Source organism: Gymnoscopelus braueri, assembly GCF_963280865.1.
Source record: "Gymnoscopelus braueri genome assembly, contig: SCAFFOLD_113, whole genome shotgun sequence".
NCBI classification, from domain to species: Eukaryota; Metazoa; Chordata; class Actinopteri; order Myctophiformes; family Myctophidae; genus Gymnoscopelus; species Gymnoscopelus braueri.
Window position 1 is genome coordinate 145,542 of NW_027660441.1, and position 72,089 is coordinate 217,630.

Below are 72,089 nucleotides of genomic sequence, written 5' to 3' on the forward strand. Positions count from 1 at the left end.
TAAACTTTAAGGGGTGCTGGTCACCTTCTTTCAGACTGGCTCAACTTGCACTGGAGTGACAGCTTAATTGATTTGACCTATACATCTGCACTGTGCACTGGAATGATGTCATTCATTATTTGGGAGCAGGTGTGTAAGATTCCAATATTATAAACATTTTAAATGGCTTTCGTACACTCATAATATTTTTTTCAAATGAGATTTGGCTTTCTCGATCCAATAGTTGTAGGAGATAATGGCAACTGTGGAGCACTGGGAGCAGTCCCGAAAATGTAACGTTTTTTGTCCCATAATGTGAACAGCTTGTAGATCTGCTATCATAAATAATATGCAACTGGTCTTCATCCCATGATCTGGGAGAACGATGTGATGCATTGCTTGCATGTCGTTCTGGGAGTCTCCATCGCCTCTGGTACATTGATCATTTGGTTTAATTGGCTTGTGGGACTCTCAATCAGAATCAGAATTATTTATTTCAATCAGAGTGAATAAATACTGTAATATTAAATAAATACTGTTAATGTAAACGCTAAAGGTGGACATACACTACGAGATAATCTTAATATTAACGATTTTTAAATCGGATATAATCACACACTACAAGATAATCTTTCAAGATTCTCTTATCAGATTATCTTAACATGCACACACTACACGATTAAAAAACTCGGGGGCATCTCACACTACAAGATTCTATCCAGATTCTCGGGCTTGCCCGAACAGCAATAATAAATAGAAAAATATATTTAAAAAATAATAATTATTAATTATTAATAATTATAATTATATAAGATATTATATCAGTAGCCTATATTATTTTGATATTAAATAAAGTTACACATTACAATCCGTACATTTTCATATGTCAATTCAGCGTTTTTCTCCGACAGCCAGCTGCGCTCCTGAGCAGCGCAGCGCACGCGCACGCACGCATGCACACACACACACACACACACACACACACACACACACACACACACACACACACACACCCACACACACACACACACACACCCACACACACACACACACACACACACACACACACACACACACACACACACACACACACACACACGGTGCACGTGTCAGAGCAGATCTACAAGCTCACAACGCGTCTCATTCGCGGTAGGCTCCTTGTGGTCTTGTTCTTGTATATCACATTAGCTGTAGTAGAATACAACTACCCTAGACGGGGTTCACTCTCCATTCCGACATGCTGCCACTCCGACATTGACTTCTAATTGTCGGAGTGGCGGTACCATCCATAAAAAAACACATTCCGCCACTCCGACAAAGTTATGTTCACTGTGTCGGAGTGGCGGAATGTTCCATTTTGGGAATAGTCCCACCATTCCGACAAGGGTAAAGTGCCTAATGGAGATTATTATTATTACCCCTATTTCTTTATGATCACTACTCAGGACATGTACCATGTAAACGGGACGGCCCGCCTGGTCGAAACACCAAAGAAACAAGGAATCCACCCGATAACACATTCTAATAGAGCGGAAAACCTTATCTCGTAACTGGAACGGTGGCGCGCTCGTTAAACATTGGACTCTCAACCCCAACTATATGTGATCGAATCCCAATGCTGATGCTCCTTTTATGAAAACCGCTGACCTTTTTTTTTTGCCGATAAAGTATAGTTATGGACAGTGGTGTAAAGTAACTAAGTACATTTACTCAAGTACTGTACTTAAGTACGATTTTGAGGTATTTTTACTTTACTGGAGTTTTTCCAAATTTCTATACTTTTACTTCTACTCCATTACATCTCAGAGGTTAATATTGTACTTTTACTCCACTACAATTATTTGAAAACTTTAGTTACTAGTTACTTTGTAGATTTTGATTATTATTACAAAACATACAGTAACCACATTGTGAGCTTGTAGATTTTTGAAAAGATGTTTTATGCTTTTTGAACTTGTGAAATGTGACTCTGACATTTAGTACTTTTACTTTTGGTACTTTAAGTACATTTTGATGCCAATACTTTTGTACTTTTACTCAAGTACATTTAGATTTCAGGACTTTTACTTGTAACAGAGTATTTCTACATTGCAGTATTGATATTTTTACTTAAGTAAAAAATTTGGGTACTTTTTCCACCACTGGTTATGGACAAAACCATGACGGAGGCGCGCAGTCTCAAGCGAACTTGAGCCACGAGAGGCACCACCGAGCGAGCTAAAGCGAGCGAGTTGCCGTGCCGAACGTTGCGAAGTTCGCTTGAGCCTACTCAGCGCCGTCCGAGTTACGTACCGATAGGGACAGAATAGTAAATCATGTTTTAGGGCAAGCGTTTGCCCCAAACTGTGTGAGTGTGTGTGTACATTTCGGCCATTTGAAAATAGCAGATCTACAATCTGGTCGCCATGCCGCGTTATTATGGATCCCACGCCAGCTCTTGGAAAACCCCGCCCCCGCAAGCTAGTTTAGATGGAGGCCCCGCCCCTTCATTTCACTTCCGTCTACGTCAGTCGCTGTGTGAGAACCACGCCCCTAAAATAAATTCATTTATTTATATCTAGATACGGCAGCTTTGGCATTCGATAGAAAATAGCCAAAGCTGCTCAGCTTTGGCATTTCATTTTGAGAGAGAGAGAGAGAGAGAGAGAGAGAGAGAGAGAGAGAGAGAGAGAGAGAGAGAGAGAGAGAGAGAGAAAATACAACATTTATTTCAAATAGAAAGCATTTATTTATTAATTTATTAATATTATTATTATTCAGTCACTTTGGCATGGAAATAATCTAGACAATCTAGACAATCTAGACAGCCTCGAGCCAGGCAGCCTGCCTATAGAGCCAGCCTAGAGCCTGCCTGGAGCCAGCCAGCCTGCCTAAAGCCACCCCTTATATATATATCCAATAATGTAATTTTAACTATATATATATATATATATATATATATATATATATATATATATATATATATATATAGCCATGAAAATGAATTTGGGTTTTATGGACTGTCGGAATGGCGGGACTAAATGTCGGAATGGCAGTATGTCGGAATGGTGGTATGTCGGAATGGTGATACGTCGGAATGGCGGTATGTCGGAATGGTGGGATGTCGGAATGGCGGTATGCACCCTAAATTAAACTATTACCCCGTAGCGATAGTTAACATTTGCTGCATTGAGGTAAGCACCTTTATTTTCAATTTTTACATGTTTGGAGTGTCTACGGGGCATAGTGCAGAAAGTCCCTGTGTTCATGGGGGGTGAACCCTACAACTCTCGTAGATTGAAAACGTCAGAATCATAAATACGTCTATGAGAGTTGTATTCTACAGCTAATATCGCATAATGTTAACCACTCGAAACCATTGTGCGACGAAAAATAATCCTGGCTGGCAGAGAGACTTCCCTTGCAACATTTTACAAAATTCATGGATTTAAGAACTGAAGGGTGCACTGCACCGTGCACCAACATGAGTTTTTTTTCTAAAGCATTAGATGGCGGGCCAGAACATAATGAAAGGCTAATTTAAGAAATCTGGATAGTTAACAAATGTACTGGTCCCCCCCCCCATCCAAGACTGACCATGTAGCAAAGCCTACCGTCCTTATAATCATTCAATAATTTGAATGATTTTACTTTTATTCTCATTATACCCCTTCTGCCAATGCCAGACGTAGGCTACAACATCACATTATTAAGCATGCTTCATCGCTTTGCAAATCCACAAGCTCACACTGCAGCGCAGATTGAATATATTCGGGGCGCAACACCGTTGTCACTTGTCAGTGGTGTAAAGTAACAAAGTACATGTACTTAAGGAACATTTTTAGGTATTTTTACTTTACTGGAGTATTGCCAATTTTCAGTACTATTGTAGGCTATTACTTCTACACCCCAACGGCAAATAATGTACTTTTACTCCACTACAATAATTTGAAAACTTTAGTTACTTTGCTATTATCAATTATTATATTATAAAACATACATTAACCACTTTAGCCCTATTTTATAGGCCTATGAAAATACCGATCTACAAGCTCACAATGCATCGCATCGCAACACTTGATACTTTTACTTTAGGTAAAATATCTGAGTACTTTTCCCACCATGCACTGACCGTTGTACGTCGAAGCATAAATTGGTCGTTACTGGATGGATTGCAGCTGCTACTTATGGAGAGAGACAGACTGCTTGAGATCGCTAAACATTAATCTGCTAGTTAACAAGAGAAATGACACTATCCAAAAGTATAAAGAGTATAAAAGATATGTATAAAAGATATGTGACAGTGCTGAAAACAGGGCAGACTGCCAGAGTATTTTCATAAAGTACTCCCCCAGTGCCAGCAATTTTCGTGTTTTTTTATTTTTATATTTTGAATTTTTCTCATGAAAATAATTTAAGGGCACATAATATAAAGACCCAGCACAAATCCGCCACTAGAGAGCAGCACATGACTGCTTGATCAGGTCGTTGGGACTCTCTCACCCTTCTTGATAGATTAGACAGGGAAAAACATGAAAACGGATGTGACGTCCTCCCAGATTGTTTTGATCGCCAAAATTACGATGTGATACACGACGGCGATGACTGATCGTCACCCAGACCATAGATTATAGAAGAGAAACTGTCCGTTTGTCCGTCATACCGTGTGAAAGACCGTTTATTTACCTATTTTGGACGAAAATGACTGGGGAAAAGAATCAAAAACCGGAAACGGAATCCAGGTCATGAAACCGGATGCAGATGTCCGTGAAGTAAGTGGAACTCGAGAATAACATTGAATATTAAGCAGCATAGCGCAATCAGAGATTAAACAATGAACGCGCGTCCAGCGTGTCGAACGCGTCGACGGCCAACTGGACAAAGTAGCACTTGACGCGTTATCGCGTCGTCCGCAGTCAAAGAGTTAAAGATGGATATGGACACATTGGACAGCAGCAGTGCGTTCGGAAATTGGGCACCAGAGCGCACTCGCCTATTAGTTTGTATTGGCCAGTGCCCTCATGAGTTTCTTATACCTGGTGTCATCAATGCAAAGCCGTTGTGTTTCATCGGCTACACACGTTTTGGCTGCTTGCAAGCCAAGGAATATAATTTTAGACGGCAAGATGAAGCATGCATGGTACCAGGCAAGTTATAAAGTTTAATAAGCATCTTTCAGGTGGGGATATATTCTCTAGGACATTAGGCTATAGCTATAGGACTGTCAGTCCATATTTTAAAATGAAAATAATAAAATCATTATCAAAATAATGTATTTTAATATAAAACATGGATCCACCGCAGCTGCACATGATTGTCCATCCTACACAAATAACGTGTGTGTGTGTGTGTGTGTGTGTGTGTGTGTGTGTGTGTGTGTGTGTGTGTGGCATTGCGGTGTTGGAACAGCGACAGCGGCCGTATTTCTCTTGGTCTGACCCGCGCCAGGTGTTCCATACAGTAGCGATCCAGATAAATATCAAACATTTTTGAAAATTATTTTGACGATGACAAAAAAAGGGGGGAGGGGGTTCACCCGAGGGGAGGTTTTCACTCGAAATATCAAACTATTTTGAACGTGATCGGAGTGGCCCCGATCGTCTTGTGTGCAACTCGGGAGGGTTCAGATTGGATCTTTGAACCCTCACACTAGACGATGTTTATGGCCGAGATTCGCCCCCGATCTAGGCTGGGGTAGACACGCCCCCCCCGATACTCGTGAGGGTTGTTTTTTAACCCGATTATCTCGTAGTGTATGTCCACCTTAAGTGTACACATGAATGGTCCTTTTTGAGGATAAGATAATGTCTGTGACTTCAAGTAAAATACAGACTTTGCTTATCCAGTGCGAATGTACAAAGAAACCCACAGACATCAGGGGGAAATATCATGACCAGAGGCTAAAGACATTATTACTTAGGAGGACACAAAAAGTTACTTTAAGAACTTTATTTTAGTAGTTCACACTCTGATTGTAACTTTTCAATACTGCTAGAATGTGTCACATTTTCATAGAGGTATTCTGCACTGTAACATCCTTGAGTGTTAATTTAACTCAGTGCAAGGGAACTTGCTTTTCATGGTTGCATTGATAATGTACTTGCTTGAGCATTGTTTTTATTATTATTTACATGTTAATTGATTAGCTGATGACAAAGTTATGCCTGCTGGTTTAATGAAATAGATGAGCCAATCTAAATAACTTGTGGCTATCAAAGGCTCATAGCTACACAGCTTATTTTAGCTGAATGAACAGAACACTGATGTTACTCTTCCTGAATCCTGAATTACAGCAGTTATATAATTGATCCTCTGTCCAATATGAAATCTACTGTAGGCATCATTTACATTTGGTCATCTTATGTACAAAGCCATTGTTACTAGTCCTGCTTTTTACAGTAAAGAAACATTCCTAAAATTAGACCTGCCATACCAAAGGAACAAAGTATAATTGATAATATAAATAGAGAGTTACTGCTGTACTTACTTGGTATTACTAGTATGGTAGGTGATATGTGTCTGTCAATTACAGGTAATTGTGAGTTGAAAAACAGCTGGCTTCACGTTTGCAGTTAAGGGAACAACAAGAATGAATGACATAGATGTCATGGTGAACGGAGCGTTGGCAGTGGCTGGTTGTTTGTGGGATGCGGGTTTGTGAGGGCAGGCCATAATATGGCACGTGGTGGATTGTTGGTCTGTTATGTGTGTGATTTCTGCTATGTATGTGATTGTTGTGGTTGCCATCGGGTGGTATAACATAGTCGGAATGTATGCAGATGTGAGCAAATGATGGTAGTGAGTTGAGTGAATAAGAAATGGAAACAAGCAAAATGTGTGGAAGCAAAATTGCTAGCAAGTGTAAAGAAAGAAGAGTTCATATAGATGAGTTGTGGCTAGATGTTTTTTTTAATTGAAATAGCAGAGCAGTTACATTGTACAGGTGTTGTTGGCTCATGAAAGTAGTACACTATTAGTTGCAAAGATACATTTGTGTAAAATAATGAGAAGTAGAGAAGTAAGACATAGTTGACTTTATATGACAGAATTCAGCAATTTAAAGGTGGTTGTGGTTCTGCAACACATGGTAATGGATTCATTCTTGTTTTGTGAGTGTAATGGAAATGGCTTCATGGTCAGAGTGGTAGCAAGTGTGTTTTGAGATGTTTGTGCAGGTATATTGTGGAGTTACACGTATGTATATTTGATCAAGGCATCTGCCGTCCATGTGTGTGGATGTAGGTGGTAGTATGGCTGGTTGGAAGTTGTAGTGTTGTAAGAGTTGCTTGAGTGGATGGGTTGGGTATTGTCTTTGGCAGAAATTGAGATCTCCCATGAGAATGTGGGCAGTGTGGCCTTGGATCTTGTGGGATCTTGTGTTGTTGCCCATGCAAGTCTAAGTGGGAAGTTGATTGCAGTGGCAGTTGAGGTGCTGTTTTTGTGGAGGCTGAAGTCAAATGCAACTAATGCGATGGCAGTGGCATTCATTGTAGGATACTGTCGTTCGAAGTTTAGTGTTTGTCTTCTGTGTTTGCCGGACTCTGGGTCATTAGATTGTACCATAACGTATTGCACTTCTTTGAGGGAATTGTATTGAAAGTCAATGACTTGTCCTAGGCTGCCATTACTGAGGTTGTCTTGTATGTCAATGTTGGATGTCAGCAGACTTTGTCTCCAATTTTGAGTTGTAGGCATTATGGTAATGGTGTGTTTTTTATCATGCCTGAAGTTTCAACTGGTGGAGTAAAATGTGTTCTTGTGGGGCTTGTGACTGTGCAAGTAGTAACAATAACACTAGCAGCAAATATAATAGTGTAAGATAGTATATGATAATATAATATAATAAAATAATATAGTACAGCAATAGTGTGTATGCAGTATATAATGGTATAATAAAAGAATGTTAAGATAATATACAGTATAGTGTAGTGGTATAGTGTAGTGTAGTAGAAATCCACGGTCGTGCTCCATGGAGAGGCCCGGTCCGCAGTCACAGTATTGAGCCGCAGCTGGGGGTCCATGGACCTGCGACGTGGGAAATAAAAGAAACTCCGGGCCGCACACCAAACCTCTTCACTGAAAATAGCCAATCTACAAGCTCACAACACGCTTGTAGATCTGCTATTTGCTGTGAATGTTCCCCCCAGAATAGGTGTACTAGGCCCTAGTCCCTACTCTTTGTATAAACGTTCCTACAAAGAGTGAACATCATGTTGTGTTACGCCGTGTTGTGAGCTTGTAGATCGGCTGTTTTATTTATTTGGGGGGTGGGGGGGGTTTCGAAATATTTGGAAAATAATGACATGCATTTATATGCCACTGTTCTCAGTGTAATATAATATTTCTCACTGTGGTGAAATTAAAAGCTAGGTCAAATCAGGTCAAAGAAAACAAAAAAAAGGCCCACGATTAATTAAGAAAATGCTTTATTAAAAAGGTGGGTTTTAAGTGGAGAGTGGAGGGTTTTCGGACGAGGAGGTCTATGAGGTAGGGGGGGGCGTTGCCATGGATGCACTGATGTGTGCCGTTCACTTCACTGAATGTGATTTACAAGCTCACAACGCTGCGGATGTTACTCGCAGTGAGCTTGTATCTGCAATGTTCGTTTCACATTATTATTGTCTCCGCCAGGCCGAAAGGCATGGCGAGAGATTATGTTTTACCCTCTGTCCGTCCGTACGTCCGTGTGTCCGTCCGTCCGTCCGTCCTGTCCGTCCGTCCGTTAGCAGCTAATCTCTGGCACCGTTGGCCCGGCCGCTACGAAACTGTGCACGCACACTCCCTGGATGCCAATTCAGAAACTCTGGCCCAAATTTTTCAGATTGGCCCGTTATAGCGCCACCAGGAGGCCGATATGTGCAAAACACATTTATTGATACTACTCCTACAGATTTTGTCCAAACATCACACAAATCGGTACACAGTATCTCTATAGTCATGTGATCAACACGGATTTATCCAATTTCCCATATTCCATCCTGATTGCCTAAGATTGGCTTCCAAAGTTTGCAGGAGTGCTCCGTTTTGAATTGCTTCTTGCCCACAGTCTCCTCCTGCCACAACTGCTCAGTTCTCATCCTAAATGATGCAGTGACAGTGGTTTTCAATGGATATAATAATCCTCATCCTAACCATCATCATCATCTTCTTCTTCACCATAATCTTCATCACTGGAGAAGGGCAGACAAAACAAACAGTAGGGTCATGATGCATTTCTATGATTCCTCCTTTAGGTTTTGGCAATGTTAGAAGCATGAAAATCACATTAGCAATAATAGATTTATTTTAAACTGATTGAATTTAGCAAACTTACATTTGTGAGAAGTTCCATATCCGATCTGAAATCCATAATAGTAAATCTGAAATCCAAAATAGGAAATTGAAAATTAACATTATTTTCAATATTACATTTTTGGGCGGTGAAACCGCCCCTATAAGTGAGGTTTGGAAAAATGTACAAATATCCTGCGCTGTGAAACCGCCCCTATAAGTGAGGTTTGGAAATTTGTACAATTATCCTGCACCGTGATTGGCCAATCACAATCTATTCAGGACTGTGATTGGCCAGTGTCACATGACACATGTGCATAGCCCTATAAGAAACCATTACTTGAAAAAAAACATAAATTGGTTTTTTTCCAAGTTATGGTTTCGTCCATCATAAAGAGTGTTTCAATAAATGTATTTATCTTTTGTACATGATTGGTTGACTCCATTCAGTATTGTGATTAGCTAGCAAGACACCGCCCACTTCACACAGGGTGTGATTTTTCAAAAGCAAATGAAACATGGATAATGACTCATTTTCCCATGTCTAACTACAAGCTCACAACGTGTCGCAACACTAAGCTTGAGTTTGAAGATCTGTTATATTTGGCTAATGTTCATTTATTAAGACATGCCCAGAGATTCTTTTGACAAGAAATAAGTACTATAGAGCACCGAAGTCCTGACGGCGCTTTTCCGCTGGTTCGTGGCTTTACATTTTGTGTTGATATCCTCATTGGGGAATCTTAGATCGCCTCATATAAGAACTGTGTTCCAAAAATAAACACCACCCTGGCAATTTTACTCATATGGATATGAAGCATCGACTGAAGGTGTAAATGTACACATTTACCCAAAGAGTAACACAATATAAACACTAGAAACGAGTCAAACAACCCAAAGACTACATTTCGCATGAACGCAGCTGCTGTAGGGACAGTGATTTCAGACCCGGAAGTAGTAGTTTGTAGACTTTTAAGGCAGAATTAATTCCATTTTCGCCAGAAACAGGCTGTATCAAATATGAATGAATATCATAAACGATGCAGAGCCACCCCCCTGACAGAAATGCCAGGGTGGTGTGTTTATGTTTGGAACACAGTTCTTATATGACGTGATCTAAGATTCCCAAATGGGGATTTCAACACAAAAAATAAAGCCACGAACCAGTGGAACAGCGCCCCCCTAGTGGCAGTGACGTCAGACTTCGGTGCTCTATTAGGTGATGGTTCTTCATGGAACCATACACCTTTTAAAGAACCATTCAAGAATCAATGTTTTTTATGTGTGCAGTTCTGTATTTGTAGCATAATATATGTCTTATATTTTTAAATACATGCAGTGAAACAAAATTATACAGAACTTGAAAACGTGATGTTTTAAAATCTACAATGCAGGGGGTTATGTATGAATCATGTCTGAATAGAACTCTGAATCGTATCATTCCTTATAATGAAAGGTAAAGCAAGTAATTTTTTGGGGGTGATACAGTATGGCTGCAGTATAACAACATCAGGGTGGGGATAGTGTTTATCTGTGGGGTTATTCCCTTTTTTGTAGCTTGAGCCCCAGCCCACCAAAATGTCTGTGTATGAACCTGAGCATAATACAAAAAGTTTTAAAATAAAACTCTCTGTTTTATTAGAATAATCACAACGCTGTTGATGCTGGAAGCTCAGAGATCAGAGAAGATGACAACACAAGAGGTAAAAACTTGCCGTAACATTTTCACTACTAATGCTGGATTTCCACTACCAGTTTAGCATCACACCACATCACACCGGACCTTTTGGCCTCGCATGGCCCAGCACCCAAAATATCTGCAGTTTCCATTACACAAAAGTATCCCCTCTCAAATCCACAGGTGTGCGTAGCAGGCTCCGGCCATTGACACTCTAATGGCCGGAGCCTCCACCTATATCCTTAAATTGCATGTAAGGATATAGGTGGAGGTCATTGCCTCTTGCCTAACAATGTAATGTACAATAGATGCAGTGGCCAACTGTTCTGTATACAAATGTAAATCACCTTTGCAGGAGTACTCCAGCTATCGGTAAGAACCAAATAGACCCCTACAGGTCTGTAAACTGAAGTGTAAAAATGGAACTCAATGGATGTTGTTAATAAAACTGTTTATTAACAACAAATGTAAAGCAATCACAACAAATGTGGTGACAATGTTACAGGACTCATGCATGAGTTACCTGTTAGCAGAAGAAGTGTCCTGTTTTGTACAGGGAAAATATAGACAGGAGACGTTATGTTGCGTTCTTCAAAGCAGGCTGCAGTCTGTGTCGTTATTAAGATAATCTTAATTTCCTTTCTGTCTCCGCCAGACCAAAAGGCATGGCGAGAGAATATGTTTTACCCCCTGTCCGTCCGTCCGTCCATCCGTGTGTCCGTGAGCTAATCTCCGGCACCGTTGGCCCTGTCGCTGCAAAACTGTGCACACACACTCCCTGGATGCCAATTCAGAACCTCTGCCCCATTTCTTTTACATGGACTTGTTATAGCGCCACCAGGAGGCCGAGTTGTGCAAAACCCATTTTGGGATATTACTCCTACAGATTTTATCCAAACATCACGCAAATCAGTACATAGTATCTCTATAGTCATGTGATCAACACGGATCTGTCCGATTTTCCATATTCCATCCTGATTGGCTAAGGTTGGCTTCCAAAGTTTGCAGGATTGGTCCGTTTTGAACAAAATGCCTCAAATCATGAACGCAGCTTGCGATTTCCGTGAAATTTCACACGCACATTCCCATTAGGCCGAGGAAGAAATGGCACTTGAACATTTTCAAATCAGCCGCATGGTGGCGCTATAACAGGCCAATTTGTGTTTTTAACTATAACTGCACCGATCTGCGTGAAACTTTGCACGCACACTCCCTAGAGGCCAAGAAAAAACATCTGCCCTGCATTTTTCACATTCGCCTTTTATAGCGCCACCAGGAGGCTGACTTATGTAAAACACATTTTTTGATATTAAGCCTTCAGATTTTATCCAAATTTCACTCAAATGGTACACATGATCTCTATAGTCATGTGATGAAGATGGATCTGTTTGATTTTTCATATTTCATCCTGATTGGCTAACATTGATATCTAAAGTTTGCAGGAGTGGCCCGTTTGGAACAACGTGCCGCAAATCATGAACGCAGCGTCCGATTGCGGTGGAACTTCTGCACGCACATTTGCACTACATTGAAGAACAAATGCCACCCTTTTAACATTGCTCTATTATAGCGCCACCAGGAGGCCGATTTTTTTTATATTACTCTTACAAATTTCGTCCAAACATCATGCAAATCTGTACACATTATCTCTATAGTCAAGTGCTCAAGATGGTTCCGTCCGATTTTTTATATTCCATCCTGATTGGCGAATTCCGAACATTGCTGGCCCACAACAACCTACCTGACCTGGCGGAGACCTGTGCTCCGAGGAACTTTTTCTAGTTCCCTTTCAATTCAATCATAAATTCTCAATAATCTCACATTCCACAATTAATATATTCACAATTTACCTTTAACTGTTACTGTTAGAATACAACACATTGGTCTGGTTTTCTGTTGTCACATTCACCAACTAGAAAAAGTGCTCCTCGGAGCACAGGTCTCCGCCAGGTTAGGTAGGTTATTTTGGCCTCCTGGTGGCGCTATAATAGGCCAATGTGAAAAGGGTGCCATTTCTTCCTAGGCCGTGCATGGCAATCAGACACTGCACAAAATGATTTGAGGCATTTTGTTCTAAAAATGTGTTTTGCTAAATTTGACCTGCTGGTGGCGCTATAACAGGCCAATGTTAAAAGGGTGGCATTTCTTCCTCAACATAGTGTGAATGTGCGTGGAAAGTTTCACTGCAATCAGACGCTGCATTCATGATTTGCGGCATTTTGTTCAAAACAAGGCACGACTGCAAACTTTAGTTGCTAATCTTAGCCAATCAGGATGGAATATGAAACATCAAACAGATCCGTCTTGATCACATGACTATAGAGATCATGTGTACCGATTTGCGTGAAATTTGGATAAAATGGAATGAGTAATAAAAAAATGTTTTACATAAGTCGGCCTCTTGGTGGCGCTATAAAAGGCAGATGTGAAAAATGCAGGGCAAAGGTTTTTACTTGGACTCTAGGGAGTGCGCATACAAAGTTTTACACAAATCTGTGCAGTTATAGGTAAAACACGAATCGTCCTGTTATAGCGCCACCATGAGGCTGATTTGAACATTTTGAAGTGGCATTTCTTCCTGGGCATAGTGGGAATGTCCGTGCAGAATTTCAGGGGAATTGCATGCTGTTCTCATGAGTTGAGGCATTTTGTTCAAAACGGAGCACTCCTGCAAACTTTGGAAGTAATTTTTAGCCAATCAGGATGGAATATGAAAAATCTGAAATACCTGTTTGGTTTAATGACTATAGAGATACTGTGTACCGATTTGCGTGATGTTTGAACAACATCTGTAGCAGTACTGTCAAAAAATGTGTTTTGGAAAAAAGCAGCCTCCTGGTGGCGCTATAACAGGCCCATGTGAAAAATTTGGGGCAAAGGTTCTGAATTGGCATCCAGGGAGTGTGTGTGCACAGTTTCGCTGCGATCAAGCCAACGCCCAACGGTGTCAGAGATTAGCTGTTCACAGACACACACATGGACACACACACGGACGGATGGACAGGGTGCAGAACATACTCTCTCGCCATGCCTTTCGGCCTGGCAGAAACAATAATATTGTTGACACAATACAATATGTGCTGTGGAACTCAACAATATTCTCTTAATACTGCTGCTTTAACCAGTCTCTTAAATTTACTGTAATACTGTCTTAAATATTATATGATTTCATTTTTACAGTCTTACTGCATACAAAACGTTTTATATTATACAGAACACATAAACAATATCACAAAAGCTACACTAAACATGTATACTATATTACACCAAACCCAATGCTAAACAGTGGTGTAAAGGCATATATGTCAGGGAGCTACCGCTTTAGACAGAAAACAGGTGTTTTAAACGTAACCAAAACACAATATTTCTGTATCAGTCTTAGACCAAACGAAAGAAGAAAAGGCTTATGAGTCCTTTGAAACAAGTTGTGATACTTTTGCACACGTTACTAACCTGTTTTTGTACAGGGAAAATATAGACAGCCACCATAAAATGCATATAAATAAATCAGTATTACGATGTAAACTGTAAATGTTTAACTTGTATATTTAATGGTGTAAATATTGTATGTTCCATAGATGAAGATGGCAGCAAGAACAAGGATGAGGTAAGATAACTGTATTTGGTGTCACAAGAACCTTTCGGTTTTGATTCCATATCTGATTGTATTAATAACTTTTCCCTACATGTTTGCTCATTATGTAAAAGTGGTTTACAGAGTTTGTTACATTCTAATGGACTGTTCAATTGAAATGTTCCGTATGCATTATTATAACAATGAGTTAATACATTGCAAGCTTAATCTTAAAAGTATGCCATTTACTGTATACCGATAAGGGAATAACAAGTGCAAACAATGTGCACCCGAGCAGAGAGGCGCATTCAACTGTCTCGACTTTGCCAGGATACAAGAAATCAGACCCCATATCATTATGTGCAGACTCTAAAGAGGTGGTGCCATGGTTTTGCACTTTTTCTGTTTTTCATGTGTCTATGAGGTTGAATGAACTTCATTAAGCCCCCTGGTGGTGTTTTTATGGTGTTTTATGTCTTCTCTGACTATTTTGAGTTTCTACCTGGAGGCTGAAACCTTGAGGGTCAAACGTGCCAATAGAGAAACAGCGCTTTAGTGACATAGTAAAAACATACCCTCCCCCTCATTATCATAACACAACAGGTGTGGGCATGAGGAGGAGGAGGGACTAGGACAGGTGGGTGGTGCTAAGGTGGTGGAGGAGGTGCTAAGGTGAGAACCAGGTATACTTAATGAACTGGAGGCGTGTCCACATAAAAACATAATTTTAACAATTTCTGGACACTTTTTTGAAAAAAATCTTCCTCCTCCTAGTATAACCATAATACCTGATGATTATGTTTTAGGGGGGGGGGGGATCACTGAAAATCACGGCACCCCGTCTTTAACACATTCGTTGTCAGGTATTATTTAATTCATCCCCCACTGCCAGCGGTTTAACCTTATTTTGATGATCCACAGAAAAAAAAATCTACTCGGATGTAAACAAACAATGTCTCGGTGGAAAGACGAGTCTCTCTTCTTTCCACCGGAAAAAAAAACATTGTAAGGGCGCGGTCCCACAATGCAAATGCATGGATTCTTGGTCTTGCGCATTTTTTCCAAGAATCCATGCATTTGCATTTACAAAGTATTGGCAGATTCTGCCCCAGAGGTAAAATAAAAGTGCGGTGGGATCGTGCCCTAACCGCGATTCTGTAGTTATCGGCAGTTGAATATAGCTTGTTTTCACCAAAAACGCAATCTGGGAAAATAAATCAGACATAAATGTGTTTTTATAAATCTGATAACATTGTAGCGTACGGGGTGAAAATGTTTTAGATGGCGTCATTTCCGGGTGTATCCTTCTCTCTAAGTCAAGGCATCATTCATAGGTTGGCGAAGAGCGCCCTCTAGCGTAATCACTAAAAACACCAGGTGAAGTAATATTACGTCATTGGTGGTCAAGCGTTGGATTTGAGATGACGTAATATTACGTACATGGCAGTGAATGCGTTAACATGCTCCAGGGGGTCCCCCACAATCATTTTAAGATTATTTTTCTTTAAACACAAATCTTCTCCTCTGGGGGTTCCTGGCACAGCATATTTTAAGTAGGGGGTCCATGGCCAAATACATATTAATTTGGGAGGAAAAGTTTGAGAACAACCGTAATAGGGGACTTGATATGAGATTTCCACCATCCCTTTACCAAACATCACATGTTAGGGCGGGTCATTTAGTCACATGGTTTCGTAAAAGTCAGGGAGTTCTTGTACTCACATGAATTGTGAATATTGAATATTGAAATTGAAATGGATATTATTTGCGATGTATGACTCCATGAAGTGTAGATGTGTGGCAAAAAGGAAACGTCGCAGCCGGGCGACGCAGAACGCATGGATGCATATTTATAGCAGAAAGAGCTTCACATTTAACCCTACTCAATTCTGAACCGATTCTTAAAATAAAAAATTCTCTATTAGCTGTGAAGGGTCTTCTTTCATGTGTATCAGTCATGATAATTGTTTTGCCATCAAACAATATCAAGCAAAAAGGAAACGATGGCGGATCCTTCTTCTCTCCAGTCCATCCTAGCCCTGAAACATGAGTGTCATACCATGACAGTCACGGAACCGAAAGTTCCTGGTTTTTGATTTTTTGACATTTACAACTCTCACATGTACATAAACGTTCAGATTTCAAATATAAAGTGCTTACCCACGAGCCACGGATGTTACAAGTTTATCCGACCTGTGATAAGAACCCGTATTTCCCGTATTGTTCAATAAAAAGCATAATTTTATCCGATCGCCAGCCATTTTCTAATATTTTTTTGTAATGTAGCAGAGTGCAATAGTGTCACATAGTTGAAAGCACCGGAGAAAATTCGAAGAAAATGGCCGGCGATCGGATTAAAATGCTTTTTATTTAACAACACGGGTACTTAACGGGTACTTATCGCGGGTCGGATCAACTTGTAACATCCGTGGCTCGTGGGTAAGCACTTTATATTTGAAATCTGAACGTTTATGTACATGTGAGTTGTAAATGTCAAAAAATCAAAAACCAGGAACTTTCGGTTCCATGATGCTTGTGACAGACGAGCGTCATGTGAACCATGGCTACAGTCCATCCATCGCGCAGCGCACCTCCCCAAATGGAACCGTCGTCCTAAAACACCCTCGCCCCGGTTTTAATCCGGCAGCCACGGTCCGCGAAAAAAATGTGGCAGTGTGTTTTAGGACGAGCGTTCCGTTTTCCACCCGGTTGCTGTTTTTTTCTTTTTTTTTGCTGTGAGAGGGGGGAAAAAGCGTGTGAAATTGCAAGTGTGGTGTGAGGCGTGTGAAGAGGTTAAATTGCATGACTCTCACTCTCAAAGGGTGAGACTTGGCAGCTAGTCTTATGGCAGTGGTTCTCAACCTTTTTAGGCTGTGCCCCCCGGCATTGAGTGGTATGAGAACTCCCTGCCCGTATTCATTAATCATGGACTGTTCATCCCGTTGTGGACTGTTTAACAACTGTTATAGAGTTACAGACTGTTGAACAACTGGTTAATATGTGTAGTATGTGTTGGTTTGCACACATGTGGTTGAGTTCATGTGTGTTTGATGTCTGTGTTTGTTTGTTTGTAGTTGTGAGTACATGTGTTTACGGTTATGAATGTGTTAGTGTATTGTTGTGTATTGTATTTGTGTGTCTATTTCATGAAACAAATCAGATCATCAGCCTCATATGCAAAGCTTAAGTACAACAGAGGTTTAAAGACATGTCCTGTTTTCTTAGAGTGACCTCAAAGCTGTTGATGCTGTAAGCTCAGACATAACAGATAGTGTTGGAGAAGATGACAACACAACACCTGAAAACGAGTCTTCAGATCCCAGCAGCACTGTTCCTGCTCCAAGTGAGACAGGTAAACACCTGCATTCAATAAGTCACTACTTGGATGTTACAAAAGTTAAGAACACATAACAAATTCACACAACTGAACATACTTGGTTATTATTAGAGCAATCTGTAAGTACTAAACAATTGCTGTACCATTAAAAATGTGAACGCTAGTATCCATATGCTGGAGGGAACATTGGCCTAAAATAGCAGATCTACAAGCTAACAACACTGCACACTGCAATGCGTTGTGACTATGAGCAAGTATAAATGCTATTTTAGCAGAAGAGATTCAGGGTAAAGGGGAATAAAGAGCGGACTAAGTACAGACTGGACCCCAGTCAATTTACTAATTATAAAGGATTTAAATTCTTAAACTATATTTCACTGACTTTCAGGAACACATTAGATATCACAAAATATCTTCAAATGAAGCAGCATTGCGATGCTTACAGTAAATGTTTAATCCGTTTATTTAATTATGCAAATACTGTAGGTTCCATCGATGGAGATAGCAGCAAAAACAAGTATGAGGTAAGATCAAGTTGTTTTTTTGTGTCTCAAGAACGTTAAGGCTGTTTGCACCATATCTGATTGTACTAATAATTTTTAACCGCATATTTTGCCATTTCGTTTTTAAAGGTTTGCGTTTAAATCAGATCCTATTTAAATAAACAAGTTTGTTAGAAGGAAGTGGTTGGCATAGTTCCATATTTGTTACATTCTATTGAAGGGTCAATGAGAACATTCCTAAGTATTACTAATAGTTATACTAATACACAGACTGGTACAGACTATCCTTTGTGCCAACAGCTATCAGACTATACAATGTATGAGAACTCCTTGTCCTTGTATGGACTGTTTGTCTCGTTGTGGACTGTTTAACAACTGTTATAGAGTTACAGACTGTTGAACAACTGGTTAATATGTGTAGTATGTGTTGGTTTGCTCGCATGTGGTTGAGTCCATGTGTGTTTGATGTGTGTGCGTTTGTTTGTAGTTGTGAGTATATGTGTTTACGATTATGAATGTGTCCGTGTATTGTTGTGTATAGTTTTGGTGCATGTATTTCATGAAACAAATCAGATTATCAGCCACTATACAAAGCTTAAGTACAATACAACGGTTTAAATAAAATTTCCTGTTTTCTTAGAGTGACGTCAAAGCTGTTGATGCTAGAAAATCAGGGATGACAGATAGTGTTGGAGAATATGACTACACAAAACCTGGAAAAAAGTCTTCAGATACCAGCAGCACTGTTCCTGCTCCAAGTGATATAGGTAAACACTTGCATTCAATAAGTCACTACTTGAATGTTACAAAAGTTAAGAACACATAACAAATTCTCACAACTGAACATACATGGTTATTATTAGAACAATTTGTAATTACTAAACCATTGCTGTACAATTTAACATGTGAGCGCTAGTATCCATATGCTGGGGGGAACAGTTTCAGAACACCTGAAATAGTAGATCTACAAGCTAACAACACTCTACAATGCAATGTGTTGTGACTTAGAGCTAGTATAAAGGCTATTTTAGCAGAAGAGATTCAGGGTAGACGGGAATAAAGAGCGGACCAAGTACAGACACGAGCCCAGTCAATTTACTAATTATAAAGGATTTAAGTTGTTAAATTATATTTCACTGACTTTCAGGAACACATTGACTTACTTGACTTAATCCTCTTGGCCCCCTTGGGAGCATAGGGCGTCCACCATGGATCTCCACCTCACTCTCCTCTGCGCAATGTTCTTTACTTCTTGCCAGGAGGTCCCCGTCTTGGTCAGTTCACCAAGTGTGGACCGCCTCCAGTTGGATTTTGGTCTCTTGCCTTGAGGATTGTAGTCCAGAGCATGTCTTGCTATATTACTCGGATCCTTTCTAAGTGTATGGCCAATCCATCCCCACTTTCTAAATTTGATTTGTGTGTTGATTTGCTCCTGTTTCATGCATCTCCACAGTTCTACATTTGAGATCTTGTTGGGCCACCAAATCCTCAGTATGTATCTGAGACAGTTGTTAATAAACACTTGCAGTTTATCAGTGATTGATTTGGTGGTTTTCCAGGTTTCACAGCCATAGAGAAGGACAGACTTTACATTTGAATTGAAGATTCTGATTTTTGTGTTTCTGGAGAGCTGGGAAGAGAGCCATACAGGTCGGAGTGTTCTGAAAGCGTGTCTTGCTTTGTTGATGCGCAGCTCGACATCTTTATCAGCTCCTCCATCTGTGCTGATGTTGCTTCCCAGGTAGACAAACTCGACCACATCTTCCAGGGGTTTCTCAAGTGTGATCGGTTGATGGGATTTGGTATTGAGCCTCATGACCTTGGTCTTCCCAACATTAATCTTGAGTCCTAACTGTTTGCTGTGTTCATGTAATCTGGTGGTCTTGCGTTGGATGTGTGCATGTGTTCCTGAGATCAGAGCCAAGTCATCTGCAAAATCGAGGTCTTCCAGAGATGTTCAAACGGGTTCCACTGTAGTCCTGTCCTTTGACCATCCACTGACATTTTCATGATCCAGTCGATGGCGATTAGGAAGAGGAGGGGTGACAGTAGGCAACCTTGGCGTACTCCTGTTTTTATGAGGAGGGTGTCAGAGAGCTTACCATTTGAGATGACTTGACCTGTGAATCCATCATACATGCATTTGATGATGTTGACCAGTTTTATTGGTATACCATAGTGTCGAAGCAGCTTCCACAGTAGGGTTTAACACCGGGAATCCCGGGATGCGGGAATCCCGGGAATCCCGAGGTTATTTACCGTCCCGGGAACTGACTTCGGTTCCCGGGATCCCGTTTTTTTCTTGTTAGAAATGAATACTAATTAGTAGAAAGGCCTATCTACAGCGCGGAGGAATTACTATTATAATTAGCCAAGTTACTTGCCATCGTCCCGTTGTGAGAACCAATATGGGACGCACTGAATGTAACAGTAATGAACAAAATAAAACACAAGTGGCCGTGATGCCACCCTGCCTGCCCTGCGCACGCTGATTTCACCGTTTCCTCTGCTGTCAAACAGTAGACACCAGTTGACTAGTGGAGATTCAACATCAAGTGAAACGCTGCATAAACAGTGGGTAGGTTTGATTTCGAGCCTATATTCCAGCTTAAAATGCGCAATGCTTTTAATAGAGAGAGACTGGAGAGAGAGAGAGAGCAAGAGAGAGCTCGTGCGAGAGAGAGAGAGAGAGAGAATTAGACCGATGTGGTCCGATTTTTTTATCATCATTAATTTAGCCTACCCTACCTACGCTTGCATTTTAGAACGTTCAAACTACCATTTTACTAGAACTACCCAGTAGAACAAGTGAACTGCACAACAGCTGTCTGTCTCATTGATTGTCAGTGGCAGCACATGCATGTGCACATCAAAATCACACTACAAAACCCGACATTTGATCAACAACAAAATATAGATTAATACATTTGACAACATACAGCCAACATCCCAAAATGGAGTCTTAATATCCAGCAAGTAGCCTAATATAAATTAAAAACTGCAAACAAATTACAAGTTTAGGCTATCAAATCAATATCCTACAAAAGTAGAGATAAGCTGTGACCTCACCGGCGCTCTGATGGACAATAAATAAATAATCCTTTTGCAAATTATCTTGTCAATAATGATACAAATGGAACGTTTATTTCAGCAGCTAGAGTTTGACATTGTTTGAGTGCGTGTTGTTGGGTGCACAGCGCAGCTCCTCGTTTAAGTTAATTGTCTTCACCCGCTGCTGCGCAACAGGGCAGATCTCCGCCAGGGCACTATATTATATTTATATATTATATTTATATGATTTAAAAAATCAACTTAAGTCATTATTAGTGCAAGTTCATAGGTGGACACAATAGGGACATTGGGCACCTCAATATAAAATTGGCTATTTAAGTATCTACATATAAATGCATTTTAGTGGGTACTTTTTTTTTTTTCACCCTTTAACGGGAATTCCCGGGAAGCCCGGGAAAAGGTCTGAAAATTCCCGGGAATTAAAATTAGCTATTTCCCGGAAAATGTTAAACCCTATTCCACAGGGTGTTTCTGTCCAGACTGTCGAAAGCCTTTTCGAAGTCGACAAAGTTAATGAATAACGAAGACTGCCATTCAATGCACTGTTCGACAATTATTCTGAGTGATGCGATATGGTCTGTACAGGAGTTATTTTTACGAAAACCTGCTTGTTCTCTCCTGAAAATCTTGTCCAGTGGATCTTGTATTCTGTCTAGGAGGATACGGCAGAGGATTTTGCTGGGGACTGAGAGGAGCGTGATGCCCCTCCAGTTTTTGCATTCACTGAGATTTCCTTTCTTTGGAACTGTGACGATTAACCCCTCTTTCCAGTCATTGGGAATCTCCTCTTTTTCCCAGATGTCATTTAGAAGCCCATGGAGGATCTCTGTGGTAGCGTTGGTGTCTGCTTTCAGTACATCAGGTGGGATGTTATCCTTCCCTGGTGCCCTGCCCAGCTTCAGTTTTTTGCTGGCTTTCCTTATTTCCTCCTTAGATATCCTACCACAGTTCAATCAGAAACACTCTCGTCTTAGTAGATTCAGTTTACCATTTATTGACACAAATGGAAACAATTAAGCTTGGCATTAAAGCTCCCGGCTCTCGGGAGAATATTCACTGAATTTTGTCGAAGCAGCTTGCTAAGCATATATTCAGAGAAAGCTTATACAAATCCCCATAGGGATACAATGACAACAATAGCAGTACTTTGACATATTAGTTAGAATTAGCAGATATACATGATACACAAGTATTTGAGCCTATATGCAAGACTCTAAACAAGCAGATATACATGATAACCACAAGTATTTGAGCCTAAGCCAGACTCTAATCAAAAGGTGGAGGATGGGGTGGAGGAGGAGCTAGAAAAAATGCATTAGTTCAGGAACCAAGAAAGACCTAGAGGATAGAAGCCGTATTTAAAGGATCCTCTTTGCTCATGCGTGAGCTGTGATTGGATAATGAGTGTGTGACGTAATGAATGGGGAATAGAAAGCTGGTTACAGCTTTGGCGTGCACGACTTCCGTGTCCTGCATGAACTAACGCTATGCTTCATTTCAATCAGAAACACTCTCGTCTTAGTAGATTCAGTTTACCATTTATTGACACAAATGGAAACAATTAAGCTTGGCATTAAAGCTCCCGGCTCTCGGGAGAATATTCACAGAATTTTGTTGAAGCAGCTTGCTAAGCATATATTCAGAGAAAGCTTATACAAATCCCCCAAACTAAAAATGCATACTCTCTGGTTTCAGCCAAGCGGCAGCTAGGATACTCAGAGAGTGCATAACAGAAATTCCCCCCAACACACGGAAGCCAACGCCAAGCCTAAAGAACGCCTTTATCAGTCATACTATATTATGTGAAGTAGCAAACCTGCTACTGACTTAAAATAGAATGCGCACGCATTCTGAAGTAATTCTACAATTATGTGATGAGACTATGTGTCACAGCAAGCTTGCTGAGGACCTCTGCATTTAATTATTAAGCTATACTAAAAGAATGCAGCATGCATCTTTTTAAACAAAGAGGTCATCCTACAATAAATGAGATATATAATATGTATGTGTTCAATCAGCCATGTTAATCCTGTACTTCAGGAGTGCCTCAAATGCAGCATGCATTTATGTGTTCAACAGCCATGTTGATCCTGAGCTTCAGGAGTTCCTCAGCATTTGATTGTTAAGCTATACTAAACAAATGCGAGCATGCATTTATATGTTCAACAGCCATGTTGATCCTGAGCTTCAGGAGTTCCTCAGCATTTGATTGTTAAGCTAAACTAAACAAATGCGAGCATGCATCTATGTGTTCAACAGGCCTGATGAATGCAGAACCTGAACCTTGATTCCTGAACTCAGAGTCCTAGACGGTGTCCTAAAGCGATGTCCACTTTTGTGCCGCACCGCGAATAGGAGCGAAAAAGGACATTCTATTGCTTTCCTTTTTAAATAAATCTGATGAATATATATAGTTATGAGAAAAATCTATGTGTAACAGCAACTTGCTGTAGACCTCAGCATTTCATTATTTTATTATACTAAAAGAATGCAGCATGCATCTTAAAAAGAGGTCATCCTACAATTAATGAGAATGAAGTCTACTACCATGTGTAACAGCAACGTGCTGCAGACCTTCCTATCTGCACAGATAAGAGGGATGCAGCATGCGTCCGTAAAAGGACAACTATGTAAATTGGAATGTGTACTATATGTAACAGCAGCGTGCTGCAGAATGTACTATTGGGTTGAGATTCCACTGGTTGCCTCTAGCAACGCAACGCAACACCCCTGAAATCACCACTGATTAATAGCATGTGTGCAACAGCAGCGTGCTGCAAACTTTCCTATCCGCTCAGATAAGAGGGATGCAAGCCTGCATCTGTAAAAACCTATCTGAATGAACCCATGCCATTGCCAACCACTTTAGAATGCAGACTCTTATTTAACCGTCTCCTCATACAGTACATGCCACTCATTGCTTTTTGAGCAACTTCAAAGTTTAAGCCGGGACCAATGTAGCTGCACAGTAGCCCCGCCAATGCGGAAATGAGTGAGTTATACAGATGCGCAGCAGTCCACATCTTTTGCAGAGGAGACGGAGCCGGGCCGTAAACCATGACTTTGGCTTTCCCTTGACGGTCAGGAACAACATCCGTCTTGCCTCGCCAGAGGACTTCTTTGCAGGTACTGGATCATGGAGAACAGAGACAAAATATGGTTTTAGTTAGGGTTAGGGAATGGTTTGGGTTGGACTTCAGTGCTAAGCCTTTTTTAGAAAGGGCATCCTTTCCGAAAAAGGCAGAGCAAGGAATTTTTGCTCTCGCCATCTTGTTTTTGAAAGAAAGTCTTTTTGGGATCCTGTTACTCTTTAATTTTAAGGTCCTTGTACTTTTACATTCTGTTTACTAAGTCTTTAATCTAAATTCTAAATCTTAGCCCTAAGTTCTTTTTGGCTGTTTCGCCTTTCCTAAGAAAGGATTCCCCATTAGGGTTAACCATTTTCCCTTTCTTCAAGGTTTAGGTTTTTAGGCATGTTTACAAACTATAAATAAAATTGCCAGTGAACTTTGTGAGGAATGTTCACTGGGGACTGTGCATGGCAGGTACGTCCAGTCATCCTGAGTCCCACCTTAGTTGGACCGCATACCAAAAATCATCCATAGTCTCATTATAAGAATGTTTACAGGACTAGGACTCAATAAAAGATTTAAGAATACAAATGTAGTTATGGACCCAACCGCGATGGAGGGGCGCAGTCTCAAGCGAACTTGAGCCACGGGAAGCACCACCGAGCGCGCTAAGGCGCGCGAGTTGCCGTGCTGAACGTTGCGAAGTTCGCTTTGAGCCTACTCAGCCCCGTCCGAATTATGTACCGATAGGCACAGAATAGTAAATTATGTTTGTGGGGACTGCGTTTGCCCCAACTGAACCTCCCAGTGACTACTGGTCAATCCTAGTGCGTCTTTCCTGAGACTAGAACAATTCTTTATTTCTGCTACAGGGGTTAGGCTTAGAGTAATGAGAACCTTAAGACATTTATTTTTAAGGTCCTTATTATTTTGCATTTGTTCATCTAAGTCTTCCTAGGTCCATTGTTTGATTATGTGTGTCTTTAACCCACTTAGTCCTTTTGAAGGTTGAGTGGGCATTTGGGTTGACTAATCTCACACCTATTTTGGTCTTAAGCTATGGGTCAGGAAGAAGCCCCTTGTCTTCCCCTAGGGTCGTTGATGCTTCTGTGATTGTCCTCAATCTAGTATCTAGGTCAGGTGTTACTCCTCCTTTCTCTGAGTGGGTCTTTGTTCTTTTAGTTCTCTCTGAGTACCTGGTGGTCTCTTTGTGTTTCTGTGAGTTTGTTTGATTGAATTAAGAAGGGTTGGTTTGTGTGTTTCTAATGTTTGTCATATTAAGTCCCTCTGGAAAAATTGTACCTAATCTGTTTATCCATTGTCTTTCGTTATATTGTCTTTGTCCTAGTGTCCAATTTGGGTTATGTTCTAGGCCAGAGACTTTTAGGGAATTTATACCATGTGTCATAAAGTGTTGAACAATTATTAAATTGGTCTTCTTGGCATTATTTATATTATATCTATGCTGGTTTAATCTGGTGGCGATTGTGTTTTGTGTTTCACCCACATATTGAAGGTTACATTTGGTGCAGGTGATTAAGTAAATACAGTTTTTAGTGTTAGCTTGTATTTTTTGTTTAATGCCAAACACCCTTTTGTTGTGTCTGTTGGTCACCATTTGGGTGCTTTTAAAGTAATGTGGTCTCCTGTTAGTTGGTCCATTCGTTCCTTTAAGAGTGCTGTGGACTAGATAATCTTTGAGGTTCTTATTTTTTCTGTAGGCTGAAATGATTTTACACCCATTTAAAAGAGTGTTTCCTCTGTTCTGGAAATTCCTTTTTATCCTGGTGTTAGCTAATTTGCTTTGTGAGGAGTATGTAGTTACCAGAGCCAGCTGTGGGCCCTGGTATTTTTCCTTTACTTCCAGAAAGGTGTCTTGGGCCTTTCGTAGGAAGGTCCTTGTGTACCTCTTTTTCGTAGGGCGCAGAATAAGATCTTGCAGGCTGTCTTAAAATCCTGTTCTTGTGTGCAAATTCTGTGGAATCGTAGTAGCTGTGATTTAACAATGCCTGTGTAACAGTGTGGTGGGTGGAATGACGTTTTATGTAAGAGAGCGTGGGTGTCAGTTTCCTTAAAGTAGACTTTGAGATCTAATTTTCCACTGGTGTTAAACAGTGGTCCTTTGAAAATGGTTACATCCAGAAAATCAATTTTGTCTGTGTCTGTTACAAATTTTATAGTGATGGATCTGTGATGTGTGTTTAAAACTTCAATAAAATCTTCAAATTCCTCCTTGGAGTGCTCCCAGATCCCAAAAATATCATCCAGGAATCTAAAATAGTGGGTTGGTTTTAGAATACATTTTTTTAATGCTGTTTCCTCCCACATTGCCATGTAAATATTAGCATACGAAGGAGCAAACCGTTTTCCCATTGCTGTCCCCTTTGTTTGTAAATAAAACTTATTGTTAAATTCAAAATCGTTCTTGGTCAGATTAAGGCTTAACAATTCTAATAGTTCAGCATCTGGCCTTCCCCTATCCGGATATTTGTTGAAAATTTCTTTCACTGCCCTCAACCCTGCATCCGTCTCAATGTTGGTGTATAGGCTGTCAATATCAATTGAGAATAACAAGGCCGTTTGTGGCATTGTTATTTTCTTGATTTTTTCAACAAAGTCATAAGTGTCTTTCACATAGCTCGGATGCTGGGTTGAGAGAGGTTTCAGGAAATATTCAACAAATTCTGCTGTCTGATAGGTTTCGCTGCCACAGTCAGAAACTATTGGTCGGCCCGGTGGGATTTCAAAGGGTACGGTCCATGTGGCCGGGTCTTTATGTATTTTTGGCAATAGATAGAAAACTCTTGGTCGCGGTGTATCCTGACCCGAGAGGTAGGCCTCTTGTTTGCTACTTATTATTTTCTTCTCTTTCAATTGTTTTATAATCCTCTTAGCTTCAATTGCTGTGTTTTTGTAGATTGGTTCCCTCAATTCTTTGTAATGGTTTTTATTACTAAGTTGTCTCTCTGCTTCAGAAATGTATTGGTATCGGTCCATTATTACTATGCAGGATCCTTTGTCAGCAGGTTTGATTATAATGTCTTTATTCTTTGCTAGTTGTCTAAGTGCCCTTACCTGTGGAGTTGTCATGTTGTCTGTTTCTTTCAAGTGTCCTGGGATCCTGTTCAATATCTTACTGTCTTCTCTCAGTAGTAATTTAAGGCTGTCTGGGAGGGAGCCGTCTGTTGGTTCCCAGGTGGAGCTCGTCTGGAACGGTGTTATTTCTCCCCTCTGTCCCATTCCAAAATGAGTGGCTAACTTTATCCTTCTATGATAATCTGATACATCTTTTTCCAGTCGCTTGGTCTGTTGTTTGTAGATGTCCAGTGTGGGAACAAATGATAATCCTTTCTCCAGAACGTCTCTTTGAGCTTGGTCTGGTTTGAAATAGTGTGATAAGTTAATTATGTTTGATTTTTGCCCCGTCTGCATTAGCCTTGTAGGGCATTCCAGTTTAAACTAGTAATCCAATTCTCTAGTATTGCTTTGGCTGTTTCTGGTACCCAGTGTATTTTGTCCCCTTCAGGTACTGGATCATGGAGAACAGAGACAAAATATGGTTTTAGTTAGGGTTAGGGTTAGGGTTAGGGTTAGCAATAATGACGTTTGCACCTTTTCCCTCCCTGTCTGATTTACAGTGTTTAAGATGTATAAAAAGTTCATCCTACAATAGTGTGAACTATGTGTAGCAGCAGCATGCTGCAGACCTCAGAAATTATTTTATTAAGCTAAACTAAATTAATGAGTGTAAAATGTAATAACTATATGCAGCAGTAAGCATACTGCGGACCTTACCCATCACGCACAGATAAAGGAATGCAATACAAAACAGAATCATACTACCTAAATCAGTGCAGTGGAACCCAGCCAACACTTTCAGCAGCATACTTATGTCTGATGTCAATCTCAGATACGTAGATAGCAATCCACGAAAGCTTCAAGTTCCACAAGCATGCAGAACACCACCTAGATGACTTTTGGAAAGACACGCACACAAGAGCAAGCATGGAATCCTTCTCCTCTGGACGCTGTGGAGATCTGCAAGCATACAGCTGGATTATCTCATTCACTCATGGTGAACATAGTAGCGTTCATGGCTGCAGACCGGCAACCTGCTGCTTCATTGTGAATGCTGGAACCAAGCAGCTGAAGAGTACTGTAGCTGCACCGTTTGCATCTTTAAGACTTTGTTTGCAATAAGGCAATTATTTTTTAATTGCAATTATCATCATAATGTTTTTCTTCTTTCTGCAACCATCCAATGAAACTTAATCCAGCAGCACCTGTATGAGACAGAGACAAGTAAACACCCTTTATCCTTGCAAAGAATAATGACTATTATATGATTTCCGCCTTTCACCTGCTGGGTTTTTTGTCCAACTCGAGATGTGGCCAGACGGTGCGTAACTTGCTTTAGTACTTAAACAGACAAAGTATGCATCTGAAAATATTTGAGGTGAGAAATAAGCAATGCACTAGATAACGTGCCTCAGTCAGCAGGGGTCCCTCTGTCTGCCCACTGCTGACACTATGTTATTATGTAGCAGTAACCTTTTTCCCTGTTTCATGATAATTAGTATCCTCAGCATAGTAGTAGTAGCAGCTCAACTGCAGTAGAATGAGTAGCACAATAAAATAGTAGCAGCATTTAGCCAAAGCATGATTTATAGCTGTAATGTTAGCAGCAAGTATAAGTAGCTTTTTAGTAGTAGAATCAGTATCTCACACTTTTAGAACTAACAGCAACCCAACCTGAACCTTCCCGGCATCCGTGATGGAAAGAAGGTCATGCCATCAAAAGCCTTGGATCACCATCATAGCAGTCGCTCATAAACGAAAACAGAAGCAGTGTGAATTCAGCAATGAATATCCCTTAACAATGACATGGTTAGCTAAAAATGAAGTAACATGCACTTACTTCAGTGCACTAATGAATCCGCTCCCTGCATCTAAGCCATAACGCTGATAGGAATTGAAGCAGCAGAGAATCAGATTAACCTTTGTTTGCCCTCTAAATGGCACCCCCTGGAGGACAACCCACACCAGTTGAAGCAATCGCCCCATTTCTCAAGACTTCGAATCCACCATGAAGTAATTATCTATTTAAACATCTGCAAACTAATCCACCCACATAATAGTTACCTGAACTTGAGCGATAAATTAAGTGAATAGAACAGGAATGCAAAAATAACAGCTTCACTGAGTGGATCATATTAACTTGACTATCCCATGATAGTTGTGTACCTATTTAACATGACAGTTACACTGCCATAATGCCTGCACATGACCAGTTAAGAAAGAAAACACCCTTGCCCTTTCACCTTATTCTCACACGGTAGCATTGAACTGATCTGACCATGATATGACTGTGTCAGTTGCATAGACTACAATACCCAAGATGCATTGCTGTATTGAATGAAACTTCCTGATTACTCCCAAAAGGAGTAGTCACGTGACACCCCCACGCCGTGTTGCCAGATTGTAAGAGAAACAAGCGCCAAGTCTATAAAAACAAGTCGCAAAACAAATGATTAGAATATTAAACATTTTTTGCACCATGATTACATATGAATCTGGGGTTCCTTCACATGAACCCTGTTTAGTAATCATATTTGCTAGTGACTAAAGAACACAATCCCAAAGTCGCTTATAATAAGCAGACATGGCAACACTGATTTGATACACATGCTGTGATTTCCTTTCCTGGCTTGAGTACATGTCTGAATTTGACTTGTCTTATATTATGCCCCGTTGCACACAGATTGTCTACTACAGCCTTGATAAGTATAAACATATAATAAAAGCATTTGTGCTAGCAGAGCACTACAACTGTTGGAAGCTCTGCTTGAAGCTTCAGAGCCAACTATGGTACTGCACCATGTATTGTGGGTATTTCCATAGTCAAGAGTGCCTCAGCAGAACAGCATTAGAACTTAGAAGCAGTACTTATTTTGAAAAAAGATCAAACTTTCAGCTAAAAATTAGCTCCATATACACTTCTATACCTGAAGCAATAAAAAATGCTAAAATAGCCAAGTTTCATTACCTGATGAAAGCTCTTTAAAACCACTGGAATGTCTTCTGCTGGGAATAAAAGGGAGTAGCCTACATGGGAAGCAAGCTGCTGTGTTAACTTTGCCGTGCTGTACAACAATCAAAGCTTTTACATGGCAGCAAGCATGCTATGTTAACTGTGCAGTGCTGTATAACACAAAGATTCTATATGCAGCAGCATGCTGTGTTAGCTTTAAGCTACAAACAATTGAAGTTTTCCACATGGGAAGCAAGCATGCTATGTTAACTGTGCAGTGCTGTATAACAAACAAAGCTTCTAAACACATGGCAGCAAGCATACTATGTTAGCTTTAACTACAATAATTCAAGCTTCCACATGGTAAAAGAGAGTAGCCTACAACCAAATCAAGCTTCTACTGTCTGGGCAGCAAGCATGCTGTATTAGCTTTGTGCTACAAACAATTCCGAACTCCTACATGACAGCAAGCATGCTATTAGCTTAAGCTATGAGCACATTAGTGTTTAGCAGAAATAATAGAAGAAGCATTGGCTGCTGTAGCAGTGGTAAAAGTCAGCATCATTAGCAGAATCATCTCATATAACACCAACATATCATAGAGCAGCGCACAAAGCAGTAGATAAGCAGCAGAAGAAGCTCGCAGCAGCTAGAAAAAATGCATTAGTTCAGGAACCAAGAAAGACCTAGAGGATAGAAGCCGTATTTAAAGGATCCTCTTTGCTCATGCGTGAGCTGTGATTGGATAATGAGTGTGTGACGTAATGAATGGGGAATAGAAAGCTGGTTACAGCTTTGGCGTGCACGACTTCCGTGTCCTGCATGAACTAACGCTATGCTTCATTTAATGTTTAGGTCTTGTCCTGCTTCCTCAATGACTGGTGGGGTGTCTGGGGGGAGTCTATTAAGGACCTCTTCAAAGTGTTCCTTCCAGCGCTCGAGTTGCTGGGACTCTTTGGTGAGAAGGTTTCCCTGCTTGTCCCTGATAGGCCGGCTCGTGGTCCGTTTTTTCCCAGACAGCTGACGGGTTATTCTGTACAGTTCTTTAGCGTTCCTGTCTCTAGCTGCTACCTGAGCTTCATTGGCCAGCTCTTCCATTTGTGCTTTCTTGTCCCTCTTGCAGCTTTTACGGACCATCATGTTCTTTTCTTGGTAGTCTTGTCGGAGGTGTTTCTTGGTGTTGTTGTCTGTCTCTCGATTGAGTTTGGCTTTGATGTCACGTCTAGCTTCGATCTCCCTCCAAGTTGCATCTGTGATCCAGTCTTTCCTTCTGGGGTCTCTGTAGCCCAGGACGGATTTGCAAGTGTCAGTGATAGCCATCTTGCATCTTTCCCATTTGTTGTTTATGTTTTCTCCTTCTGCTAGGGCTTGGAACCAGTTGCGAAGGTGGATTCCCCATTCTTGACATGTTTTATTATCCTTCAGTTTCCTTGTCTCAAACCTTCTCAGGACCCTGTTTCCTTCTTTCCTTCTTCACTGCCAGTTTCATTTTGAGTTCTCCCACAAGAAGATGGTGGTCGGAGTCAATATCAGCACCCCTCTTGACTCTTACATCCAGGAGAACTCTCCTCCATTTCCTGTCTATTGCAAAGTGGTCAATCTGATTTTCAGTGTGATGGTCAGGGGATATCCATGTAGCTTTATGGGTTTGTTTGTGTGGGAAGAGACTGCCTCCAATCACAAGCTCGTTGAGTGTTCAGGAACACATTAGTTATCACAAAATATATTTATATGAAGCAGCATTGCAATGCTTACAGTAAATGTTTATCTGTTTATCTAATTATGCAAATACTGTAGGTTCCATGGATGCAGAAAGCAGCAAAAACAAGTATAAGGTAAGATCACGTTTGTTTTGGTGTCTCAAGAACGTTAAGGCTGTTTGCACCATATTTGATTGCACTATTGTACTTTTAACTACATGTTTTGCCATTTAGTTTTTAAAGGTATGCGTTTAAATCAGATCCTATTTAAATAAACATATTTGTTAGAAGGAAGTGGTTGGCATAGTTCCATATTTGTTACATTCTATTGAAAGGTCAATGAGAACATTCCTAAGTATTACTAATAGTTATATTAATACACAGACTGGTACAGACTATCCTTTGTGCCAACAGCTATCAGACTATACAATGTATGAGAACTCCCTGTCCTTGTATTCATGAATCATGGACTGTCTCGTTGTGGACTGTTTAACAACTGTTATAGAGTTACAGACTGTTGAACAACTGGTTAATATGTATAGGATGTGTTGGTTTGCTCACATGTGGTTGAGTCCATGTGTGTTTGAAGTTTGTGCGTTTGTTTGTAGTTGTGAGTACATGTGTTTACGGTTATGAATGCGTCAGTGTATTGTTGTGTATAGTTTTGGTGCATGTATTTCATGAAACAAATCAGATTATCAGCCACTATACAAAGCTTAAGTACAATACAAAGGTTTAAATAAAATGTCCTGTTTTCTTAGAGTGACGTCAAAGCTGTTGATGCTGGAAAATCAGGGATGACAGATAGTGTTGGAGAAGATGACAACACAAAACCTGGAAACAAGTCTTCAGATACCAGCAGCACTGTTCCTGCTCCAAGTGAGACAGGTAAACACCTGCATTCAATAATTCACTACTTGAATGTAACAAAAGTTAAGAACACAAATTCTCACAACTGAATATATACTGAGTGATTATTAGAACAATCGGTAGTTAATTTACAATTTAACCACTTGAACGCTAGCATTCATATTCTGGTGGGAACATTGGCTTAAAATAGCAGATCTACAAGCTAACAACGCTTCACAGCACGATGCGTTGTGAGCTAGTATAAAGGCTATTTTAGCAGAAGAGATTCAGGCTAGAGGAGAATAAAGAGCGGACCAAGTACAGACACGACTCTGGTCAATGAACTAATTATAAAGGATTTAAGTTATTAAACTATATTTCACTGACTGTCAGGAAAACATTAACTATCACAAAATGCCTTTAAATGAAGCATTATTGAGATGCTTACAGTAAATGTTTAATCTGTATATTTCATTATGCAAATACTATAGGTTCCAATGATGGAGATAGCAGCAAAAACAAGGAAAAGGTAACATCACATCATTTTTTTTGTGTCACAAGCACATTAAAGGAGTATTTCACCCCCAAAATCAAAATCAATTACACACCCCATGAAGCATTGAATTCATGGAGATTGTTTAGAGACCCAAAGAGTATCCTACTGAGTCTCCTATTGACTTATGACCCGGTCATCAAATTATTGGCTCAGGAATTCGACAAAAAAATAAAGAAATCTCCATGAATTCAAGGCTTCATGCCATGGGATGTGTAATTGATAGAAAACTAGAAAAAGTGCTCCTCGGAGCACAGGTCTCCGCCAGGTCAGGTAGGTTATTGTGGGGCAGCAATGTTCGGAATTTGCCAATCAGGACTGAACATGAAAAATCGGACGGAACCAACTTGATCACTTGAATATAGAGATAATGGGTACAGATTTGCATGATGTTTGGACAAAATTTGTAGGAGTAATATAAAAAAGAAAAGTATTGGAAAAATCGGCCTCCTGGTGGCGCTATAATAGGGCAATGTTAAAAGAGTGGCATTTGTTCTTCAACGTAGTACGAATGTGCATGCAAAGTGTCACCGCAATCGGACGCTGCGTTCATGATTTGTGGCATTTTGTTCAAAACGGGCCACTCCTGCAAACTTCAGATGTCAATGTTAGCCAATCAGGATGGAATGTGAAAAATTAAACAGATCCATCTTGATCACATGACTATATGTCATTTGTACCGATTTGCGTGAAATTTGGATAAATTCTGAAGGCTTAATATCAAAACATTTGTTTTACATATAAGTCGGCCTCCCTACGAAAGGCAAATATGAAAAATGCAGGGCCTCTAGGGAGTGTGCATGCAAAGTTTCACGCAGATCGGTGCAGTTATAGTTAAAAACGCGAATCTGCCTTTTTTAGCGCCACCATGAGGCTGATGAATTTTCGTGGGTACAGTGTAGAGAGGCGAGGTAGAGAGGTGGAGAGATAAGGGTAGTGAGAGAAGAAAGAAACGTCCGCCTTCGTTGAGAGCAAGCAGAGAACGCATGGGCGGTGTCCAAGCCACAAACACCTGATCCGTCTTCCTCTAAGTCTTTGATCTGTTTACATACACCCTCAATGCCCTCACCGGCAGAGACAGTGTAGTGCAGTCTCTCATCTTCCTGTGATGAAAACGGGGGCGGATGAAACGCCACCAAGTTCACAGGGACACAAGGCGCAAGCGGGTTCTTGGGAATAAAACAAGCTAGTTTTAATCACCACCCGGCCGTCGCCTTCACCAAACTGCATACATTCACCCTGAGCAGACAAGGCGTGAGGGTCACTGACTCACTTAGTGGAAACTAAGGCTATCAGTAACGCAGTCTTGAGCGCCAGATGGTTCATGCTAATCTGGAGCAGTGGTTCAAAGGGCGCCTGAGATAGGGCGTCCAGCAATAGACCCAGGTCCCAGGACGCATCAGGGACTTGGATACTGGCAAGAGACGTCTTGCCCCTTTCATAAACCGGCCCACCAGCCGGTGTTGACCCACAGTGTCTCCGCCTATGCCAATGTGACACACCGAAATGGCTGCCAGATAGATCTTTAAGGTGGAGAAAGCCCTGCCCTTGTCCATTAAGTCCTGTAGAAAGGACAGACTGACCATCAAGGGGGCCTGATAAGGTATCGTGTGAGTATCTTCACACCATAGCTCGAACCTGCGCCATTTCCCGACGTAGAGCTGTCAGACCGAGTATCTACTGGGTGCCTAGACAGAGGAGAGTATGGGGGGTGGGTCTGGTCTAGAGTTTAGTGGGCCTAGGGTTCCCCTCAGGTGGGTAGAGGGGAGTATGGGGGTCACTGAATTGCTCCCTGGGCACTTGGAGCGCAGAAGAGCAAAGTTAGGAGCCAAGGAGACCCTGAGCTTCTCCTCTCCCCCATGTCTGACGTGCAAAACCTCCAACAGAAATGATATGCCATTTCAACAAAGACAGTTTTGCAAACGATACATGAGGGATAAACTTGTATCTTTGCCAGATCTCACTCCAAGTGGCTTAGGGAGCCTGCGCTCTCCTCGTTCTCAGCTCCTCCAAAAGCAAATTAGCATTTGGGATGCAAACGATTTATAAGTCACGGCACGCTGGAGGACGGAATGAGGAGGAGGCAGAAATTAAGGTATTGGAATTTAGCTAATGCGTGAGGCTGAGAGGAGTGTCTCTATGTTTTTTAAGCAAGTATAGAGATGTTCATACCATTCCAATGGGAAGTTTAATATAAGGGGTCAATTCAAATGGAATAATATCATATGGTGCAGCAATCTTCACATTTCAACGTGTGAAATGTGAACACAGTTGCTCATGGGATAGCTTTACAATTGCATAGCTGCCCCCATCCCCCCACCCTTTCAGGGTCAATGAATTATTTCAAGGATGTACAATTTCCACAAACACATGATTCTAACTGCACAACCAATATTTAACTGTGTAGCTAGGACTCTTTACTTTCATATAAAAAATAAAGAAGAAAAAAAGGCTTAAAGGGATATTTCACTTTCAAAAAAAACTTTTGGTCATTTTATCGTCTACTCTGGCTTTTGTGAGCCCCCCAGACCGTTTTTAAGTTGCTTGATTCAGTATTTAGATATTTGATATTCCTTTTATCAGACACGCCCCCTTCCTATACAAACCCATTACAACACCTCAAAGTTTAAAAACTCAATTTTTAACATGTTAGATTCATCAAAAACACCCGTCCTTGGTTCTGGTGACTCACCCTGCCCTCCTAATACGCGAGGGGGGCGTGTTTTTTCGATAACTTTTTTCATTTATTTTTAATATTTTTTTGGACAATGAAAAAAATGTAATACAATAAAAAAATTAAATAAAATAAATGAAAAAAGTAATCGAAAAAGCACGGCCCCCTCACGTATTAGGAGGGCAGGGTGAGTCAGCAGAACCAAGGACGGGTGTTTTTGATGAATCTAACAGGTTAAAATGGAGTTTGAAGTTATAATGGGTTTGTATACTGTAGGAAGGGGGCATGTCTGATAAAATGATTATCAAATATCTAAATACTACATCAAGCAACTTAAAAACGGTCTGGGGGGCTCACAAAAGGCTGAGTAGACGATAAAATGACCCAAAGTTTTTTTGAAAGTGAAATATCCCTTTAAGAAGCCAATATGTCCTGAAACAAGTAAGATTGTCAGCCACTATACAGTTGTGTTTCAAAACAGTTAAACATTGATGTACTGTAGATAATTCACATGTGGAATTGACCATATTTCTCAGAGTGATCACAAAGCTGTTGATGCTGGAAGCTCAGAGGTGAAACATAGTGATGGAGAGGATGACACAACAAGTGAAAACAAGTATTCAGATACCAGCAGCACTGGTCCTACTAGTGAGACAGGTAAACACCCTCAACAAAGATGTCATTGCATGTTATGAACAGAAAACACATTCTCACAAGTGAACATGATGAATAATTAAAACTTCTAACTGAACACCTCAAAGTTTATTACATTGACTTTCAGGAAAACACAAGTTATGACCAAATATATTTAAACAACACAGCATTGAGTTTACTGTAAAGGTGTAACCTGTATGTATTGATACAAATAGGTTCCTTCAATGAAGTTAACATCAAGAACACGGCTGAGGTAAGAAAATTGCGTTTGGTGTAACGAGACCTTCAGGGCTTTTTAATCCGTATCTGATTTGATTGACAAACTGTTTTCTACCTGTTTGATTGCTCATTTTAAAGGTCGGCCAAGGACAGCAATCTGTGAAGATTTCTGAAGAGATCAGCCCAGAGGAGAAACGTTCAAGAGAAATTAATGAACTGCTTTGCAGACTTCACCTCAAAGACAACTATAAAGATAAGTTGACAACTGCTAACATTCTGGAAATAGGCTCTTCCATAAAAAAGCCCAATGAGATAACTGAGAAAGATTTAGTTCATACTTTCCTTCAGAAGTTGTTGATGCTAGACCACAGAGCCAGGTACATTCCAGTAACAGTAGAAGACAATTTAAAAGGCACTCAAGATTCTGAAAGGGTTTCCACAGATGAAAGTTTCTATGATATTTATGACAGGGACAATTTAAACACTGATCAGAGCACGAAGCAGTGCCATGTCCATCCAATGGATGTTCAGATGGCTGTGTTTCACTGCTCTGATAGCTTTCTCAGGCAAAATATGATTACCAAACTTTCACAGTGTCAGTATGCCTTACCTTTGCTTGTGCCTGACCCATACACAATGGATATCCAGTGCCCTTTGTGGACATTTAGGCAAATAAGAAAAACATGGAAGGTAACTGATAAGTCTGCAGGTGCCATCACAAGTAAGAATTTGCCTATTTGCCAAGCTGAAACACATATGGTGTCATTTTTACGCTTTGGCTCAGTGTCATCCTCTAAATCTCAGCTGATGAATACCTTAATCAACGACCGCCACAGCACATTCTCCCTGCCTGATAGATGGTATGGCAGAGATTGCCTGGTACTGTCCTGCTGGAAAACCAAATGATGCGTTCTCTGACTGTGTTGCCTTCTGTAATCTCCATGGAGATGCTCTAACACACGATAAACAGCGTGCAATACTGATTGATAAGGCTTCAGTTAATGTTGTCCTTTTACCTACTCTGAGAAGAGATGATAAAATAGTGGCAGACCTTATCAAGGGCCCAAAACCTCTCATTTGTCTTCTTGCTGATAATGACTCTGTTGCCAAGGAGATCAAACCAGGAAAGTTCATAATGGGTGTGAAGGGTAGAAGTGAGTCAAATGTGGCTGAAGAAATTACAGAAGTAATTACAAACATTCTGTCAACAACAAAAACATCCTTCCAACTTGAAAGTATGGGAAATGTCTCTGGAATCAAAATAGATGAAGACCCTGCATGCCAAAAAGGGAAATTGGCTGCTCAGGATATTCTGGATTTGCTCAAAGGAAAAGAGCTTTCAGAGATCAAAGACACATTTCTACCATGTCATGGCCAGTTGTGGCATGAGTGGTGCAAAATAAACAAAGACCTGTACCACCTAAGAGGACACATTGAGGAGGACAAATGTGTCAAAACAAATAAACTGAAGCAGATAAGACAGGAACAATGTGACAAACCATCCAGTGATCTGATGCAGATGTTTATTGAAAAACTGCAGTCTCTGGAATTTAATGAAAAGCTCTACTTCCTAAAATGGATTGTATTCTATCTGGATGACAGCTTCACAGATAAACTTTCTGAAGTCAACCAGGCATATGATGCAAAGTGGTCTGAGGTCTTGGCTTTGAAAAAGAAAACAGAGAAGCATGACAATCCAGATGAGCTGAAGACAAAGATAAAGGAGTTGGAGGATATTTCAAACCAACTTCAGTCAGCAACTGTTGGAGTTGAGCACATCTTGAGAGAGATAGGACAAATCTATGAAGCCCATGCAGATTGCACTGATATTGAAAAATGGTCTCATTACCCTAAACTGGCGGCAGAGCTTATGATAGCAGGTCACCCAATGGAGCTGATGGATGGAGATGCAGCTCATGTGCCTTTAACATGGATCACTAGTGTTCTAGATGAGGTGAAAAAAAAACTAGAAGAGAGAGAAGAGAAGAGGGTTTTTGTTTTATCAGTTTTAGGCATCCAGAGTAGTGGAAAATCTACTATGCTGAATGCAATGTTTGGATTGCAGTTTGCAGTAAGTGCTGGCAGGTGCACTAGAGGGGCCTTCATGCAGCTATTGAAAGTGTCAGAGAAGATCCAGACAGACTTAAAGTTTGACTATCTCCTGGTTGTAGACACTGAAGGACTGCGTGCTCCTGAGCTGGCAGGGCAGGACACTCGTCACCATGACAATGAATTGGCAACATTTGTCATTGGCCTGGCAAACATGACTTTGATCAACATCTCTGGAGAGAATCCAGCTGAGATGCAAGACGTTCTTCATATTGCTGTCCAGGCCTTCATGAGGATGAAAACGATTAAACTGACTCCAAGTTGTATGTTCGTTCACCAGAATGTCGCAGCTATTGATTCTGGTGAAAAAAACAAAGTGGGAAAGAGACGCCTACAAGAACAACTTGATGAGATGACCAAGTTAGCTGCCAAAGAGGAAAGCGTTATTGCAGAGTTCTTCAGTGATGTCATTGCATTTGATTTAGAAACAGATGTGAAATACATTTCTCAGCTGTGGGAAGGCAGTCCACCCATGGCCCCTCCAAACCCAGGTTATAGTGAGAATATCCAAGAGCTGAAGAGCATGATCCTTTCAAAAGCATCACAGTCTAATGGAATGACACTTTCAGAATTCATCAGCAGCATTACAGACCTTTGGGGTGCCCTGCTGAATGAAAGCTTTGTTTTCAGTTTCAAAAACACACAGGAGATTGCACTGTACAGAAAACTTGAAGAAGAGTATGGGAACTGGACCTGGGATTTAAGGCAAGCAATGTTGACAACTGAAAACCAACTTTTCAACAGAATTGAAAATGAAAGACTTGAACAAATTGAGGAGAATGATCTTGTTGAAGAAATGATTAAGGCTCGTGAAAAAGTGGATGAAAGAATGAAAAAGCACTTTGATGATAACAGGGTTAAAGATAGACTGGCTCAATGGAGAGGACGATTTGATTTGAACATTAAGAACTTCTACGATGATCAGGTGAAAGGGGCTAAACAGAAGCTAGAGAAAGTTATTCAGCAGAGAAATGCTCGAAAAAAGCTTGATGATAACAAGAAAGACTATGAAGACTTGCTAATCAAGAAGAGCCAAGAGCTTGCCCACAAGTTAAAAGGCAAGCTAAATGATGAAAACGGACTTGCAAAGGAGTTCAACACTGTTTGGGAAAAGTGTGTTACTGAGTGCACTGCCGGTATTACTCCCATAAAGGAGATCAACTTTCCACAGGATGTGGATTCTGTCCTCAAAGTTAAATTCCATGATATAAAGTGGTCTGACATCGAAAAATGCAAAGTGGAATACAAACAAATAGCAAGTACAGCGAATTATAATCATTATGTACACACAGTTACAACAATGTTCAACAAGTTAGTGAACTTCAAGTGGTCTAATACTCATGCATACTTTCAGCAGGTGAACAGATTCATTGAGGAAGTTGAGCATAGGTCAAGTGACTTAATTAAGGCTAAACCTGTTAACACTACAGGGTACAACATCAGTTACCTGTACGAAGTAGCAATTATGGTCCAAACCAAAGTGAAAGAATTTGGATTAAAAACAAATCGTGCCCTTAAAGCAGAGTTTACAGTTGATCTTTTACTTCACGTATTTGACATTGCAGAGGAATACCTTTCACAATCTCACAGGGAATTCAAGAAGAATAATGATGCACGCGTTTATTTGGAAAACAAAAAGGAACAATACTATAACGTGTTCAAAAGCTATTGTAAAGGTAGCTCATCTGCAGCTGTGCTTGCTGAATTGCTTTGCAGCGAAATGAAGAATTCAGCAATTCAGGCTGTATGTGACAAGACTGCCATTGATTTGGCTCGAGAGATGAAACTTAGTCACCCTCCCTTCAGTGGGAATAGGCAGAAATTGGAGACACATGTTCTAAAATCACTAGCAATAGCAAAGCAAAACAACTTTGACAGTTACATGAACTACATCAGACATCCAAGGAAACAAGTTGAGCTGTTTATAAAAGAATCTGTTGATGAGTACATCTCCACCAATGGGGACCAGGTAAACCGTATCAAGAAGAGTAATGTGGAGGATATACTGTGGCGTCTGAATCAAGCACTGAATGACACAGCAGACGTCAAAACTCGTCAACTCAAAGACACCGACATGTGGCTGAAGGAGTTTTCCGGATTGTTAAAATCTGACCTAAGATTTGCCACCAACTGTTATCGACATTTCAATGACATAAACACATTTGGCTTTCTTAAAGAGCAGATTAAGAAAGGCTTTGATTGCATGAAGACGGATCTGAACAGCCTCTCATTCAACATGGGGGATGCCCGACAGAAGCCAGATGAAATTCTTATCGAACAACTGTGCAACTGTTGCTGGGTAAAGTGTCCTTTCTGTAGCGCCGTTTGTACCAACACTGTAGAGGATCACAGTCTAGAGGATCACAGTGTCACTTTTCATCGCCCAAGAGCAATTTCTGGAGGTTCCTATAGAAAAACAGAGGACTTTGTCATTGAATTCTGCACAACTTTGGTTGCAAGTGATAAAAAATTCTACCCTTCAAGCACCTCAGAGGAGAGCATCCCATACAAAAGATATCGAGAAGATCCAGACTGTAAAAAATGGAGTATTACCCCTGATAACTCAAAACTGACATACTGGAAGTGGTTTGTCTGGAGATTTCAAGAGCAACTGGAGGTCTGTCATGGCAAAAAATTTAAAGGCGCTGGAAAAATCCCTACAGAATGGAATTATACAGTAGAGGAAGCTATTGATAGCTTGTAGTGTGTGAATGGCCCACAAACAACCACAACGTGCTTCCAAATACCATAATTATTATTTAAGTTAATGTGGTTGAGACTGTATCAGTTATTACTGGAATGTTATGGTTCATTAGTGTGCCTGGTCTGCTTGATTCTCCCCCCCCCCCACTTTTTTTTAAAGTAACTGTTGTGACAGTGCTGCGTGTGGCCATGACATCATCATCACTCATTCAATTGTGGCTGTGACTAACCCCCACTGTCTCTCCTCTCTCATCAGGCTGGCACACCCAGGCTGGCACACCTGCAGCAGATCCTCAATTGCTGCCGCCCCAATTACCAGCCTGTATAAAAGCCAGCCAGTTCGGTTGCACCCCAGACAAAGACCCAGCAACAACCTCAATCCCCACACTGTTGATTATGTAGGCTAGAAAGCCTTTCTTTTCAATTACTTAGTTTATTATTTTAGTTTGGCCTGGAGATGGCCGGTTGTTATACTTTTTCGGTTAGATTTTAGTTTAGAACTTGGTTTTGTCAGTCAGGGAGGGGGGAGCAGCTTCAACGTCCCTATAGGGGGTGGCCTGGTCACCCCTCCATTCTGTTGAGTTGACAGGCATCTCCAGGCCCCCTTTTGGTTCCCTATTTGGTAAAGTATTTGCATGAAGTTTTTATTACGTTTTGTTCCTCAATATTTATCCTTTTGTTGTGGGAAGTAAATAAAAACGATTTAAAACTTTGCCAACATTTTGTGTCCATCTTTATGTTGGGGTCCCGAATTTGAGCCACTGAATTTGCTTTATTGTTTGGAGGCTGTAACATAATGGGGGCTCGTCAAAACTATATATGTTATCTCTCTAGTTTTGATTGAAATCCGTTACATTTTGTTGCTGTGCAAATGTAATATTTTGAAGGTTTGGATTAATTTTGTCCACCTTAAATTAATCTTTTTGTTTGCAAACATTATCAGTATTTTCTTTCAATATTAATTAGTTTAACTTCTGATAATTTGTCATTTGCAATAGTGATTGTCCTAGTTTGTGCACACCCCTTATTACGACACCACTTTATTGAGTGCTGTGTTGGGCAGTGTTTTTTCATTGCTGGTCTGTGTCTCATCATGCGTTGGCTTTTTTGCCTCATGTGTATTTTTTACTAGCGTTTTTGTGGTGGCTTTTTGCCTTAAACCTACAGTATATTGCTTTTGCAATTTTTGATGCGCTTTGTTCTTTTTTTTTGTCTCTTTGCGATAGATTTCCGATACAAATAGTTTAATAGCCACAGTTCAAGATGGAGTTTAAATTGGAGTATTTAGTTAACCCTTCCAATGTGTTAGGATCATTTTTGACCCGTTTTCAAGTTTGAATAGGTAAAAAGTACCCTTTACATTTCTTTATTGGAACAAGGCTTCATGATATCCTCAATGAATTGCCAACATTTAAGTTAATGCTGATGGTCTCTATAACAAAAGTGACATCTGTGGTGTTGAGGGTCAAATATGACCCGGTAGTGAAGTGTGGCTCAATTTCCCCCAAAATTGTCAATATTCAATGTTTACATGTTTGAGAGTGAGAGAAACTTGTCCTCAATTTGCATTTGCTATTAGGGGTAAAATAAAGTTTGGGTTTATGAACAATAATCGACTTTTTACCTTCTATGGTATATTGGTCAATTTTGACCCTTAACACCACAGATGTCACTATTTTTATAATATCAAGGAAATTAAGTTAAAAAAAACAAAAGTGTGTTATTATATTAGTCTATTATAGCTAGATAACATCATTATCCATTGTCTTCATTATAGGAAATAATGATAATGATTTTTTTGATAATTGAAAATGAGCTATATTGTAAGATATATATATATATGATATGAATGCATAACAAGTCAGCTGGTTTGTATTTTGAGCTGAGTTAAATCACAGTGACACGCTTCTGACACCAAGTGTCTCTTTCTAACACAATGCAAGGGTTAAGCAGCCTTCCCTGGATGTGTTCCGTAAATGTACAAAATATATTTTGATTGATATTGCTGATCACCATAGTATCACAGTCTCGAGACTGTTGCCTGACCCTGGCTTCAGCGGCAAAACAGTGTTACTGATCAGAGCATTAGGAAGTTGGAATTGGAGCTAGAGCTGCGCCGTATAGAATTGCAGGACAAGGAAAATGAGAGGGCAGCTAAGCTTGAAGAACAGAGTTCAAGTTTAATGTTCAAATGAAGCAGATGGAGTTCAATTCACATTGTTGCACAGCCTTCTCCCGACCAATATCCAGGTGATTTGCAATCTGAATTTTGCAATCTGAATTTGCTGCTAACAAGTGTATCTTTGCATGATCCCTCCGTTCAATGGAAAGGATCAGAATCAGAATCAGGTTTATTGTCACATCACAGGTAAAAAAGTGAGTGAAATTCGCTTTCGTATACCGTTCCCATCCCAAGGATGTGGATAAGTATTTCATGGTGTTCGAGCATGGCAAATGCCTTAAAATGGCCCAAAAATGTTTGGTCTTTGTTGATTGTATAACTGGAAAAGCCCAGGAGGTATATTGGTCTATGACACTAGATGATAGCCTCAACTACACTAAGGTCAAAGCCGCAATGCTAGGGTTTTTCATGTTGATTGGACTATTGTGTTGTCATTTACATAATATAATAATCTTTAAATAGACCTTTTTGTATAATTGACAAAAATGTCTCTTGTCTGCAAAAGCCTGAGTAGATGTTAAAATGACCCCAGAAGTGTTTTAAAGTTAAATACCACTTTAACCATTTAAACTCTATCCGTTGACTGGGGTCTCCCAGGGGTCTGTACCTTGCTATTACCCTTTACACCAAATCATGTTGTCGAAAATGGCCCCTCTACAAGCTCACAACGCATCAGATTGTGATCCGTTGTGAGTTTGTTTGTAGATCAGCTATTTTCACTTCTTCTTCTTTTCGTGTCTTTGAAGCATGTGGTTATATGACAGTTTCCCATTTCTTTACACAGTCCTTTGCATTATTATTGAACTCTGCGAGCTATTTTCACTGTTATGACAGAATAGTGACAATAGGGTAGTGACAATAAATGTGGTTAAACATGTTAAGGGTAAAGTGAACCTCCTCTCCATCAGGAAGCTCCAGTTTAAACATTCCATTTAGAGATGCACCAATTGAAAAATCCTTGGCCGATACCGATTACCGTTTTTTGACCTAAGTCTGACCTACCGATACCGATTTTCTATTTTCTAACTAGATTTTTTTCAGGCTGAGTAAAAGTACTTAATTTTGTGTATTTGCCAATACAGAGTACCAATAAGGAAACCAGGAAAAGAACACTTATGCCATATCATAATAGTACAATATCCAAAATCACAGACGATATCCAGTCTAATATCATGATATGGCTATAATATTGATGCCCTAACTATGCAACGAAAGGCCTAAAGTTACAAAAACAAGAAGAATTTTGAAAATAATACTTCTGTAGCCTATATCATTTTTTATTTTATTTTTTATTTGTACCATTGCTGTCATGGCTGTCACTGTTATAGAGCTGCATGATTTTGGCAAAACTTATTATGGGTCTATATTGAGATCAATTATTGAAATTATTATTTATTAAAAATGATAATCTTTTTTAACAAACACAATCTTATCTTAATGCAAAATTATTTTCTTATTTTAACCAAAAGCAAAAATAAATAAATAAGGTTTTCCCATTCAGACTCATAGCAGGACATGTATGTCTGCATTTAATTGCTTTCAAGGTGAGAAATGTACCTTATGTCACTCTAGTCCAGGGGTCCGGGACCCCTAGGCGGTCCTCAGAGTTACTACGGGGGGGCCGCCAAATCTTTGTGATATGATATTTTTTACATTAACCACTAGCATCCCATTTCTGAGGAGGACTAAAGCCAAAAATAGCAGATCTACAAGCTCACAAGCTTGTAGATCTGCTATTTGTTTTAACCTCTTACTTAAAATGTTACACTACTCTCTGTTGCTCAGTGGACTTTGTGAAACTTTCGGACGAGTCTTAACGAGCTTTAATTTATGGAAGATAATATTGGACTTTATTATCTGCAAAGATTTTTGTTGGTCACTCGTATTTCTCCATCTGTCACTCGTATTTTGGGTGACCTCACAAATATTCTCCATTGGTCACTCGTATTTCTCCATCTGTCACTTGTATTTTAGGGCACCTCACAAATATTCTCCATTGGTCACTCGTATTTTGTAGTGTGGTCACAAAAAAAAAAAGCTTTGTAAATATAAAATTGACCTCTGTAATTACGAGTTGTTATTTACATTTACATTTGTCATTCGCTTTTCACAAGTGAAGCACGAATTTCACATTTGCGCAATAATGTCCAATTCCTACCTCTCCAACTTTGTAATTTATACATTGCAAATCAACGTTATGGCTTGTAAGTGGCAAATGAATTCACAAATGTTTTTACTGTTTTGGTTGTGTTTTCTGGTCTTTGCAACAAAAAAAAAAAGCTTTGTAAATATAAAATTGACCTCTGTAATTACGAGTTGTTATTTACACATTTGTCGTTCGCTTTTTACAAGTGAAGCGTGAATTTCACATTTGCGCAATAATGTCCAATTCCTACCTCTCCAACTTTGTAATTTATACGTTGCAAATCAACGTTATATCTTGTAACCGGGCAAAAAATGCACACATGTTTTCCGTGGTTCACCTGTGTTTTGTAGATCCTGCAAATGAATGTGTGCATATCCACAAACATAAATAACTTCTCTGTAAGCACGGCATCTTATTTACACGGTTGCGGATCCTATTTCTACACTTGTGACTCTTCTTTTGAGCTTGTGGCCACGTGACATTTGTGACGCGTTTTTGTCTAGTGTGAGGCTAGCGTCATGTGTAGAACCTGAACGTCGCTTGCAAAAACAGTATGTCGCGTGTGTGTCACCCTCCGGGTGCATTTATGACACAATCCAGCAGATGGGGCAATTTCCCCAATTTTAAATAGGTTTTTACAATCATTAGGCCTACAGCAGCAGAGAAGACTTTCCTTCTTAAATCAATAACTGTTTATAGTTTTTTCTCTGCTTGAATAAATTAGTTATCATTCTGACCACCACTTAGAGGTTTTTAATCGAAGCAGTGGATGAGCAGTTCAGTTCTTAAATCGGGGTGGCGCGGGGATAGCTTCGGGGGGGCGGCGCAGGGATATCTTCGGGGGGCTAGGGGGGTGGACACGCGGCCGACGCGGTCCGTGCGGTCGCTGGGAGCCTGGCACGCCGGTTGTGGCAGGCGACGTAGCTGACAGCTGCGTCGGGACATAAGGTCGCTGAGGTCGCGAAATTAGCGACCTAGGCGGCTACGGTCGAGACTTGGAGTCGTGACTACAGTAGCTATGCTGGGTCGCGACGCTGCGTCGAGGCTGGCAACGGAGCTGGTATGGCCAGGTTCGTCGAGACTTTAGCGACCTCGGCGGCTAAGGTCGCGACCTTCGTCAAGGTCGTGACCTTAGCGACCTCGGTTGCAACCTTAATGACCTCCGTTGAGGTCGCAAATGGATTTTGCTCTCCCTCCAAATAAGAGTAATGTGCACTTAAGTTAACACTTAACAAACTAATAGAATTCAAAAAACAGTGTGAAAACAAAATATAAATATAGCTGCAAGCAGCAATAAGCGGTTTCGAGGGATAAGGCAGAGGCAGGAAGAGGCAGGCAGAGAGAGAGAGAGAGAGCGAGAGAGCGAGAGAGAGAAGAAGTGAACATGCATTAATTAACAAAGTCATGTATGTAAAGGATAAGGATAATTCCTTTAACAAATTAGGAGTTAAGAATCTTGCTCAGAGACAAATTTCATCGACACATTTGCTGGCCTGGCCTGGAATCGTACCTGGGGCAACCGCAGGGCCTCTGGTTCCCTAGGCGGGCTCACTAATCACTCAGCTATGGCCGCAGTACTGACTGAGCCAATTGGATTTCATGTGTGGTAAGTTATCATACAGCATGGGTTGCTTATTATATACATACAAGCTCATAACGCGTCACATTGTAGATCGGCTGTATGTGGTTACTGTAGGTGTTGTATTAATAATTACATCTGCAAAGTAACAAGTAACTAAAGCTGTCATATGCTGTAATTGTAGTAGAGTAGGAGTAACACAAATGGAAAGTAAAAGTACCTCAAAATTGTACTGTGCTTTGTAAGCACTTGTATTGGTACTTGAGTAAATGTACATGTACACTTTTCAGCACCATTGAGGAGCCAATGACTGACAGGCTAGGTATCACCAGGTGCACTAATTGCTAGAGTACAGAGGGACATGGGTTGATATTAATGGTATTAACTCAAAATGTATATATCACACAGCTTAGATTTTTTGATTAAATCGGAGAGTGATGTAAAAAAAAAGTTGCACGTTCATCAAATGTCAATGTATATAGTGTCTTGTGTCTGGGTAGCTCAGTTGGAAGAGCTCTTGACTCTGAACCGCAACGTCACGGGATCGAATCCTGGCAAAGGCAACACTGCATATGAGTAATCTGGTTCCCTGGTGTATAGAGCATTGTTATAGGTATAGACTCATTTGTTTGTTAATGTTGCTACCCTTTAAATGGCCATGGCCAATAGTGTGGCATTGGGTGCGTAAAGTTAAATATTTGAAAAACTAAACATTATTTCAAAGAAAAAGCCACCAGGCCACTAATGAGTTGTGAGTGAAGACAGGTGTGATTGGTGATGAGTGAGAGCAGGTGAGAGGGGTGGATCCAATCCATGGGAATAAGGATAATTCCTTTAACAGGTCCGTTCATGAAAGTCCTTACGGTCTTGTTTCCAATGAGGGCCTGTGAGCAATTAGGGGTTAAGAGTCTTGCTCAGGGATAAATTTCATTTCATCAACACATTTGCTGGCCTGACCTGGAATCGTACCTGGGGCAACCAGGGCCTCTGGCTCCCTAGGCGGGCTGACTAACCACTCAGCTATGGCTGACTAGATGACTCTTTTCTATACCCACCCTCACTAACCTTAACCTCAGTAAAACAACGACCTAACCTCAAGAAACACTATTTGTAAAATGAAGAATTCCAAATGATGATCACTTCAACACATTGTTGGGGACAGGGATCGAACCAGCGACCTATGGATTCACAGGCTGCCTCTCTTCTCATTGAGCTAGAGATATGGCCTCCCTAATGGTGTCTGTTGATATCTATAGGTTTATCCGTCCGTTATGAACCAAGCCTCTGTTTCGCTAATCTGAGTTCCCAGAAGTTTTCGCCAGCTCTCGCATACAAACGGGAGGGGCGAGGAACTTCTCTGGGCCAAAGCCCTGGTATTTGTGGGCAGGATGTAACTTACGCTCAGAATCTGAGCGGACACGCCTCTTACCGGTCTGAGAGCTGTGCAACTCGTCTAAAAAGTCCGACGAGAGGCAAACAGCAGTACACAACAATGGCGGCCGCAATTTCTCAAGGGGAAATTGCTTCCCGTCGCTCCTATTTACATGCAACACCCACTGCATGTGGATCCCGCCCCCTTTTCTTCATTGGCTGTTGATTTGAATCAGAAAGCAGTGGCCGCGCCCCTGCTGTCCAGGCTTTGAGCCGAAGCCTCCTAGACTACTGTTTCGCTAACTACTGTAGATCACTGGTTCACAAAACATTTACCAATAAAGATTTTTTTTGGTCTCCTCGGAATGGAAACTAGTGAAAATAGTCGATCTACAAGCTCACAACACGTTGCTATCTGAAAAGTTGTGAGATTGTAGATCGGCTATTTTCACAAGAAAGTATGTCATATATAAAAAACTACTCTCAAAAAAGCATTTCATGTTATTGTTTAAAAATTGCACATGTCTGAATTAACATGTTTTGTACAATGCAATTTAAATGTAAACTGTAATGAATGGGGCTTGAACCGGGGACCTTCGGCACATGAGGCTCACACTCTACTCTTCAAGCTATTCAATCCACAACCTGAGTTAGTGAGAAAGGACAATACAACAAAACAAAAGGGCGAATGAAGTACGTCATACATTGAAAATAACTACTTTCAAACAAGCATTTCCCGTTATCTTTAACAATTGCACATGTATTCATTGATACAGTCATGTTGTGTCCAATGCAATTATAATGAAGTCTACATGAGGTGGAATTCGAACCGGCAACCCTGTGGTTTCAAGGCAGATGATTAAGCCATTGGAACAACAGACCAGGGGCCTGTTCCTCAAAAGGTGAATTAGAGCTAAAGCCTGGCTTTTCCACCTATCCTGGCTTAATTTAGCCAGGATTAGAGCTGAGTCGGTTCCTCAAAAGGTGAATTATCTTGAAGATTAGTTTAGCCAGTTCACCCTGGCTAAGTTTAGCCTTATCCGATTCCTCAAAAGAGAATTGAAGCAAGCCTAGCTTAGTTACCATGGCAATTTAGCTGTGAAGTTAGCCTGGTCAGGAGCAGGCTAACAGCCAAGCTTACTTAATCTAGTGCCTTGTTCTTCAAGTTTTTCCACAGTTAATTCAAAACATGTGTTTGTATATGGACTCATTTTAATGACCCTGCATTCAAATAAAATGAAATAAATACAATAAGATATAATCAAATTAATTATATTACTGAAATAGTGTGTGACCACGAATCATAATTGTTTCACAATGACTCATGTGATATGTCATTGTCACTCTGTTAACACTATAGTTCATATTGTTGTTAGATGTTTGATAATATATTACCATTTTTTAAAAATATTATAAAAAATGTCTAACATATATATATATATATATATATATATATATATATATATATAAATTATTAGTTACGGGTTTAAAGGAGCCTCTTTGTAAGTCAATAAGGAGCATATTTTAAATTATCAATTTCTAGTCAATGGAGAAATTATTTTGTATTTCTTGTCCACCTTTGGAGTTACATCCAGTCACATCATGATGGCAAGTAACTACACAACCCAAATCTCTACCAAAGTGGTCTTGCAAATGTGGGGTTATTGCGTGTCTCGTCCCGTCCCCCGTTCCCCGCTCATCCCGTCGCGGTCAACCCCCCCCGTCCCCCCCGTCCCGTTGCAGCCCCCGTCACAGTACACCGCCCCCCCCCCCCCGTCCCCCCCGTCCCGTCCTGTGCCCGTCCGTCGCAAACACACACACACACACACACACACACACACACACACACACACACACACACACACACACACACACACACACACACACACACACACACTCTGTGCGTGCTTGCAATACTTTGCCACGCTTTCGCCCTGGATCTATGTATTGCGGTCGCGTTTCCTTTTCTGTTGATAACATGTTTCACTTCCTCATATGCTTGCATGAGCTGCTGGCTGCTGCTGTTCGGCCACAGAGAAAAACGCTGCTCGAGTTTTGTTCCCCGCTGCCATGATTGGTCAAGTTCAAGGAATCTGCGCTCGAGTTCATGGTCTTTTATAGAAATACGTCGTCGGCGAATCGCCGCCCATTTAGCCTGGCTTCATTATCCTGGCTGGACACAGCCTGGCTTGACATAGCCTAGCTCGACAAAGTTGCTCCTTTTCAGCCTGGCTTGGCGTCTGAGGAACGGAATAAACGAGGCTTTTCGGACCCGACTTTGTCAAGCCTGGATTTGGCTTAAGGCCAGGCTTTTTTAATTCACCTTTTGAGGAACAGGCCCCTGAACTGGTGAAAAGGGAGTTCACACAAATGACACACTTTCACGCAAATTGCTCAGAAATCCTGGGTTTCAATGTTTTTCAAACTGCTCAAAATTGCAGACAATCTAAGGGCGGAGCTTACTGGTCAAAGTGATAGATGTGTTCCTCATGAGTCAAGGCACATGTGTAAGCAGGTTTAATGGCTGTCGGCCAAACGAGGCATGACTTTTGCCTGTTTAAAGTTTGCATTTTCAAAAAATTGCTATAGCGCCCCCCTTTGACCAATTGGAGTAAGATTGGTTTCAGTGATACTTGGAATGACCCTCTACATTATTGCAAAGTTTCAAACAAATGTGAGTCTGCATGAACGTGTTAGGGGCAGACGAATAATTGTCATAAAACTGCAATATTAATTGTCTCATAAAAGCTTAATGTTCTCACTTAGAAAAAATCCAAACCATGTTTTTGTCGGCCAAAGTTCATGTGTAAAACGTTTCGTGCAGATTGCTCAAAGATACCAGAAAGCTATAGATTTTTAGAGTTTTTCATATAATTCAAAATGGTGGGAGATCTAAAGGTCAGAGGTCAAAATGTGAAAGTTGTTAGGCATGAGGAGACGCACGTGTGTATCGAAGTTTCATGGCTGTAGGTCAAACAGGGCATGAGTTGTACCTGTTCAAAGTTGGCATATTTCAATTGAGTGCTACAGCGCCACCCTTTGGCCAATGGTTGTGAGTTTCGGGTCTTCGCCGTTTGGCATAGCCCTCTACCATATTGCCGAGTTTCGTAAAAAGCGACCACACGGTTGGGCCAGAACTGAAAGAACGGCGGAAGAAAGCCTACAATCTCAATAAGGCTTCGAGCCTGATAGGCCTCTTGAACTTAGTACGGCAAGCGGTAGCAATCGAGGTCTGCTAGGCTTGGTGACTCTGACTTAGGTGCAAACCAGGATTCGAACCCGCGGCCCTTAGTACAGCAGGCGGTAGCAACTCGGGTGTGCTAGCTAGGCCTGGTGACTCTGACTTAGTCCGCTTCGCTATTGGTACCGGTTAATCTTTACTGCTTTCTGTGTTAGCTAGTGCTCTTCTGTTAAGGAAAGGTTCAGTGTAAAGAGTGAGTGGAGTTTTAAACGATCAGATCGTCTCTTCTACACTAACACACATTGCAGCACAAATCAATGCTCGGCCAATCACTCACACGCACTGGGAGAACGGGATCGACTCCTGTCCGAGCCAACTGTGTCATTCAATATGTCTCTGTTTGCTTGTAGCATATATGTACTGTAGGCTACCATATAACGTATATACTGTAGGCTACCATATAAATTAACATACTTTAGCGTCACCTGCTCATTACAACTAACTTCCTCCGCTCAGTGTGCTGAGTCTGCTGGCGCGCCGGACTGGTGAGCCGTGGGTCAGGGGTACGACTCCGACTCAGGGAGTTGCACTTCTCTGCCGTCACATCATTCATAGTATTTATTCTGTGAGATATTCAAAGCATTACTATTCCAGTTTGTCAACGGTGCTTGTAGCCGATAATGCAACATTAACCTGATCAAACTAAGCACAGTCATTGTCATTGCAGAACGAGAGCTTCTACTGACTGACTTAATGTTCCTGTATGGTTTCTGTTTCTTTCCGACAAACCTCTTAGACAGCTAAACATTGTCCAACGTCACATTTGGCTCTGTAGGCTACTTGGTAGGAGATCTACAAGGGTGAGCTTGTAGATCGGCTATTTTCGCTGAGGTTCTGTCATAGATTTGGCGCAATTTGCGGACCCCCTGTAGTACTACTTGTGAATTTGTACTTCCATGTACTGATGTTCTCATGTCTTACTAAATAAAGTACATCAATCAAACCATGAGGACCCCTGCTCTAGGATAACATAATGCTATGGTTTAATTAAAACATTATCCAATTGCTTTCTCGTTTTTACATCATATCAGACGGCAATTCATTAACGTCTCTCTTGTTCTATAGGTAGCCTCTATTATAATAATATATAATGTGAACTCTTGTTTCCCCTAACTAATAAAATAGCCTACATTTTCAGTCATGTCATTGTTATCCAAGTTCCTTGCATTTAATCATCGGTGGAAAAAGTTAAAGTATGAATACAATTCCAAAAGTAGGCTACTCATTATGCAGAAATCCTTTAAAAATAGCAGATCTACAAGCTCATGATGTTAATGTATGTTCTGTAATAATAATCAAAATCTACAAAGTAACTAAAGTTTTCAAATAATTGTAGTGGAGTAAAAGCAATAAAATATTGAACATACCTAAAAATGGTACTGAGTAAATGTACTTATGTTACTTTCCAGTTGAATTTTTTGACGTGTATGCAAATTAGCCATGCGGTCTTATGAGAACGTAAAACAAGCACACGCGTCTGTTAGACCGTCATGGATGAACTTCAACCTGGTGTTTGCACTTTCTGCTCCGTACATCTACATGAACGTGATTTCAAATATAAAGTGTTTACCCCATGGCCACGGATGTTACAATTATGTACGGGCCCTCAAAAGTACCCGTATCTTCCGTATTGTTCAATAAAAAGCATTTTAATCCGATTGGTGGCCATTTTGTCATAGAATTATATAGAGTGCAATACAGTTAAAAGCATATGGAGAAAGTACTTCTGAGGGAACGTACATAATTGTAACATCCGTGGCCATGCATGGGTAAGCAATTTATATTTGAAATATGAACGTTTATGTAGATGTACGGACCAAATGGAGAAAGTTTAAATGCAATCCAGTGCAGTGAGCTTGTAGATTGGCTCTTTTTTCCAGCACAAAAAAAAATAAAAAAAAATAAATCAGAGCAAAATGTGTTTTTCTAAATCTCATAACATGGGAGTGGATGGACTGACAGTTTAGGATGATGTATTATTTTTTCATTGACAGGGAATGTGTTAAAGTATTGATAGTGTTCTAAGTGATAATAACAAATTATACTGAATGACTTTTCTCTTTCACTGCTGTAGAGTGTGACTGACTCCCTAAACAACATGGACGTGTGCAGACTCCCTAAACAACATGGATGTGTGCACATGGACGTGTGCATAAGTAAAAGTATCAATATACTCTGTTACAAGTAAAAGTCAGAAATTCAGATTAAATGTAGGCCTATGTAGGGCTGAAGTGATTAATGTAAATTTTCCAGTTTTCAATAATTGTAGTGGAGTAAAAGTATAATATTTGCCTCTGAGATGTAGTGGAGTACAAGTAAAAAATATTGTGTACTTTTTCCACCACTGATCACAAGGTCTTGATACAGACGGGGATAAGTGATATTCCTTTGGTACATCATTATTTAGGCAGAGGTAAGTACATACTCCAACACTGGGTGTGATTGATACAAACTGTTTTAGTTTATCACTATCTAACATCAGCAGTAGTAGAGGGGGAACAGCTTGCATGGTCCTACACTACAGCACATTGCAGGACGTTAAAGACAGAAACATCTTTACTTGAGTATTTCCATTCTTTTATCTCAGATACAAATATTGAACTTTTACTCCACTACAATTATTTGAAAAATGTAGTTACTTTGTAGATTTTGATTATTAACCACCTATATAAACTTATACTATAACATTACTACTACATTAATAGTATATTACTACTACTATAACATTAATAGTATATTCCTACTACTATATAATATCTATATTATAGTAGTGTTGTCTATTATATACTCTCTAAATCCACCCCTTCCTATATAGCTCCTCCCCTTTCTCCATAGCTCCACCCCTTCCTTAGCCTGGTAAACCCTCCCTCCGGAAATCTCAATTCCATTTCATTTCAGGAGTGATGAAATGGAATTGAGATTTCCGGAGGGAGGGTTTACCAGGCTACCCCTTCCTCTCTCTCAATCTTTCTGTAATATTTCAGCTGCCCATTTATATTTTTTCTATAACCCCCTCTGCTCTATTGTCTGGAAACCACAGGGGAATAATCCCCCGGGCCCACCCCCGCTCACGCATGGATGAGATGATCTTCGGTACGCGACACTGGCGCAACCTATTTCGACTAGTTCTGGCAATGCCAGTCCTTGTGGCTTGAATTTAGTCCGCTAGGCCATCAGTACCGGCTGAAATTCACTATTTTCTGTGTTGCTTTTGATGGTTTTGGGGTGTGTGATTCAAACCTCACTCACTCCTTACCCTGAACCTTTCCTTGTAAAGGAAAGATGCATGGTAAAGAGTGAGCAGGATTTGAGCCCACAGCCACAGGATTATGTGGGCAGTGTCTTACACACTGAGCTATCGACTTCTTGTCTGTACCCTGGTATTCATTCTGAACTATCGACTGCCTGTCTGTACCCTGGTCTTCATTCTGAACTATCGACTGCCTGTCTGTACCCTGGTCTTCATTCCTCCTTGAGGAACACCACATAAAAATACCATGGTCTTCATTCCTCCTTGAGGAACAACACATACAAATACAGCATAATATTTTGTCTATGGTCTGTTGCTTATCTAGATGTTTGAATGTTAATGTAAATCTCTGCTGTTCGGCCGGAACCAGCTAAATCCAAATGGTAATTGTTCAGGAAATGAAAAACAAAATATCAATTTTTCAGAAAATGAAGAAAACCTTATATTTTTTAAAACAAAGCAATACTGCCTCATCAAACTTGGTATTGTGACTTTATATATTATCAGATACTTGCATGTGTCATTATATTATCACCACTTTACCCAAATCCAGTGCAAGTGGAGTTAGGAGGTTTTGTCCATCATTGATAAGAACAGCTGGCAATGGATCTCAAAGCTCACAACACATCACAACGCATTGTGAGCTTGGAGATCAGCTATTTATGGTGAGCGCCATCCTCATATACTATAGATCAAGCTGAATTCTGTACTTAAACAACTTTTATTTTAACATGCATTGTAAACAAACATGGATCTAACTGTTACCACTGTTGTTCTTCTACAGTTGAGTGCAACAAACAATTCTGCCTCAATACTCAATCATGTATTTAACAAAAGCGATCATGGCACACCAACAATAAATAAATGGCATATAAATACAAAATACATTCATGAAAAATAGAATCTGTCAAATCTGTAGCCTACTGCACTATCAATAACAACCACTGTTGAATTTACCTATCATATACCTATCAACACAGATGTTCAATAGCGTTTATTTATGAAAAAAAAAAAAAAATGAAAATGGAGTTAGCTGGTCCCGGCTGGACACTGACGAAATGTAAACAAGCCTCTGGTTTTTTTGTCATTATCCATTTGACCCTGATATAAAGCAAGGCACAGTGGAGTGGCTCACTGGGCTAAGAGCCTGACTCGAAACCTGTGGGTTATAGGTTTGATTCTTGCCACTGACAGATTTTTTTCTCTAAAAATGTTGAATACTTTTTAAAAGTTTTAAATATAAATCTTTCTTATCGGGGCCCCTGGCACTACATCTTTATACACATCAATTTGTGGGTCCTTGACATGAACATTATTCAACTCCACTGTAATGGTAGATAAAGAAACCACGGCCTTAGCTCAATGGGTAAAGTGACTGCTTGATAAACATAAGGTTACAAGTTCAAATCCCAATGTCATTTTTGGGCATGAGGTTTCCACACGATTTAAAAGCTTACCTTTTCTTCCATCTGTATTTGTCTGGGCTGACTGATGCGTCTCCAAACAACTTATGCAAAAACAAAAAAAAAAGTATACACCCAATTCCATGCAATGACCCACAAAAACCACAAGAGGTCACTAGACACCAGACTATATTACCAAATCTCCTAGCCCTGGTTCAGAGCGTTAGTGACATAGTGAGTTCCCTCTAACGCCCTGGAAGACCCCTCGCTCTGCGCATGTACAGTACAAGGAATTCCACTGCCCTGCAAGCGCTCAAGAGTAGTGAAAATAAACAAAACCATTTCGCTACTCACCGAAGCAATCTGGAGGATTTGAACTTACCATTAACCAAAATCTGTAGAGGGCACTGTGGAGTAAATAAAAATAATTTCCGTCTCGCTGACATATTTTATTTTCTGCCCAAAAAGTGTATTTTACAGAGTAGGTGGGGTGCTGAGAGGCTCCCCAGTGCGGAGAATAGACTTTCAACAACACAAAACAGCCTTTGCTTCGGTGAGTAGCGAAATGGTTTTGTTTATTTTCACTACTCTTGAGCGCTCTCAGGGCAGTGTAATTCCTTGTACATGCGCAGAGCGAGGGGTCTTCCAGGGCGTTAGAGGGAACTCACTAACGCTCTGAACCAGGGCTACAAATCTCCTATAATCATGATGTGCTTTGTGTTGAGTCAGGCAGAGTTACTGTGTAGTGAATCCTATTTACATACACTGACTGGTGTTTAATGGTATTTAATTTAAATACAACCACTAAACTGCCACTCAATAAGAATTCACAAAGGAACCATATTGTGAAAAAAAACAAGGCCCCCTCAAGTATTAGAAGGACTAGTCACCAGAAGTCCAGAACCAAGGAAAGGTGTTTTATACCGTTGGTTCTCAAAGTGGGGTCCGGGGACCCCCAGGGGTCCCCAGCTAAATGAGTTAATATAGCGTCACAATCATTTTAACGACTTTAAACATATTTTATACTTAGGCTATTCAAAAAATAGCAGATCTACAAGCTCATTTTTGAAAAATCGTGAAAATGTGTGCAAATCTTTGAATGTATATGTTTAAAGCAAACATTTTTAACTCTATTCTTTGCTTCTGGGGGTCCCTCGAACAAAATATTTTGAGATGGGGGTCGGCGGCCAAATACATATAATTTTGGGGGTCCTTGACATGAAAAAGTTTGAGCACCACTGATATAGAAACATAGCGTCGCCTTGCTAAACTAATGGCCTATGTCAAGTTTTTCAGGAAAAAAACCCCGATGTATTTCTTAATCATTTCACCCAAAATGTTTATAACAAATTATGACTATTTAAATAGAAATAAATGTAAAATAAGCGATTTAAATCAAAATGGCCTAAGTCACAAAACCATGTGACTTAGGCCAAAAAAAGGCCTATGTCACACTATGGAGTTAGGCCATTATACTAAAAGGGGAGTGAACAGCATGATCCTTTTCAATTAGGAGATGGGCGATTTTACCAGAGGTGGCCAGAGTCATGAGGATCATTTTCCTCAAAAAATGACTTAGGGCCATTAGTTTAGCAAGGTAAACTGTTGGGATTTAGAAGACATTTCTAGAATCGGCTTAATGGATTTAGAAGACATTTCTAGAATCGGCTTAATGGGTTAAGACAATCACAGTACAGTACTCAATCGGACGTTCCTTACACTTTACAGTTAGTGTAAACTTAGCCCTACATTATTTTTATCGTTTGATGAATAGCAAAAATGTGCCAATCTACAAGCTCACAATGAGTCACAACCCGTTTGTCATTTGATGAATAGCAAAAATGTGCCAATCTACAAGCTCACAATGAGTCACAATCCCGATCTTGTAGATTTCGGCTATGACATTCTTTCTTTTTTGTTTACAATTTAGTATAGTCTGCCTTGATCGTCAGACCAAAGAGACAGCTGTAGTAGTAGAGATAATTGGGATCTTAAACTGGCAGCATTTTGGATGAACATGTGAGGTCAGTCACAGCAAATTACGAAGCAAACCAATACTGTACACGACATTGGCAGTCAAACATATTACAATGTAGAATGATTATGATGCCTAAGTGGAGGGTCTTCAGTGCTTCCAAACGGCAATTTTATCTAAATAACGTACTTGGCATTTGTGAACAAACAAGTGTAGATAGATCCTAAACAGCATAACAAACACAACACATGATTTGACCAAATACGTCTTTACTTTCTTAAAGGTTGAAGTAACTAATTCCTGTGGATGACCCGCGTCACACTTCAGGGGAGGGGGAAGGGAGGTTTTGGTTTAAGTGCACACATTTGGAATATAAAGGCAGCCTTGGTTGTGAATATAAGACAATGTACATTTGGACTCAATCTTTCTATTCGCTTGTGAAACTTGGACCCTAACAGCAGAGCTGCAGAAGAGAATACAGAGCATGGAGATGAGATGCTACAGAAGACTCATGGGTATCTCCTACACCCAACATGTCACCAACGAGGAAGTCCGGCAAAAGATCAGCCAAGCCATCGGCCCACATGATGACCTGCTAACCTCTGTCATAAAGCGAAAACTGAGGTGGTACGGACACAGCACCAGATCCTCAGGCCTCGCCAAGACCATCCTGTAAGGCACCGTACAAGGTGGCAGGAGACGAGGGAGACAGAAGAAAAGATGGGAAGACTAGAAAAAGTGCTCCTCGGAGCACAGGTCTCCGCCAGGTCAGGTACGTTATTGTGGCCTCCTGGTGGCCTATAACAGGCCAATGTGAAAAGGGTGGCATTTCTTCCTCGGCCTAGTGGGAATGTGCGTGTGAAATTTCACGGTAATTGCAAGCTGTGTTCATGATTTGAGGCATTTTGTTCAAAATGGACCAATCCTGCAAACTTTGGGAGGCACCTTAGCCAATCAGGATGGAATATGGCAAATCGGACAGTTTCGCAGCGACCGGGCTAACGGTGCCAGAGATTAGCTGTTCACAGACAGACGGACACACGGATAGGGTGCAAAACATACTCTCTCGGAGAATGGACTCAGTGAGGCAATGAGAGCTGCCGTAATTATAAAGTATCATGACGACCAGTGGTGTAAACGGTACTAAATTTTTTACTTGAGTAAAAGTATCAATACCACAATGTAGAAATACTCTGTTACACGATAAAGGCCTGTGTTCAAAATGTTACTTGAGTAAAAGTACAAAAGTATTGGCATCAAAATATACCAAAATGTTTAAAAATAGCAGATTTACAAGCTCACAACGCCAAATAGCCTATGTACAAAATAGGGTTAAAGTGGTTAATGCATGTTTTATAATATCATAATTTATATCTGCAAAGTAACTAGTAACTTAAGTTTTCAAATTGTAGTGGAGTAAAAGTACAATACTCATTATGCAGAATGTCCTGGAGTGGAGTAGAAGTAAAAGTAAAAGTATTGAAAATTGGCAATACTCCAGTAAAGTAAAAAATACCTCAGCATTTTACTTAATTACAATACTTGAGTAAATGTACTTAGTTACTTTACACCACTGATAATGACTAATGTGTTCCGATTGCATTATGAGTGCTTATAAGTATAGTGCTACAAGCATATTACTGTACATTGCATATATACTTGGTAAAGGTATAGTCTGCATAATGGCCCCAAACTAGACAGAAGGTCAAATCCACAATGTAGATCAGGGGTGATGCAACTTTGATGATGTAGAGGGCCACTATATTTCCACACTCACTCCAGAGGGCCACATTGCATATACTGTCGGGCCATTCTATGTCACTCACAAGTAGCAAAAAATAGCAGATCTACAAGCTCAAAATGTGTCACAGTGCGATGCGTTTTGAGCTTGTAGATCTGCAATTTTTGCATTGGAATTCAGATTTTTTTTGTTGCTACTTTTGAATTGGAATCCTGAAAAGTAACATTTTTATTTCATTTCAAATGCATTTAGTTGTACTTATGTTAACTTTATGAACTTAAATACAAATACATTGGACATAAAAAAGACAATAGAATTGTAATACTAGTCATTAAGCTACTAATATGGACTGAAGTAATTAATGCGGGTCATGTTTGCATGTTAGGAATTGTAACAGCTGAAATCAATAATATATCAGTATTATGATATTAACCTGCAGGCCGCATTAAGTGAAGGTGGGGGCCGCCAGTTGCCCATCCATGTAGATTAACGAAGCAAAGAAATGGGCATAGGGAAACAACTAATCCACACGTTCCAGTCCCAGTGTCGCAGGCCTATTAGGTGCCGGAATGGATTTGTACGTGCTTCCTGCAGTTTGAGTCTAATGTCTTGAAGTCTTCTCTTCAGTAGACTGATCATGGACCCCCTCTTCTGTCCATCCATTAGCCTAGAATGGATAGAGTACAAACAGCATTTAAGAATGGAGGAAGATTAATGGGATACTATGACATTTAACCTTTTTATCAGCGAGAACTTACACATCTTAAGCACAAAGTCAAAACATTGGAAAACAATGTTGTCCACTGAACCATTGTTTGTTATTCTAAGGCTGTGTTTACATGTGTTTACATGTTTCTTCACTCAAAAGAAAGAGTGTTGGCATATTCAGCTTGGGACAACATGGTGAAGTAGCTCAATAAACACATTTAAAAAGATGTACAGATCTGTACACATAATGGTAAATATACTATAAAGAAAACATCACATGGATGCACCTGGGACGTATCATCAGTGTTGCCTGGGGTCATAGGGTGTTTCGGGTCTCGCAACAACATACACCCTCGCCCAGGTGACCCAGCCGGGGTTGATCAAGCCCCGACTTACGTCCCAGTAGCTATCCACGGTCAGTCCTATAGGGAAAGACAGGGCCACTCAGTCCACTTCTCCGGAACTACTCTGCAGGGACTCGGGGAGGCTCTGGCACGTGGAGGGACTAGGCTCTGTGGGTTGTCTCCTGGCCGGGCTCCTCCTTCATCTCACCAGGTCCAGGAGCTGAGCGCTGCACCAGATCCGCTGCACCACCCCGATCCAAACATTTCCTTCTGGTGATGGTTCCTTGGGCCGTGGTGGTCCTGCAGGCTCCACTTGCGGCTTGCTTGAATGGCCCTCCTAAAGAACATTGGTATGATATGAAATATTTTATACAATTATATATATTATATGCCATTTCATTTTTTTCTTTTTTTGTCTTTGGTTGTTTAGTTTTTTCTCGTTTGCTTGTGTTTTTGTTGTTTGTTTTGTTGTATTTTCTTACCTATGATAGTCATTCAAAGGGGCAGGCACAATAAACTACGGCTTCAGCCTACACCCTTTTGGCCTGTGTTTTCAATGATAACAAATGAAGGCTTTGTGTCAATTTGCTTTTAATGACAAAAATAAAACTACTACTACACCATTACAATGAGAACCACTGCCAGTATGTGTGTCAGATATGTATATACACTATACTGCTCTCCGAGTCCCATAGAACATTGGTTGTCAACCTTTTCAGGCCACGACCCCCCAAAATAATCATATTTAAACTGGGGACCTGCCAACCTGACAAGCACTTGGAAATGTAGGAGTTGTTTGACTCCGTTCCACAGATACATTTTGAAAATAGGAGATCTACAAGCTCACAACGCCTCGCGTTACGATGCGTTGTGAACTTGTAGATCCAAAAGGAAACTTGATCGTGACACAAAGGTACCAAAAGTAGCAGATCCACAAGCGGCGCGAAGCAACGCGCTTCGAGCTTGTAGATCTGCTCCTTTTACCAGTGGTGGAAAAAGTACTAAAATGTTTTACTTAAGTACAGCACTTGAGTAAATGTACTTAGTTACTTTACACCACTGGTCAGAGGTCATGGGTAACGTACCAGCTGGGCTCCAGTAGAGTTGAGTTTGGCTCGTCTAAAGGACTCTGCAAAGGGTTAGGGTTAGGTTAGGTGTAACAGGGTAATGTACCAGCTGGGCTCCAGTAGAGTTGCGTTTGGCTCGTCTGAAGGACGAAGGAGGATGCAGAGGGTTAAGGGTAAGGGTTAGTCTGGTTTTTGCCTTTAGACTTGATTTTATTACCTTAATAAACATTGTTATAAATACTATATGCTTCCAGTCGCTAGTTTAAAGTCTTCTTTCAATCACCAATCCTTACTTGCCTTACCCCAGGCTGGAGGGGATGATAACAATGTCAACTCATTTCAGAATATTCCATAGAGCTTCAGATACAGCTTTAATTTTTATTTTGACTTTGCACAAAGAAGACAACATAATTATGACACAGACACATAGTTAAAGGGAAGCTAAATTCAATACTTAAAATGGCTCTATGACTGAAAATGTAGTTAATTGTATAAGAACATTCACTTGAGCTGGGGCCTCATTCATAACAATTATTTTCTATTATCGGTTAAAGAATATAGACTAAATGTGTATATTATATACATTTTGTTGTCAAATTTGGTTAATCCAAATTATGTCACTTATGCGTGCATAAAAATAATGATTTGCTTATTGATTCTTAAAATAACTATAAAAATAAATATCTTTTCAAACTTAGAGCCTTTTTGCCTGATATTTAGACAACGCCTGGTTAATATAAATCTGCCATAAAATCATACAAAAAAGTCAAATTCAATGTCCTGCAAATATTGTAGAGATTATTTTGCATGTCCACAATTTGATCATCTTCTGCTTTTTTACCAGAACAACGGTAACATGAGACATTGCTAGGGTTTAGTGATTCCACACATCCCATTTCTCTCTGTTCATTCTTTTCATGTTATATGGGTAAAATGCACTCTCATCTTTGTGATTTTAAAGCTATATAAACCAGCGAACCAAAGCTGTAGCTACTGTATCAGGGCAGAGAAATCAAACCTAGGGTATGTATAAACGTGTCTTTTAAAATGACATCAACAGAATCTAGGCTTTTGATAGTAGACATGATATCACCATCACATATTTTGTGATATCAAAGATGAAACTCATATCATCTGGGATAGGCAGATTGTGACACTAAAACCAATTTGTCATAAATCTCAGCTTTGCTTTGATTGATTGAAATACAATATTTGTGTGAAGAACCTTTTATAAATGAGGACCCCATTACCCAGCTTTTCAAGTTGCCCGTATCCTTAATATGATGTTAAAGACATAATCTGACAACCAACATTGACAAAATACATAATAAAATGTTGCACAATTTAAACCCAAGTTAAAAGGTTGACTGAATTTGGATACAAGTGACCAAAGTCCTTTCACGTGTTCACACCATCTACACACCATATTGTCTGTGTGAAATTGCACAATCAATAATAGTCATTAGAATGGCCATGTCACTCCGTGTCATCTGTATGCATATGAGCCATTATTTAACAAATACACACACGACAAGTGACAAGTGATTAATTTCAAGCTCAACATGTAAAATTATCTTTTGTAATGCAAAACACATATCTGATCAACCACAGATAGAAGCAGCTACAGTAGTTATAAGACACTCACAGTGGATTGGTGTGCATTATGGCACATATCAGTCCTGTATATAGCAGTCATCATCCTCATCAACACTTTCAAGAAGCCCTGTGAACAACAGAGTCTATACACTACAGTATACTGCTGCATCACTGGTAGTGAAAAGCTCGTACAAAACGTTTACAGGCTAGGTTGCGGATCTATATAAATCTAAGTCACCCAAACCCTGTGATACGGGAGGAGGATAGAGATTAAAAAAGAATGGCTTCACACTCGACAGCTGCATGGAGTGGCCGGGCTAACAAACGGGAGGTCAGAATAAAGCAATGATAGGGGCACACCAGACTCAAATTTGTATTTAAGACCTGAGGCCGATTTTACAAATGCGATCTAAATCAGTAGTACTCACACTTCAAGATTTTTCTAAAATGGCAGATGTACAAGCTCGCAGCGCACGCTGTGAGCTTGTATATCTGCTATTTTTGAATAGCCAACGCAAAAATCTAAAATGACAGATACTTTCCCAGTTTTAATGGGTTAAAGTAGCACTTCACCAATTTCCATCCTTATCATGTAATTGGTCCTCACCAATGGTCATTACAAGATGCCACCTTTTCTGTCTACACTATGCATCTCAAAAGTTCAGACAGTTCAGAAACCTGCCTCCCAATGATATCGTCGATGGGGATTCCAAGCTAGTAGCCTACAGGCCTTTCCCTTACTGGAAAGACGGAGAAGCCATTGCTATTGCATTAAAGGACGACTTCACCCATTTTCAACCTATCTTCACATACTTAGTTGGTCCTCACTAATGCTTATGATAAAATGCCATGGTGAAAAAAAGATTCCTGCTCTGCCTGTGTCTCATAGTAGGGCTGTGGACACTTCAGAAACCTGCATACCAGTGACATTATAATTAGGGTGCGGTCACACCGAACTGGAATTTTACCTATGAGGGCGGATTCTGCCAATGCTTTTCAATGGTAACGGAGCAGTTTGTTGCCATTTGCGGATTTCTGCAAAAAGAAACGCTCGGTTCCCATTGAAAAAATAAATATATATATATTGTGACACTTGTCAAAGTGGTCGTATGAAGTATAAATACATTTTAGGAATTATCTGTCAAGTTAAGGCATGGAAAGAGCAACGAGGTAAAACTGCTATTTATCTACTGCATTGAACACTCGCAATAGTCACACTTGCAATAGAAGGGACGCATTTGCCATCCTGGTTTGAACATAGAAGACTTATTCACAGACACAAGAACTTACAAGTACACAAGGGACAAAATATATAATCATTCAAATTAGCATTATTACTGGGTGCTAAAATAGTGCGCATACAGTACTGTATCCAAACCTCAAAATAAAAATGATAGATTGTAATATTCTGAAACAAAATACATAATGTAATATTCTGAAACAAAATACCAAAATCTCAGATTAGATCATTTTCCACAATGGGATTTCTTCCTCCTGTTCCATACTGTGTTAATATATGTTTCAGTACATTCATATTTACTTTAGTAATTTACAATATTAGGTTAAAGGGGAATTAAAGGAAATCTCTATTTCAATATAAATAGCATCTTTAAATGTCTAAATATACTGTCAAATATTTTAACAAATTATTCTATATTTCTCTTCATTAACATTACTTATTAATTATTATTATTACAATTAAATATCTCAATTTTATATACTATATATTTTAAATATACTTTAAATATTTATATCTGCTAAGAATTAATGTGGTAGATGTATCAACAATTATCTATTGTTATGTAATGCTAAAATATATTTGAATTATTTCAATAATTTACACAATGATGATCATCTCCAATCTATAATCTCACAAAATCTTTCATTTGGGTAATCAATGTTATATTACCTTAATATTACTTTCCAATACACTATTCAATGTACAGTACAGAATTAATAACAATTATGTTTTCTTTGGGAATGTCTGAAATCCACATTTCTAATGTGGTCATATACTATAGTGTCTCTCCGAAGGAGACTTTGTAGAGTTTATTGGCACTAATAATCTTTAAGCATAGATGACGGTAATGGATAAAGCTAATTCAAGGGAAGAGAAAGTGGATGGGGGTTAGAATGAGGTATAAGCACCTCTTGGCACTGCTGAATGGGCCTACCAGCCACAGGGTTGCACGTCCCCCACCCAGGGCACCCTAAAAGTTAAATAGCTCCCTGCATGAAAAGTTAAATAGCTCCCTGCATGAAAAGTAATAAGGATCCCAAAGGTTTCAGGGCTGACTTGGGCCCTCAAGAGACACCTTCACACTTGATCATCTCACCCCAGTGCGACACTGTGGGTCAAGTCACCCATGAGCTCAAACCTAGCTCATTTTACTTTCACTTTAATCACTCAACTCAGGGTTTATATACTCAACCCCATGGTCAGACAAGGCCTTCGTATCTTCAGCCTGGGTTGAACAGACTAGGGGGTCACCCCGGATTGAAAATGCAATTGTGAAAGCGTCATACATATTAAGGGTTCAGCTTGATATGTGGAGAAATCCAAGCGATTTCACAACCCAGGGCACGGCTACAAATGTGGTAATCTGTGTATTGTTACACTCATCTATCTTTAAGTGCATCGGTCGGTCAACGGATCCACATTCCCACCCAAACCACATGTAAACAGACGACAGAAGTGGATTTAAAACCACCTGTCATCAGGTTTGCCGTGTTCAAGCAAGTCAACAGGCTGCTATAAAGAACTACCGTCACATTAACAGGCATACAGAGATACTCGACAACATCACAGAGAGAGAGAAAGCTGTGCAGTGAAAAGTACCCGGATCGTGTATCTGTTGAGTAGCTACCAGTGGGAAATATCCACTTGGCCGCCCATCCATCCATCCATCCATACATCCATCCATCCTTCTGTCCGTCTGTCCGTACATCCATCCATCCATTCTTCCTTCCATGCATCCCTCCCTCCCTCAGCCTCTGGGCCCTATTTTGCGCGTCTTAAGTACCAGGTCTTATGACTTAACTTTAGACTTGGAGGCGTGGCCAATGCTGTTTCACCATTTTGAATGGCCAAACAGCATTGGCCACGCCTCCAGGTCTTAAGTTGAGTCATAAGACCTGGTACTTAAGACGCGCAAAATAGGGCCCCACGTCTCTTATCAGACATGAGACTCGTCCAGGTCCAGGTCGATGATGGACAGGGGCGAGCTTCGGGGCGTGTGGCGGTGGGAGGAGGAGGGGGGGGCCAGCAGCGGGACCAGCAGGGGGTTCTCCGTCCCGCTGTCCTCGCCCGCCCGCGGCGAGGTGTCGCCGGGCGGCAGGAGGGACGTGGTGTCCTTGTCTCCGGGGCTCTCGCGGATTCTCGACGGGCCCAGAGCGGGCGGCGGCGGCGGCGGCGGCTGCGCCGGAGGCGGAGGAGGAGGAGGAGGGGGAGGTGGCCCGGGCGCGGGCGCCGTCCCCAGCACCGGGAGCGGGGGAGGGAGAGGGGAGGCGGTGCGGGACAGGGGGAGAGGGGAGCAGGTGCGGGAGAGGGGCAGCGGGGAGCAGGCGCGAGACGGAGGCGTCGGGGTGGAGGCGCGGGAGATGGACGGGGGAGGGGAGAGGCTGACTCGGAGGCCCCATTGCTCTCTCCTCTCTTTGCTGGCGACGGCCGGAGGTATCTGAGGAACAAGTTTCCTTTATTTATTATTAACAGTAGAGCCCCCCCAAATCTCCCTACCTCAGTATGTGACTGTTTGTGACTCGCTATTTTTCTGATGTACAAGCTCACAACGTGTTGTGTTGTGAGCTTGTACATCTGCTATTTTACCACTAATAGCGTTTCCCATTATGTTCAGATAGTAAGGCATTATTCTGAGACAAGTCGTTTTTTTAATAATTTTTTTCATCACATCTGTGCCGTGGAAATGGGCTTCCATAGAGAAGCAGAAGCATGTATTGATCTTTACTCGTACCGATGAAGACAGAGATGAGGATGAAAAACAACGGAGTATTCCTTTAAGAGGAAACCATGGAGAGACAAGAGTAGTAGAAATTACAGTACCTGGAAAAAAAGAAAGAGTAACATACCTGTGTTTTAGCGGGGCTGTGCAGGTCGGCAGTCACTGTGGCCAACGATAAAGAGGGCGGGTCCAAGGTGGAGGACATGGAAGGGGCTGGGCTGGACTTCCTGCTCTCGGGAGGAGGGTCCGTGGGACTTGGCGTAGGGGGCTTAGTGGCCCCTGCGGCCCCCTGTTGCCCCTGAGTCTCTGTGAAGGTGACCGATCTCTTTTGGTCTGTAGGAACACAAACGCGCACGTCGATGGAGAGAGAGAGAAAGAGAAAGAGAGAGACAGACAGCATTGCCCCCTAGCGTCTCGTTTTACACAACGTCACTACCAAGAGAATGGATGCGGGGGGGGGGATGGGGCGCAAAGGGGGACACAAGAGGGTATGGGCGAGGCTTGGGGGGGGGGATGCAAGACAGACATGCAGAGCGCCCTACAACGAGAGGTTTAAAAAGGGGTCGGGAGGGGGGGCTGTGGGGTGGAGGGTAAAGCATCAGGATGGGGGGGAGGAGGAGAGGGGAGTGGGTCTCACCTTCACAGTCCAACAAAGTTTCTTTATTTTGACATAAGACAGAACAGAGTGAGAAGAGTCAGTTTGGAGACAGTCGATACAACAACAACAACACGCAAGATCGGAACGAAGACTGTGGTCATGAATGTGGGAGGGGAGGGGGGGGATGGTGTCACACGTCAGTTCAAGGTCAGCACACTTTAACCCAGGGGTCTTCAACAGGGGGTCCGGGACCCCTAGGGGGTCCTCAGAGCTACTATAGGGGGTCCGCCAAATCTTTGTGCGATAGGATTTAGTTTTTTTTACATGAACCACTTGAACCCTAAAATTCCTAGAGGAAGAGGCTATAGGTGTAGAGGGACAAAAATAGCAGACTAAGTAAAAAAAAAACTTTAATCTGAAACACAACTTTATACAATATAGAGTAGTGGGTCCCTGCTTCATCTCTCTCTCAGCTAGGGGGTCCTTGGCCTGAAAACGTTGAAGACCCCTGCTTTAACCCATTAAGACATGGAGGCCGATTCTACAAATCAGCCTTCTAAATCAGTAGTTTTCACACTTTCACATAAAAAAATAAAAAATAAAATAGCAGACGCACATGCTCGCAACAGGGCACAAAGTGACACACTGTGAGCTTGTAGATCTGCTATTTTTGAATAGCCAACGCACAAATCTAAGCTGAAACAGATGCTTTCCCGCTTTTAAAAGCATAGAGTCCAGAGGTAAGCACACACATCCCCAAAAAAACGTATCAGGTGCTGAACAACAATACGTACATCAGAGGAAAGGAAGGGAAGTCCGCACACTGTTAGCTCCCAGTAGATTTTGTATTTATTTATTTCTTATTTAATAAATGTTCTACTGGGAGCTGTGCGGAATTCCCTTCCTTTCTTTTAAAGGCATAGCCTATGCTATGACATCCGGTGATGGTTTTTTGCCAGAGGATCCCGGCATTTTAGCCAGCTTGAGGAACCGAATGTACTGTAGTGAGGATAAGCATTACATCCAACGGTTGTTTTTGTACCACAAAAGATGTGATTACATTGTATCTACACCGCGTTGTCAAAAGAAGACCACAACAACTACATTGTTTCAGGTTTTCGGCAGACATTTTGATGTGGTGCGTACTTGATATGAGGTGTAGGGATAAATAAATATAAGACATTGTACTTGATCTGCACACACACTCATCCGTTTTCATCTTTATAAATGACACACACACACACACACACACACACACACACACACACACACACACACACACACACACACACACACACACACACACACACACACACACACACACACACACACACAAACGGGGGGGCTGTGTTGTTGTGCTGTTACCCAGTGGTTTGTTTTTGGGCTGGATACTCCGGCGTGTTGTGGAGAGTCGCGCTCCAGATCGACCCCGGGGCTCCGTCTTCGGAATTGACAGCAGGGGGCGCCGCAACTGGAGGAACAATAATAATAATACAATAATACCAAGTTTCTGTGAGGCACAGAACTCCAAAACGTGTAATGGACAGCTTATGGGTCTCAATTATGGTTGCACCAAATCAGATATTGATCATTTATTTTCTTAAATCTGCATTTCTTGATACTTTTAACACAACTAATGAAAGATGGACAGACAGACACACACACCTGTCTGAGTCCTCGCTTCCTTCCTAACGGTGGTTGGATCAGAAGGTTCTGTTGGCCTGGTTCACTCTGCACACTGGCAACCCTGGGACATGGAACCACACACACACACACACACACACACACACACACACACACGCACGCACACACACGCACACACGTGAGGAGAGGATACAGAAACAAACAGCAGTGAACACATCAAATGGTCACTGTCTCCACAAACTATTCGACCAACTACGATGCAACGCTCACAAGACACAATATGTTACAGGACGCCCAATCACAGCGCAGGAGAAGAGCTCTGCTACGATTCATAACACCCAAACAACAACAACAACAACAACAACAACAACAGCAACAACAAGAACAGGGGATTGTGGGGGAAGGAGTAGCAACCCCAGGCAAGAGAGTGTTGTCAGGATACGTAAACTAATCAAAATGTGTGACTTATTTCATTTTAATTGTATCAATACAAAGAAAAACATGGATCCACTTTTAATGTATACAGTAGCCTATGTTCAATTGGACACTGAATTTGACTAATCAACAGCAAAGGGTTATAATTAGACTAAGGTTTGTCCTGCACGAGGGTTGCCACCCCAGGGTCCCCCATGCCCCTACAGATTGGTATCCAGGAAAGGACAGACCAATTTGAGATCAGCAAGAAGCCCGATTACACACTTTATGAGAAACACCATGGTACCGATGGGCGAGAGAGAGAAAGAGAAGCTGACATTGGTGATGATACACTGTAGGAAGAAAAAAAAGCTAACAGCAAAAAGTGAACCACCCTTGAGGACGGGTGGGTTAGAATGGGGGGCATGTAGTTCGGGGGGGGGGGGGGGGGGGGCGGGGGTTTCAGCTAACAGTTTTGGAGAGATCGGGATTGGGATCAGTGTTTTGGACAGACGGACCGACTGACATCCCCATCCCAGTGCTGCAGACACACTGAAATCCAGCGACATCGTATCAAGACACAACGCTCTACAGCCAGAGCCCGGTGCCGTTTTCTGGATGCCATGGCGATGAGGTCCCTGCTGTGGTAAAACACTGTGTCCATCCTTTATTTACTCCATTATTCAGTATATTCTTTTTAAGGTCTACCTACGGTCATGGTTAGAACAGTGGATGAGCTGAGGACATGGAAGGGTCAGCATGGAGCTCAAAGGGAGTGTTAGGGGGGGTGTTGACAGAGACACGGCACATTGCACCCACAGAGAGAGAGAGAGAGAGAGACAGAGGAAGAGTGGAGGCCGCTTGATCGGATGTGGATGAGTGGTCACACGGAACGAAGACGGCCAGCGAGAAGGAG

General features: G+C 40.8%; 1 pseudogene across 1 annotated transcript; it reads left to right on the forward strand.

Moving 5' to 3' along the window:
• Window positions 1-14,481: 14,481 nt before the first annotated feature.
• Window positions 14,482-42,283, forward strand: LOC308081559 (interferon-induced very large GTPase 1-like; annotated as a pseudogene). Its single transcript, XR_013935102.1, has 12 exons — window positions 14,482-14,513; window positions 17,706-17,832; window positions 18,304-18,341; window positions 18,961-19,087; window positions 32,292-32,329; window positions 32,956-33,073; window positions 33,535-33,572; window positions 36,807-36,927; window positions 37,140-37,177; window positions 37,282-40,444; window positions 41,222-41,551; window positions 42,212-42,283. The product of XR_013935102.1 is annotated as an interferon-induced very large GTPase 1-like (transcript).
• Window positions 42,284-72,089: the final 29,806 nt, after the last annotated feature.